The sequence below is a fragment of the Carex rostrata genome, chromosome 16, assembly GCF_964058835.1.
Source record: "Carex rostrata chromosome 16, lpCarRost1.2, whole genome shotgun sequence".
Classification (NCBI taxonomy): Eukaryota; Viridiplantae; Streptophyta; class Magnoliopsida; order Poales; family Cyperaceae; genus Carex; species Carex rostrata.
Window position 1 is genome coordinate 629800 of NC_135933.1, and position 60948 is coordinate 690747.

General features: G+C 34.9%; 5 protein-coding genes and 1 long non-coding RNA gene across 8 annotated transcripts; 3 read left to right on the plus strand and 3 right to left on the minus strand.

The window, feature by feature from the left end:
• Positions 1-5612: 5612 nt before the first annotated feature.
• On the minus strand, positions 5613-9286 carry LOC144567365 (WAT1-related protein At3g30340-like). 2 transcript variants are annotated; one of them, XM_078317488.1, is made up of 6 exons: positions 8971-9286; positions 7771-7833; positions 7063-7179; positions 6278-6689; positions 5942-6093; positions 5613-5839 (listed from the first exon to the last, which is right to left on the minus strand). In XM_078317488.1, exons 1-6 carry the CDS (start codon positions 9153-9155, stop codon positions 5707-5709), a joined length of 1062 nt encoding a protein of 353 aa, XP_078173614.1. In that variant the 5' UTR covers positions 9156-9286; the 3' UTR covers positions 5613-5706. The 2 variants fall into 2 exon arrangements, with proteins under 2 accessions (XP_078173614.1, XP_078173615.1); XM_078317489.1 differs by lacking the exon at positions 7063-7179 and having other exon boundaries at positions 8971-9275.
• A 5237-nt stretch (positions 9287-14523) lies between these two features.
• Positions 14524-17078, minus strand: LOC144567006 (large ribosomal subunit protein uL6-like). The gene is made up of 3 exons (XM_078317027.1): positions 16607-17078; positions 15719-15841; positions 14524-14823 (listed from the first exon to the last, which is right to left on the minus strand). Exons 1-3 carry the CDS (start codon positions 16967-16969, stop codon positions 14737-14739), a joined length of 573 nt encoding a protein of 190 aa, XP_078173153.1. The 5' UTR covers positions 16970-17078; the 3' UTR covers positions 14524-14736.
• An 11719-nt stretch (positions 17079-28797) lies between these two features.
• On the plus strand, positions 28798-29203 carry LOC144567043 (uncharacterized). The gene is made up of 2 exons (XR_013515345.1): positions 28798-28898; positions 28999-29203. It is a non-coding gene; the product is annotated as an uncharacterized LOC144567043 (long non-coding RNA).
• A 4271-nt stretch (positions 29204-33474) lies between these two features.
• On the plus strand, positions 33475-40124 carry LOC144567715 (WAT1-related protein At3g30340-like). The gene is made up of 6 exons (XM_078317879.1): positions 33475-33658; positions 34044-34106; positions 34421-34537; positions 38628-39033; positions 39145-39296; positions 39895-40124. Exons 1-6 carry the CDS (start codon positions 33513-33515, stop codon positions 40016-40018), a joined length of 1008 nt encoding a protein of 335 aa, XP_078174005.1. The 5' UTR covers positions 33475-33512; the 3' UTR covers positions 40019-40124.
• Positions 40125-44651: 4527 nt separating this feature from the next.
• LOC144567398 (WAT1-related protein At3g30340-like) lies at positions 44652-48530 on the plus strand. Its single transcript, XM_078317526.1, has 6 exons — positions 44652-45043; positions 45576-45638; positions 46331-46447; positions 46789-47194; positions 47324-47475; positions 48227-48530. The coding sequence occupies exons 1-6, from the start codon at positions 44859-44861 to the stop codon at positions 48348-48350; spliced, it is 1047 nt and encodes a 348-aa protein (XP_078173652.1). The 5' UTR covers positions 44652-44858; the 3' UTR covers positions 48351-48530.
• A 3322-nt stretch (positions 48531-51852) lies between these two features.
• On the minus strand, positions 51853-55218 carry LOC144567397 (uncharacterized). 2 transcript variants are annotated; one of them, XM_078317525.1, is made up of 6 exons: positions 54935-55218; positions 54110-54336; positions 53402-53512; positions 53170-53325; positions 52580-52821; positions 51853-52115 (listed from the first exon to the last, which is right to left on the minus strand). In XM_078317525.1, the coding sequence occupies exons 1-6, from the start codon at positions 55180-55182 to the stop codon at positions 52020-52022; spliced, it is 1080 nt and encodes a 359-aa protein (XP_078173651.1). In that variant the 5' UTR covers positions 55183-55218; the 3' UTR covers positions 51853-52019. The 2 variants fall into 2 exon arrangements, with proteins under 2 accessions (XP_078173651.1, XP_078173650.1); XM_078317524.1 differs by having other exon boundaries at positions 51853-52293; positions 54935-55216.
• Between the last annotated feature and the right edge of the window lie 5730 nt (positions 55219-60948).

Genomic DNA, 60948 nt, shown 5'->3' on the forward strand with positions numbered 1-60948 from the left:
TAGCACCAAAGCAAAATTATAGCAACTGACTAATGGATATCGAAGTACCAATAAAATCCCCACACCTTCCAATATTACAAAACCCTATCTTCATTTTCCAACAATGTGATGAAGTACCAAAGACTAGTTTCAACTGCCACCAAAACTATGAGCAAAGAAACCCTAATTTGAGCTTTAGACAAGCTGGCTCTCCATCCAAAGTTCCTTGTTTCGAAAAATACAACCTCAACATCGTACCCTTATTTGAGAAGGTCGTTACTCCGAGTGATGTGGGCAAGCTGAACCGCCTGGTTGTCCCAAAGCAGCATGCGGAGCGGCACTTTCCATGTTTGGAAGCTCCAGCTGCCGGCACACACCTCATCTTCCAGGATAGCAGCACTGGTGAGCATTGGTGTTTCCGCTTCTCCTACTGGAGTAGCAGCCAAAGCTATGTTCTCACCAAGGGATGGAGCCGCTTTGTTAGGCAAAAGCAGCTCTCAGCCGGTGACACTGTGTATTTCTTACGTGATTCAAGAATATCTCAGACCCGGTTTTTTATTAGTTATAGGCATCGGAGCCCACTTGAAGTCATAAGTGTAAGGCCAAGCCCTTATACCAATTGCCCGAGAAGAAAAGTGAAACAATTCACGGAGGAGTTAGTAACCAACCTTGGCTCTGATATCAATTATTGCAGCCGACAGTCTGAAAAGAGAATTAGACTATTTGGCGTCAACATGGAATTTCTCGATCCAGAAAAAGGGGGAATCACTGTGGTTGAAACAAATTGTCTTCCACTCTTGGATCTCAAGCTAGGAGTCTAGCTAATATAATTAAGAGGAGAGATGCATGACACAAATTAATGATAGATCATTCAAGCAAGTCAACTCATTAATTTCTTTTCTAGTATGTTTTCCAGAAATTAAGCGTTTGTATTGTCTTCATTATTTTTCCTCTCTTTCTATTGATAATCCTAGTTTGTTCTCGCCAAAAAGATAACTTCATTTCTTTTATTTTTTTTCGTTGTTTGCTTATAGCACATAGTGAATACCCTTAACGATCTGATAGCTAGACAGTTAATTCTGAAACTTTCTATTTCTGTTTTTCTCCCTCTCTTTGCATATATGGCCTAAAAGTTTCATTCTTGAAAATATGTTTTTCTGTCACATAAATTATTAATTAATATTTTAGCTTGACGAACTCTCGGTCAATTTGAACCAACTTAATTAGTATATATGTAGGGAGACACAAATTGAACCAAATGACATGGTGGGCTGGTGGCCATGTAATTAAAAAAATAATTATTGTTCCCGGAGCCAAAGCATCCATCTAAAAAAGATACCTGGAATTTTAATGCCTGGATCTGAAGGTAGGTCGTATAGAAACATCTAGGAATGAATCCTCAAAAAGCAGATAGAGTTACTGAGTGTTGTTTTTTTAGTAACCGACAGAAATGATGAAATTGTATAATATATTTTGTTTCTATTGATATGTTTTTGTGTTACAAGAGAGGAGTATTTATATTTTTTTAAGTATTATACACTACTATAAAAAAAAACACTTTTATATCGGTTAGAATCGTGTTGCGCCATCGGGGTCCGATCTGATGCATATCGTCCCAATAGGAAATGTAGACGTCTATGCTATCAAATCAAAACATATGGCATTAATCAATATACCATTGGCAGCGCACCTTGGGCCATCGGATTTGATGAACCCAACGCCATCGCTTTTGTTTCTCCAACCGACGGCAAATGTGATTAACGTTGTCCACTGAATTTCAATAGCCGATTGCAATAGCGTCTTGCACCATCTGTTTTGTCTGTGTTGGCATTGGCAAATCCTAGAATTTTAGCAGGTCATTACTTTTTGGGCCGATGGTGATGTATATATAATTATTATTATTTTCTACTATTAATTCTAGTATTATAGGCTAGCCTAGCTATTTTTAAAACACGGGTAGCAAAGCAAAGATAAACATACATGCGCTCATTCCATCATACTCATCTCTGAACCAACAATTAAAATATACATACACAAGTACTCCAACATATAATATATATCAATCCATGTCACAAGCAATATCTAAAAAGAGTTTACAACAACTATTAAACATACAAAAAACTAAATGTTCATTGTACCAAAAAACTAAAAAGAGTTTTCAACAATTATTAAACATACAACCAATAAACATAACAGTAACACCTTTGTTCAAAGGTGCAATTTTTTACGAGCATGACATCTTTAATTTCTTTGGAATATTTGTTATTTAAATTTCCTAAATTTGTACATTTTACTTGTCTTATTTCATCATTTTTTTATTTTATTTTTGTTTGGTATTATATATCTTTCCTGGTTTGGGTTCGGGCATATATAACAGTGTCCTGGAATTTTCAGCGGTAGACCTAGACAAAGTTGAAAGAGTTTTAAAAAAAACCTAATGGAGCAGGCCTGTTCAGCAGCTCACTTAATTGGGCCTAAATCGAACCCAGCTCCGCTCGGGTTATTGGTTTGATGTCAACTAACCCGTTAGTAGACCCGTTACCGCTATCTCTCTATTCTGATCGCCCGATTCGGAAGCATTCGGGAATGAAATCTGCTCCTTTTCTTGAGAAAAGGAGGACCCTCTTATTCTCCAATCCGAACCGTTTAAAATCGATCAAACGGCTTCAATTACACCTGATTTATTTATGCTTTGAGATTCGTGTCATGTTAAAAAGAAATTGAAGCCGTTTGATCAATGTTGAACGGTTCGGATTGGAGAATAGGAGGGTCCTCCTTTTCTCACGAAAAGGAGCAGATTGGCTTCCGTCTCGTTCCCTCGTTTGAGCAAAGAAAACACGCCGCACCTGTAGCGCCAAACCCTTTCTTCTCCCCCTGCCGATTGCCTCTCTCATTCTCCTTCCACCATTTCGGCCGGCGATGAGGGTGAAGAAACCAACAACGATGGATTTTTTCCTTGGCACGGTTTATCGCTGGTTTTTGCTGGCTTTGGCACTATTTGATTTTTTTCCTTGGCGCGGTTTATCGCTGGTTTTTGCTGGATTTTTTTTTTGGGGCTTTTTTTCCGCTGCTGGTTTTTTATGCTACAGGGTCTGATTTTTCTGGTAATTGGGTTGTAAAATTCTGGTTGAGTTTTTCTCAGGTTATTTTTTTCGATACTTTTCTGGTATTGAATCAGAATCAGATATGATTTATAGTTACCAGGTTTATTAGTAGAACACGGAGAGTTATCGGGTTATTGGATATTATAATTGGATTTTTCAGAATCGCTCTGATACATGTTGTTTTTTAGTAACCAAGAGAGGAGACAGAAATGATGAAATTGTATTGTATATTTTGTTTCTGTTGATATTTTTTTTTGTTTAAGAGAGGAGTATTTATATTTTCTAAGTCTATTGTACCATTTATTATCAAACGGCAACTTCCTATTTTTTACTAATTTACATTTTTACCCCTAATTCTTATTTCCATCTCAACTCCTAATTATTATTTATTCTCAATGCTAACTTGCTAAGCAACTCAACTTGATTGCATATATGCCTTAGCATCAGTGGCGTAACCAGGATTGAAAACTAGAGGGGGTCTAACTAGTTTCTCACACTCTCAGGATATCAGTTTTTGTTTCATATTACACGATTAAATGATAAAAAAAAAATTCAGCAATTATCGATTATTATATTCTTTTACTTTTAAAATAAAATATTTAACAAAAATAAATATTAGATTAAGTAACAAAGCACCTTTTTGATAAATCGTTCTTCATGTCTTGAAGTCAAAACAAAACATCAAAACAACCTACATAGAAAAAAATTAAAGAAACAATCTTATAATGAATCTATATCTCACAATCATAATGATTTTAAATTTTAAAATAGAAAACGTACCACTAATTACTAATTTTCAATCTTATTGCTCTGTTACGGTGTTACCTCTGTAACAACCTAGTTACCTAGATAAAACAAAATTAAAGAAGGAATGTTCCTCAATAAAACCTTAATATCAAATATGATATTCAATTTTTTCAGGGTTAGAGATGAGAATTTTACCAAACAGTAGGCAGCGCAGTAGCAACAGTGTTGAAGAACAGAAGAAGGAAACTTATCAGATTATCAGGGCGGAGAGGAAAACAGCGCGGAGAGAAAAACAGAGCGGGGTACGGAGAGATCAGTCGCGCAGCGCGGAGAGGAAACGGCGCGGAGTCCAGTCGCGCGGACGCGAAGCCCAGTCGCTAGTCGTGGAGCGCAGCACCAGTGCCATCGATGTAGGGAGGGGGTGCCAGTATAATTTTGTTTATTAATGGGCCTTATACTTTTCTGGGCCAAGGGGGGGCCAGGGCCCAAGCTGGCCCAGGCCCTGGTTTCGCCCCTGCTTAGCATGCTTTGTTAGTTCTCATTGAAATGTGATACAGGAGAAGCAGAGAAATATGATTTATGATCATAGTAGGAAATATCGGTATCGGGATCGGGATCGGTCCCGGCCGATACCGATCCGGATCGGCGTATCGGTCGGTATCGACCGATTCGGATCGGAAAATTGGATTTTTTTTTTTTTTTTTTTTTTTTTTGCCAGAAGTTTGTTTTACACTAAAAAAAATAGGAAAAAATTGATAAAAAAAATTAATTTTTCAATAATTTATGTTTAGATAAATGATTACAATCAAATAATCCACTAATACAATATATACAAGCATTAAAACTATAAACACACTCTTTCACTGTCAGAAACTACGTCGTGCTGGATGGATCACTTCATCGTCGTCTGTATTATGATAAAAATGGAGATATTATTGTCCGGAACCAAAAAAAGAAGACATTGTAACTCAAATGAAGGATTGTTAACATCTTCATATCTATATGCATATGATGGCTGATCATACCCCCCACTAAACCCTGATGTAAATCCTTCAAATTGCTTTGATGACTTCAAATTCCTTCAAATTGTTCTAGTTTCTATGATGGGAGAATGAGAAAAGTGAGGCAAAACTTTAATTGTTGAATTGGCACTGGTAGCATAATATATAGTTCTATTTAATCATGGGGTGGCACTGGTTGAATTATTGAATTGGCACTGGCAGCATGTGCATATATAGTTCCATTTAATCACGGGCAGTTGGCAATGTTCTATACTTCTATTTACTATTTAGTTGGCAACATGCACGTGGTAGAGGCATATTACTCAATTTCACATCCCTTCTCCATTTCTGAACTTTTTTATATGGAGTTCTATTTAATCACAGGTACTTGGCAGCATATATAAACATTTTACTGCTACTTGGTAGTTGGGTATCGGACCAAAATAGCATAAATCGGACCAAAAATAGAAAATCCATCAATATCGGCTCGGTATCGGATCGGACTCGGCCGATACCAATACGTATCGGCCGATCCGGATCGGTATCGGCCGATATTGCCTACTATGTTTATGATGATTTATGAGTTTTACCATGTAGAAATATGATGCAGCAGGAGCCAAGAAATTACACATCACAATGTGCAATTAGGATACGTATACGTATATGATGGCAGCATTTGCCATCGAAAATTTTGATTGTCATTGACATCAATAAAACCTTTTTAATTTAGATGCCAACATACAACACTTAGCCATGTTCATCTTACATTAACAAAAAGATGTTTAAACCATCAAATCTCACACATTGTACTTGTGTAATTTTTCTTCTTCTTTGTTTACCTATGAGCCTATGATAATTTTCCTTCAACGGGCCGTTTATACAGTTTGAATCTGCAAATGGGTCTCTCCATTTTGTGCAATGGGCTTGACATCACTGTGATGGGCTTCATAGCTCTTTCCCCATAGAAGGAAATATAGACCTGCTATCACTAGAGCCGAGCCCAACACACTGCATAAGAAACAATCTCATATTTTCAGGCATTGATGAAAGAGCCGAGATACCACAGGCACATTGCTGGTAGAAATATTTTAAGAACAAGGGATTCATTACCTTCCAAGCCGGAGTTCCTCGTGGAGGAAACTAATATCAAATACAGCAACCATCATCTGTATAAGAGGTGAAAATGCAGAAGTAAAGACAGGACCTCTCTTCTCTACGCACCATGACATCGCCACAAAGCCGATTCCTGACCCCACAATTCCCTGCATTAAGCATTGATTAGTACACGGAAGTAAATTAATTCACAATACAACTTTAATTATAGTGTCACATTCCTATCAATACTAGTAGACTTTGACAAGGATGCAAAATTCTCGAGTGTTTTTTTTATTTGAGTAGTGAGATTAAATCTTTATTTGAGTAGTGAGATTAAATCTTTATACTTACCGAAAATACCACCGTGATAACCTGCAACTTTGTTTGCGGTATCCAAGCTGAGATACCTTTCTCAGTAACCAGGCAAAAAGCCGCAGCCTGAATAAAGCTAAGGAAAAATGTAACTGCAGTACCAGAGTACAATGCGGGGTACTTCTTGCTGATTTTGGATTGTACCAAAAACCACGCAGACCAGGCAATGCAACCAGTCACCAAAAAAACAGAACCTAACATCCAATCATGTCGTGTTGGGCCGATTGTGGGCCCGCCCTCTTGCTTTGATATTGCTGAATGAGGGGAGTTATGGGAGGGAATAAGGGTCGCACCTTGGTAGAACATTAGCACAATTGTACCCATCAGGCAGATAAGGGTCCCCAACAATTTTAAAACACCAGCTTTGTTATTTACATTTAAGATGTCCAAGCTGCAAGGCAAAATATAATACACAACACTGTTTAAAATTTAAATGGAAAAATAATATGGACTATACGTTGAGCTATATTTCGTAACCTAAACATGTCACTGTTAATTCAGTCATTTCACAGGACATAAGTTTCTTTTGTAACCTATCAATTTCAGAACCGATTTTTCCAAATATGGAATAAAAGGTCAGGCAAATAAAGAGAATCTCTTTCCCTTTATTAGTTACAACTCTAACATCTACTTTTGGTCTTAAATTGTTAGCTTATGAAATAAGCTGTCCTCAACTTAATGGGCATCTAATGAAAAATATTAAAATATAATTCCTTGTCCAAATTTTAATATCCATATAATTAAAGTCAAGCAATCTGGAGTACCGAAATGGCAAGGCCATCAGGAAAGTGAACACCGGTACAATGTTAAGGAATGCACAAGCGAATGTTGCTGAAGTGTACTTCAACCCGGTGAAGAAGAGAAACTGGGTCAGAGATGCACTGCAATACCAGTTCTGATCTTGTTAGATAATAATTTTATCATAACAAAATATTTTTGTACGTAATATACAAAATGACTTGAGTACGAGATTTATAGCATCATTTGGAAAAACCTTTCAAGTCATATTAGTAGAGACTGGAGGCTCCCTGTCTGCTGGGAGCAGAGCACTGGTAATACAACAACTAATACAACCTTTTTCTTAAAAGTAAAAAAGCAATTGGTAGAATCTACATTAGAGATAATCTTGTAGAATTCCTGAATTTTTTTTTTTTTTTTTTACTTTCCAAACAAATAAAGATAGCAGTGTTTTAAATAGCGCGCTATAGCGGCGCTATAGCGCCGCTATAGCGCCGCTATAGCGCCGCTATAGCGCCGCTATAGCGCCGCTATAGCGCCGCTATAGCGCCGCTATAGCGTTTTCCGTCCAAAAAAGCTATGGCGCTATGCTCAAATAGCGCCGCTATAGCGCGCTATTCCGCGCTATAGCGCTGCTATTTGAGCATAGCGCAATTTTTTTAACCCATACGCTATTTCGCGATAAACGCTATTTGAACCATTGAAAGATAGTATAGCAGAGAAAACATTGTTACCCAAACAAGGCGCCAAAGAAGAGATACACAAAAATTTCACTTGTCATTTTCGGTCGCATTTTCCTGCAACAGGACAGATATCTTTGTAAGAGAGTTAGAGAGACATGGCTAGGTGGCAAGAAAGATAAGTATAGAAGGTACAATGATGATGATAAAGGTATCTCAGCTTGGATGCTACAAAACAGTAATTTTTCCTTAGCTTTAATGTTTAATTTTTCTACAGTAGGGTTTGGTCATGAGAGTTATATATCTGTCTATCATAATTCCAAGTGTATGCTATGTGTTTTATATATGTATATGACAATTAGAGTCAATGATAAACAGAGACACAATGGTAAGCATGACAGTATGAAGTATTAATTTAACTTTGTTCAATTGTGGAGAATTATAATAACACAAAGTAAGAGAATTATTTCTGATATGCCTACTAGTCTCTCCTTAATAAAATGTCAGAACTTATAATTCCATTTATTCATTAAATTACCATTATTTTGAGTCAACAATAATCTTAGCTAGACTCAAGAAACTACTAAATAATGCCTCTTAAGTGTTTTTCTAATTCAGTTTGGACTGAATAATTGCTTCTTTACTATAACTACTTCAGCTACACCCAGTATTCTATGTACACTTTGATCCTCTCTGTTGTCCCAATTTCTAAAGCTAATAGTTAAGTCTCAAAGAAAGAAGGGTTTCAATAGAACCAGGAAAAATAAAAAGAAATTATCAAATTAATTACAGGATATGGCAATTTGGTTCGCCTTCCAGGGTATTCTTATAAATTCACATAAACATGGCATAAATAATTAATGTGCCATAATCAATTTTAAGTTTAGCTCTCTGTGAGTAGTACTGACTTTTAGTTCTCTTAAATCTTTCCACTTGTCAGTCCAAATGAAACTGTTCTTTACTTGCCTTAAAAGGAAATATATACATTACCACCTTACCTTTCCACACACACCCTACCTTAAACAAAGACTCAGTTTGTTATAAAAGAATCAGAATTTCTTTCGCACATCAATGAATTATATAGTTTTAATAAACAAGAAGCAATCCGCTTCACTAATCACTATACTATTGGTGAATTTCGCACATCAACGAATTAACTTGCTTTATTTGCTTTTCTCAATTGATATGTATGGCGATATTGTTGAGCTGCAAAGGTGACCAAATTAACTGTATATATACAACAAGTTCAAATACCTTTCTCGAAAGTAGGCAACTGGGGCTATAAAAATGGTAGCGACAAACTGACGAAGAGTGACTAAGACAAGCTGGTTCATGCCTTCACTGATAGCCATTTTTATCAGTATGTTCATCACTGCAAAGCATGCAACTACGCTGATCATCACCAAAACTATCTTCCAATCCCTGAAACAAGACCCCATATCTCTCTCTCTCTCTCTCTTAATTTTTCTCTTTTTTTTTTGAAAGGCTTGGCAGAGGCCGCCAAGTTCTCTCTTAATTTTTTTTCTACTTCAAAATTACTAACACCTCTTTCTCTTTCTAGATGGGTTATGAATGACTTCACTTCACCATCACAAGGCAGACTATTTATGGCCTCAAAGAGAACTATATTCCTTAACTTTATCTCTTTCCATCATGAGCTCTCTGATAATTTCATCTTATCATCTCAGCAACGGCTAATAACTGCAACGAAAGAGAGTAAAAGTGCAAATTATATCTGAATCAGATGCAATTTTGACTGGCATATATAAATATACATGTACCCACTACCAAGTCACTTAATTAAATAGTGGCATGTCTTACTTTTGATTTTTAAATGTCAAATCATTTTCAGGGATAGGAATGTATTGGCAGAACAGTCTACCCAATTGGAAGAATTATTATCTCTCACTTCTTTTACCTTTTTTTTTATTGCAAAGGGAAGCTAAATTTTTAGGGATCACCCCAATATCAATCTTCTAAACGTCTCCCGCGCTAAAAGACAAAAAACGTGCGACAGAGGACCACTAACTGACTTGGATATCAGATAACTACCGGCAACCTGCAGGGCTAACACAATTTTTCATAGTTGACAAGCATAGTATTCATACCTATGGACTTAAGTAGTCTTACTTATTATCCATAATATTGGTCAAATGTAAACACAAACTGTTGGGGGACCATTAAGTTTGGGGACCAGTAACGACCAGGGGGACCACTGACGACGTCTGACAACCTGGATTGGGGACCGCAACTGTCTAAAAACGACATTTGCCAAGATTGAGGACCACTACAGCGAATCTATACAATGAAGTATTCATATCAAACTAATGAAATATTCATATCTAAATAATGAAGTATTTATATCTAACAAATGAAGTACTCATATGTTGACAACATGAAGTATTCATATCTAATTAATGAAGTATTCATACATATAAGAAATAATTTATACAATTCAAAATTAGACACCTCTTCTGGGACATATCTTCCAATACCTCTTCAATTTACTTAAAATCTTTTTTTATAGTAAGTATTAACACCTGATATTAACACTATTCATATTGAAGGTATAAAATATTCATATCTAACAAATAATGAAATATTTATAACTAATTAATGTAGATATGAAGTATTTATATCTAACAACATAAAATATGCATATCCAACAAATGAAGTATTCATATCTAACTAATGAAGTATTCATATCTTGTACTCTGACAACCTTCGCTGGGCTAGCATGGACCCCCTCCAATGGTGCACCACGCTCTCCCCACCAGATCTCGACGATGCACCACGCTCTCCCCACCAGATCTCGACGATGCACCACGCTCTCCTCGCCAGATCTCGACGGTGCACCACGCTCTCCTCGCCGGATCTCAACGGTGCACCACGCCGAGAAAGAGAAGAGGCGGAGGCTGTGAAGGCCGTGAAGAGCGCAATTTTTTTTTTTGGTTGATTGGGAGAGAAAGAGGGGTCAAAAACAGTTAGAAAAACTAACTAGAATGGGAGAAATAGTTACCATAAGTAGTTAATGGTCAAGGAAACTATTAGGGGACTAGAATGGGGGATGAAATCATTACTCAAATTTTTAAGGGGAAAGATCTCATAAGGCAAGTAAAAGACTATCATTTTGATATTCACCTTTATTGCCAACAAATGGACATTAACCTGGCGAATTTGATAAGAACTTTTCTGATATCAATCGTATTTAAATAAACCAATTTTACAAATTTAAATTTCTTTGACAAAGTCAATTTAAAGTTGCATGTGTTTTTGGTGAGTTTAATTATACACAAAGTTAATAATATTTCATCATATCTTAATTAGTCATCCCACTACCTAAAAGAAGGTACCAATATCTAAAAAAACAAAATAAGGAACCAATATCTAAAATCTTGCTTTAACAACTTGAGGACAACAACACTGGTTTGAAAGAAAAAGAGTCTCTTCTTGCAAGAGAGAATTGAAAACAAAGGACAGGCGGCGCCAACCAACTTTTTGGAAGAATAAATCCCAGGTTCTAAGGCACACGAAAAATATTTACAATATTGAAGGCACAAATTTCTTTGAATTAAGTCGCAATTGTTATTAAAAATAATTATCAAAATAGATACAACTTTTTATAAATTAAATATACTAGAAGGATCATAATATTTTATGTATTACTAGAAGTGACTTTTAAACTGAGATCAATAACTCATAATTCAAGCATTTTTATTTTTTTTTCCAATAACTCATAAAGAAATATATTAATTTTTCTAACAACTGCAAAAAATCCAGTATAAAAAATGTTGATCCGGATTATTTGTAGCAGTCTTTCTAATAAATCAAATTATATAGTATTCCATTTATTTTCAAAGAAATATATTAAATATTTCTAATATTTCAATACAAAAAATAAATAAATTATAAATATTTCTATTTAAATAAATAAAATTCTGAAAAAATGGGAAAAAGTTGGAACTACAAAAAAAATTTGCGGTTTTTTTTTTAATCGCTGGTTTTGGCAAAACTGCAAAAACAAATTGCGGTTTTAGACTGAATTTCCGCAAAAAAATTTGCAGTTTGGGTAGATTTCGAAATCTAGTCTAACTTTGATTAGTTTTTAAAATTTAATTATTTTTTTGGATATTTATAAAAAAAAATCGGCAAAATAAATATGCATGCAATAATTCAATAGATCTCTTATATTCTACTTTCTGTTTAAAATTGAAATTTAACCGAAGTAGATATATTTTATGTTGACATTTAGACCAAGTATTGTACATAGCTTAATCGGTGTAATTAAATATATATTTGTAGCGGTACTGGTGTTCCACCAAACCACCAACCTTCACTACTTTTTACAAGGTGACAAAATTAGAGCTTAGAAGCATGACAAATACTTTGAGCGAGTTATTTTCAACTCAAACTCAGTTCATTTAATAAACGAACAAGTTAACTCGAATTGGAATGGTAATAACGAGCTGTAGAGCTAACTCGAATTCAGCTCGTTATCAACTTGAGTTGACTCGCAACTCATTTATTACTCGTTTAACCAATCAAGTCCTTAGATATTGTTATATACTAATATGTATTTATCTATACACAAACAATTGAAATGACCTAGTAATAGTTTATCTAAAGACAAACAATCTAACACACAGATAATAGATCAACTTAAAGCAAACAACAACTTAGAATCCAACAATTTTTTCATACAACTTAGTACATAAGTTGAGTTATAAATGAGCGAGTTGGACTTAGCTCAAACTCAGCTCATTTATTAAACGAGTCGGCTAACTTGAGTTGAAACTGACTTGAGTTGTAAATAAGCGAGTTAAAGTGAGTCATTAACGAGCGAGTTATAAATGAGTTGTGAGTTCGAGCAATTTTGTACAGTCCGTCCTAACCGCAAGTACCATAAAAAGAAAAGGGATTTTATACAGTAATGCAGGGATCTAATGCTGTTTGAATAAAGGTTACGTGTCACTAGCTCATTTGGCACATGGGGCCAGCGTGTTGATCAAAGAATAGTGAATCCGTTGCCTATTTTGGCGCCTTTTTTACATGAAATTCAGATGATATTGGCGATTCACGAGGCATCTAGCAATGTCTGTCAGAATTATAATATGCCCCCAATTGTTTTTGTTTTTGCAATCGTTTTTGCATCTAGCAATGTCTAGCGTTCCAATACAAACGTAGTACAAACATAAAATGATCGCTGACGCTTTTTCGTCGAAAGAATCTAACTATACAATTCTTAAATATCTTACCTAGAAATATAGATAAAAAAAGAGGAGCTTTTTCAAATTGCCCAAATAAACCATCGGCCTAAAACAGTAACAGAATATATGCTGAATTGTCAATTTAATCATACCATTTCATATTGGAAAAAACGTGCCGTGCCGTGATCAAGTGAACAATGACACGTGTCGTGATCAAAATGTTAAAGGATAATCACAGTATGTGAGTCACACCGTGACTATTCGCGTGCCGTGTTCAAATATAATTGGTTATATTTTTCACGTTTAACTATTCTTTGTCATATTTAAGTTATTTTATTCAATTTAAGTTAGTTTATTCAAGATTCATCATTTGATTAAGATCTAACGGTCATAATTACACGTGACTCGCATGATTACGTGATGTGCTGTGCTGTGATCATATCTTTCTCGTGACGTGTCAAATTTTTCAAAAACTGATCACGGCACGCGACACACGAGTCACGGTACGAAACAGTCACATGTGTCGTGCCGTTCCATGACAGATTCGGCTCCGCTTCATCGTGCCAATTTTCCCACTCTACCAGTTCGTTCCCAATTTGAGACGAAAACACCATCGATTGGACGGGGGTGGAAAGCTGGGCTAAACAAGACCCCACAAATTCAATTATAGTTAATCATAACAAGAGAGGAAGATGCTAAGATTGGAAACGAAGCACCACCACGTAGTCAACAATCACAAATAATTAATTGTTAATTGATTCGCAGGTGAGAAAGAAATCAATATGAAATCGAATATGTTGCCATTTCCGAGACAGTAATAGTTGAAAGTAAAAATAATCACATTTTTAAAATGCAAACGTACATCCACCAGAAAAGGTTGACAGGACTCGAGACCTGGAATTAATTATCCTCTGAAATATCTCAAACTTGGCGTGACTTTATGGAAAATCTCAGCCGTTTAAATACGTTCTGTACGAATCTCAAAGCACACATAATACTGGCCCTACATCACCCCCCGAATAGGCACCTGGGGTTCCTGATGAGAGTCTCTTTAGATTCGTTTCCTCTGCTATTCACCGCCTTGAGAAATAAGACCTGCATTTTTTATGTTCTGTTCGTCCCATATAAAACGAACGGACAAAATTCTAGATGAAAAATCTTCCCATAATCAATCCACAACATAGATACCAATCTATGTTTTACCGCATCCATGCAATCTCAGTTCATGGACATTATTAGATCAAACAAATCAGGTGTATTAAACTACAGATATACCAAATTGTCCTGCAGATTCATTTTCTGTTATACTTTGCACAAGATCTATACAATTCATGTGTGAACTCAATTGCTGGTGGGTTTCCCAAAAGTCATGTAATTTTGGATTTTTCTTTTCTCAAAAGAACAGACACTTCCACTCAAGCCAACCAACATAACAGTAATTTTGTTAAATGGTAGACAAGCTTATCAATGATTTGTCATTTTCATTTCTAAACATTTTGGAAGGAATCAAATGGATCTTCAAAAGCAATAAGCATACATAGCAATTCGCATAAAACCTGTTCAAAAGACCATCATAGCCCACTACAACATATATCATCACTTGAACACACTTTCAAACCATAAGATAAGATTAACAGAATTTATCCATACCAAATAAAACCACAGAAAAACAACTTTCTAAGTGCAAAAGGGTTGCTAATACCAATACACCAAAATTCAGTCTCAAACTTGACCCAAGTATTTTGCCTCATAATCTAAAAGAAAACAAGATAACAAAATTACTTAAAACTGAAATCTAAAATTAAAACACTGTTTACTGGTCTGCAATAATGGTGCTCTTCTCACTGACATAGATACCATCCAAGAACTTTCTGATATCTTTCTTCTTCACATGGCATTTCTGTTTCACCAACAATTAAAAAAAAAAAATCTTAAGAATGATACATTTAAATAATATAGCATACATTTCAGTAAGACACTGAAATTAGTATCTCACTGGGCAATCAGAGATCAAGGATAAGTTTTTTTTTTGTGTTTTTTAAATTTGAAATTCAATTAGGGCATGAAATGTATGATTGCCACATTTCCAAAGCATGCATAAAATATTCCAACAATTGTACTATCCATATTGTGCTGCAATTTCTGGTATGTAGAAACCAAACTGCTTAAAATTGTAGAAGGGCATGTTGTTTATGCTCTGTTGCTTGTTTTTCTTGTTTAAAAAAAACAGTTATACAACTACTGTTAAAAGAGACCATCAACCATAACAGGTTTTAGCAACAAAACTGCTCATGTTCTATTTCTCCGCTGCATAACCTAACCTGACATATTTTCAGGGCTGCAATTGCAATGGTTTTTGTGCAACCCAGCAATTGATATCACATTATTACCCACATTCTGAGATATTTAAAATGAAAGTTCATATGGATAAATTATAGAAGGGCATGTTGTTTATGTTCTGTTGCTTGTTTTTTCTTGTTTAAAAAAACATTATACAACTCCTGTTAAAAGAGACCATCAACCATAACAGGTTTTAGCAACAAGACTGCTCATGTCCTATTTCTCTGCTGCATAACCTAACCTGACATATTAACAGGTCTGCAATTGCAATGGTTTTTGTGCAATCCAGTAATTGATATCAATTATTACCCACATTCTGAGATATTTAAAATGAAAGTTCACATGGATAAAACACTAGACTTCGATGAACAAATAGTGTTATTATAACAGACTGATAATTAATGCATGTGTAAAATGTTGCAGCATCCGAGTATATGCAATAAAGAGGAGAGTACCTGGTTAATGAGAGCAGCAGAACGGGAGACGAGCTCAACATCATTGCCATCAAGGACAAGTTCATCCTTCACCTTCTCTGACCGAACAATTTTCACTCCATCTAACATGTCCACCTTCCTCACCTGTCCCCACATTTTTAACAGAATTTACATCAACTACCAACTAAATGTCTTGGTGAAATAATGCACTAATTCTATTGCTTGCTATGTTCAAACATGAGGATCGATGATTTAAAGGGTAATAGGAGAGAAAGATAAGATGATCTTTTAAAGGGCATGCATCCAATCAAGCCTGATGAAGATAAGAAAAATACCAAAGGCAAAAATTTCTACAGAAATGGGAAGGATAAAGGTCTCCACTGCAAAATTACAACAAGGCAAAAGACATTAAACCATCCTATCAAATATGAAACACAAGCAAACTCAAAATTTTTTATGGTGATTACTAGTTTATTATCCCAAGAAAAAGACATTAAACCATCACAGAGGAACTCTTTTTATGTTTAAATGGAATTTTGCAAACAAGCAACAATTAGGCCCCTTCTGAAAAGGTGGAAGGGCTTTCACCTTGAAACACCTTCCGATGCATTATTTGAACATTTGAAATCTACAACATTCTCATTAATTTTATTAGTTATGCGCCTCTTTTTTCTTTTGGTTTTAGTGCCAAGTGTTAAATATATACATTTGTAGCAAGCCTACAAAACAATGACTAAAGAAGTCAGTAAACTACGACAGCAAGTAGTTAACTATTTGGTCTACTACCAATGCGATCCATGACATGCAGAACTATCTAACTATATATCATTAATTAATACAGACAACGGCGGATCAAATCACAAACTAAACAAAATAAGAGAAATCTCTACAATCGCTGACAAACCATACCTTCTTCTCGCCAAGGAAGTTCCTGATCTCGATACCGGTGTTGTCATTATTGATGGAAGCGTTGATCGGAAAGTGAGCATACACAAACCTCATCTTGTAGCGGTACCCCTTGGTAACACCCGTGATGAGATTCTGCACGTGAGAGAGAGCGGTACGGATAGCCGCCATGGTACGGCGCGTGCCAAACCAAGCATCGACCTTGAGCTTCTTCCCGCCTTCGATCAATTGGAAATCCAAATTTAAATGTTTGAAGCTCCGAGTGAGCTTGCCGCGTGGTCCCTCGACGGTGACCACCTTGGCTTCAACCTTCAAGGTGACCTCGTCAGGTACATCCATGGTTTCTGATGCGAGAATTGTCTTCATTTTCGCAGCTCTCTCTCGCTCTCTCTAGGGTTTGTGGATGAGAAAGACCAGAGGCGGCGTTGTGAGATTATATAGCTAGGATCCAAATTAGGGTTTTGGGGGGAGGGAGCGAAGTAGGGCTGCTAATGGGTCAATATTCGGCCCAAACCGTAACCGGTTCATTAATTTGAACCAAATAACCAGATTCTGTTCAAACTGAATGGATATAGGAAATGTCCGGGCCCTGTCCGTTTCAATTAAAGTGCAGGTCCTGTCCATTTATGCTCAGACAATCTTAGTTTAATAAGTTGTGCGCTGTACACGGGCTTTATGTCCGATTGGATAAAATGCTTCAATTGTCCGCTAAATTAAATAAAGACATTAAGTATATAACAATATTAAATATATACACTTTTAATCTGGCTAGAGCTTAATCTTCTAAGAATTTCCTAGTTGAAATTGATTCCTTTAATTCAAGTCAATAACCAAATAGTGGGGAACATCAAAACAAAATTTTTGTGAAGAACAACATAGAAAAAATCATATAATTTTTTTTTAACACTCATATAAATTATAAATTTTCATATTGAACTAACCAATAAATTTTCATATTAAACTTAAAATTTGCACACAAAAATATGTAAAATATTAGCTCTCATTTTCTACTAACGTTTATCAGTACTGTATGCAAGCAGAAACCTGTTTATGACATAAACCTGATTAATAATAAAAGGAAAAAAAAATGAGAACAAGAAACACAAAGTCTCTGGCTGTGTTCCTTTTACCTCCACCTGAAATTACCAAATGAAAATATAATTGTAAGATCATCCAATAATATTATTTTGCTTATTTAATTTATTTTTATTTTGCTTCCAACTCCACCTAAGTAGTAATTAATTCGCACAAAATAAAGTAAGATTCTCCATTTATTTTAGCCATTTTTAAAGACCAATAGGGACTAATAGGAGTTAACAGTGGATTCTCTATTGTACACATGCCCCCAATTTTTTTCACTATAGAAGAAATAATTCAATCTGACTACAAATTACAGAGAGTTTCAGTCCGAATCTGCATTATCTAAAGTCGAACCACATCACCAACATCTCAATGACTAAAACATTATACCCAAACTACCCCTCTTTACTTTTTTTTCACATGAAGAAACCAAATAAAAATAGTTGGATATCATGCTTTGAGCAAACGTACCTATCCACACTGATCTTCACACTTTGATGTATATTTTGTATCCATGTAAAGCCTTAAACATCCACCTAAATCGAGCTGCACACAAAATTATAGAAAAGATCAAGTTCATATAATTTATACTTGAATATAATAAAAAAAAGAGCCAACAATATTTACCTCTAAAATCAAGGACGCCGCATGAACAGGCGAAAATCATCCAAATTGAAGCTACCATCAAAGGAGGCAAACCAATCCTTTGTACAAACGAGAACTTCCAGTGTATCTGAATTCATAGAACTACGCAGATTATTCGTCAATCGACCCGCTGCACTGAAAGCGAACTCTGATGCAACGGTTGATACCAGAACGGCCAAAAAGTCTCTTGCCATTCTTACTAAAGTCGGCCACTTCTCCGAGTTTCTTTTTCAATATTGCAAAACATCAAAATCTTCTTCATCGGACACCACCAAGACGGGTTCTTCAAGATAATTATCCAACTCGATTTTGCTTCGTTGCACGGTACAGTTTTTATCATTAAATCGAGAGAATCTCTCATCTAACTTCCTTTTGACAAGTATTCTACTTTCCACTTGTGGGGACTGACTAGTTGACACCCGTTCCACATTTTCATTCGTCCTCTCATACTTCTCATAGAATTTTCTAAGTAAAGATTCCACATCTCTCACTCTTTCATTATACTCAACAGTTTTTTTCCCATAAGCATCTTCAAAACAAAACTCCACAAAACGGAACTTTCTCCTAGGATCAAAAACACATGCTAATGTTAGAACCAAATTCGGACTTTTCCAATATTTGTCAAATTTCTTTTGCATTTCCTTCGATAAGTTTTGCATAGTTGTATTGGAACTCGCAACTTCGTCCAACAATGCACTTCGAATAGAAAACACCTCCTTCATATATTGATGTGACGATGGTCGCCTCACAGTTGAGAAAATTTTTGTTGCGTCTAGAAATACCTCCAAAAATCTCGCCATATCTTCCGCTTCCTCCCACTTTTCTAGATTAGGAACAACCATTCCAACATCAGTGCCATACCTTGATAAAGCATCTTTATATTTCAACGCTTCATTAACCATCTCGCAAGTTGAGTTCCACCTTGTTGGACAATCTAGAATCATACCCCTTTTAGATGACAAGTTAAGATCTTTTAGGATTTCATTAAACATTTGGAGTTTTCTACCACTCGCACAAATATTCCGTATTAAATCTCTAATTGTAACCAAACACGGGTCAATGATTTTCATCCCATCTTGCACCATGATATTTAAGATGTGTGCCGCACATCTCATATGCATGTGCTTTCCTTCAACAATGGTCCTATCCCTAAATTCCCTCTCTATATCTCCAATCGCATTATCATTTACTGTACAATTATCTAGTGTAATCGTAAAGATTTTACCATCCAACTTCCACTCAATTAAAATATCCTTCATTAAACCAGCAACATTAGCACCCGAATGCGGATAAGGCATTTGCTTGAAGGAGATGATCTTCTTTTGAAAATTAAAATCCTTATCTATGTAATGTGCCGTTAGGCACATATAACCCAGATGCACGCTCGACGTCCATATGTCACTCGTGAAACACACACGGGAATTCAATCCTTCAAACTCCTGCACTGCTAACTCCTTTCCCGTCTGAAATACTCTCACGCAATCGTTTCTCAACGTTTGTCGCCCAATGGATCTATATTCCGGTCTCAAAGACCTCATAGCCGGTTCCCAAAACCGACTTTCAATAGCGTTAAATGGGATCTCTGCATCGATGAAAAGCAAAGTCATCAAATTTCGGGTCAATTCGGGATTAAAACTATAACCGGGTCCAAATAAATCACCGTCTTTGCCTAATTTAAACCTCTCCTTTTCTTCTTCATCAATTTCTTTGCATCCAGTTTTGATATGTCGACGCAAGTGATTTGTTTCTTTATTGTTACCAGAAACAAACTTCGTGGAATAGTGCCTACACTTGGCCCATTTAACTCCTTCATCGTCTACTTCAACAAAATGTAACCACACTTGTGATCTTTTTCGTGATATGCTTGTCGATCCGCTCTCGGACTCGACACCAATGCTTGTCTGGGAGCGAAGCGGTCGAGATGATCTAACCCGTTCGATCGGATTGATACATGTACCCATGACCCATCTGATTACACTTAAGTCCTTCGCCAAAATTCAGGTCCCACTTACTTTAAAAATGACTGACTAGGTGTATATACAACACGTCTTACTAAGAACTGTCTAAGAAATCTTGGGTTTGTGGCTATGTGCTGTAGGATTGCCTGTGGCTCTCATTTAGTATAAGCAGGTTGAAGTTGAAATCTCTGGTTCATCTGAAAATTATATGCTGGTCTTCGGGCCTTCGCTTCGTAATTGATCATTTCGACCCGCTACATAACTGACACAGTTTAATATCCACATTACAACTTAATTTTCTAATTTGGGCTCATTTAAGGCCGAAATTAAGTCCCGTCTATAAGCCTAAGACTGTTTATCCTCCTTGAACTTAAAAACTTGAGTTGTTTTTTACCTTTTCACCTCGTCGTAGAAAAATTTCAACCAAAATATCACATTTTAGTCTTTTCTCTTTCCTGCGTTTAGAAAAGAGAAATTAACTCATGAAACACCGAATTTTTTATTAATAGGAAATCATAAAACTAATAATTAAAAATGAGATTCAAAAAAATATTTTATTAAAAATAGAAAAACAGTCCTAGGCTATGGTATTCTTTAGGGACGCCATATCAATTCCCCGGTCACAGAGAAAAAGGAAAAAAAAAATGTTAACAATTTTGTAGTAATAATATGATGATTAAACTTAATAATTAAGTGAATTTTTTTATAATGATATGCTGATTTTTAGTAAATTAATATTTAGTTGTTATTTGGTTAAATTAAATTACTAATCGTTTCTAATTTTAATTGCTTGTAAATCTTGCACAGCACTTTAAAATACGACTTATTAAATTATGTTGTCGTTAAACGTGTTGTGTCCATCTTCGGACATGTGATGTGTTTCGTTATATTCAGAACACGACACTCGTGTTGTGTCGTGCTTCAAACGGGTGTCATTTTTGGTTTGTCCAAAACACGACATATTCAAAAAATGGTACATGTCACGTGTGTCGAGAACACATGTCATGTGTATCGTGTTTCCACATATTCAAAACGTGACACAACATATTCAAAACACGTGCCGTATCGTGCCAATACGTTAAAATTTCTAAACGTGATATGCTACATAGTATCAGAGATGAATCGAACACGTTTAATGCCTATGTATTGCAATGCACCATAGCCCATCTCTCTCTATATATATATATAAAGAGAGAGAGAGAAGGTTGGGGAGTTTCGGCCAATTAGTATAATTAACTTGGTACCTAAGTTGATTTCAAAGGTGCTTTCAAACAGACTTAGGCCGAAGTTACAGGGGTTAATTTCGCCGCAACAAACCACATTTGTGAAGAACAGGCACATTGCGAAAACATTTATATCCACAAGGGAATTACTGCAGGAGATCAAAAGCTCAGAGGCAGAGGCGGTATTTCTCAAGTTGGACTTCACGAAAGCTTTTGACTCCATTCATTGGCAGTTCTTGCTGACAGTCTTGAAAGTGAGAGGTTTCCCTGATAAGTGGATTTCATGGATTTCGGCAATTCTTCATACTTCAGCTTCGCGAGTAATGGTAAATGGAGAGCTGTCGGATTACTTTCCACACAGAAGGGGGCTCCGTCAAGGAGACCCCCTTTCTCCTATGTTGTTCATAGTGGCAGTGGATATATTACAGAGAATGGTGCAAGAGATAAACACAAGATTACCGAGATCAATTTCTCCCAAAATTAAGGAATCGGTGCTAGCTTTGCAATATGCAGATGATACGGCATTGATTGCCAATGTTGCGGAGGATTTGCAAACAGTAATAGTGTTAAAGATTGTGCTCAGAATTTTCACAAAGATCTCAGGTCTCCATATCAATTATGGTAAAAGTTGCTTCGTGCCGTTTAGTCTAACTCAACAACAATTGCTCAAGGTGGAGGCGGTGTTGGGGTGTCCGAGAACAAACCTCCCTGTCACTTACCTTGGGATGCCACTAATAGTCAAACGACCGTGGAGAGACTTGTTCATTCCAATCATTGACAAAATCGAGAGAAGGTTTGAGGGGTGGAAAAGGAAATTAATTTCTTGAGGAAGGAGGCTTCAACTAGTAAAATCTGTGTTGTCTTCGATACCAATATACTATATGTGCTGTTTTCTTTTGCCCAAGTGGGTAATTGATCGGATAGACAGTATCAGACGGAAGTTTCTGTGGGGCAAGAATGAAATCGACAAGGTAGGGATATCACTGCTAAACTGGACAGAGGTATGTAGGCCAAAAAAATGGGGAGGTATGGGGGTCACTGAACTTCGTACTCATAATGTATCGCTACTATTACGATAGTGGTGGCGACCGTATGTAGAACCTCAAGCACTCTGGTCAGTTACAGCAAATAGGTTACATGGTTTGGGCAGATATGCAAATGGTCCGGCTTACTGGGCAGTTAGGGGCTCGTTTTTCTGGAATCAAATTCAGAAATTGAAACAGCTATTTAATTGGTCCACAAGTTGGGTAATAGGAAATGGGGAGCAGATTTCCTTCTGGCATGACTCGTGTCGGGTACAGCATTGATCCACTCAGTTTCAGAAAGACCACCTTGCCCTTATGCATTACTAAGGGATGTGGTGCCGGTCATTAATTTGCAAATGAGGTCATTGACATTGAGTTAAGGCAAGGAAGAGACTTAATACAGTGGAGGTGGGAGACAAATGGATACTACACATCAAAGTCTTTCTATGAGATCAAGATGGGAGGCGGTATGATACGAGACATGTACGTAATGATGTGGAGAGCAAAAGTTCCGCCTACTGTGAAGATTTTTGGGTTCCTATTACTAAAAAACAGGATACTGACGCATGAAGTTATGCACCACAGACACATGCGATGCTCCCTGCCGTGTGTCTTATGTGAGAACTGCCCGGTTGAATCAGTTTTCCACATTTTCTTTCTTTGTCCCTATGTAGTTCATGTTTGGTTTTTGCTTAGCAGAAAGGTTGGGGTCAACCTAATCAGCATCAAATAGGACCTGCTGGCTACTTGGGAGGCATCAGTTAAGGCGATTAGAAGTAGGGGAAGTTTGTGGAAGAAAATGGGACTACCATTGTTTTTGTGTGCATGTTGGGAAACATGGAAGCAATGCAATGAGAAGGTCTTCACAAATCTAAGGATGGCACCTCAGGTACTTGCTGACAAGATTTGGTGTGAGTTTGAGCAATGGATGGCTCACTGTTGAGCATAGGTTTTAATTTTATTATTGATGTTTTATCTATGGATGTTTTTTGTTTTTAGTAACTGTAATATGATGGCTCTGGTAGTAGAAGAGCTGAAGATGTAAATGACGTTTTTCTCTTTATATTAATACAATTACCTTGGCAGCCACTGCCAAGTTTTTCAAAAAAAAAAACAGAGAGAGAGAGAGAGGATTGGGTGCTATGGATAGCATAAGGACATCCGTGTTACAGCCTCAAAAACATAACGTATAAACTTCAAACTTGGATTTAAGTAGCTCAATAAATTGGTTATATAATAATCTTGTAGAATACTAATTTTTACTATTTTTGAAATTTTTTGACTAATTTTTATGATTTATAAAAGATGGCAAAAAATAGCCTAAATTATTGACAATTTTATTTTATTTTTAGGCCATCTTTCATAAATCATAAAAATAGTAAAAATTAGTATTCTACAAGATTATTATATAACCAATTTATTAAGCTACTTAAATTCAAGTTTAAAGTTTATACGATATGTTTTTGAGGCCGTAGCACAGATGTCCTTATGCTATCCATAGCACCCAAGCCTTACTCACACACACACACACACACACACACATATATATATATATAGTCCGGCTAAATTGCTGCCGGCAGCATTTCACCCAAGTGCTGCCGGGGCTATATCTTATTTTGTGATGTTCAAACAACAAATCCAAATCGTTAGATGTTTAATCTATATTAAAATCTACTTGGAGACCAAATTTTACATTTTTTGGAATTTTTTTTACTATTTATTAAGCTGGTTTGAAAACCGTTGTTTTCAATAAATTTCTGCAGCATTGAAAACATCGGTTTTCAAACCAGCTTAATAAATAGTAAAAAAAATTCCAAAAAATGTAAAATTTAGTCTCCAAGTATATTTTAATATAGATTAAACATCTAAAGATTTGAATTTGTTGTTTGAACATCACAAAATAAGATATAGCCCCGGCAGCAATTTAGCCGGTGTTGGGTTTTCCGGGTGCTAATCCAAAACCCCTTTTAGGCTTAAGGTGCGGAATGACTGTAGAACAAAAATTTCTACAGCCAACTTAAGCTCAGGATTAAACGGGGTATGTCAGGAAACTTTCCAAGACGGTCCACCTTCAGTATTCCTTTGGCATCAAAACCCAATTTAATCCTTTTTACAGATCTACTCCATGATTGATTTCTAAAACTTTAATCTACTTACCAATTAAATAGATTAATATAGCATATTTATACCTTGTTTCCAAATCACAGTTGGAATGCAGACCGAGCGAGTAGAGCCTCACCATGGAAGGAATCGACTCGGAGTATCACACGTGTGATACCTCTATCGGTTATCCACCAGGACTAACCAGAGAGCGGTTTATTTCTTCTGCCAGAAATACCATAAATCGCGGAATTCTGCAAAAACACTATTCACGGGAATAAGACGAAAACCCGTAAACACGAATTTTCGGTTGCTCAGTTTCATCAATATGCAAAACTGACATACCGCTAAATTCGATAAAACACTATTCATCGATCCCGTAAATATACTCCACAACAACCCGCAAGATTATACGTCAACTACGTATAACTTTCTTTTCTCAACCGAAACACTATTTGGGAGAGAAACCGAGAAAGAGAGAAAATACCGATTCGTTTCTGCACGAAAAGATACATGTGAATGTGCATATATATATGTTTTTCTCTCTACCCCTCCACCCCTATTTATAGTGTTTAGATTCGGTTGCAAAAGACCAAAATGCCCTCCAAGTTCGGCCTATTTACAAGATATGCCATTGACACCTCATCCTTTTATATGTGAAATGACCAAAATACCCCTTCCACACCCTTCCACATTCTTCTCCATGCTTCTACACATGCAAGGTGGCATAGGTGTGAAATGACCATTTTGCCCTTGTGGATAGGATTGATGACATGTCATCTGGATAGGATCAATGACGTGTCATGCGGATAAGGTCGAATCTGAAAAGACCCGAATGCCCTCGGCCCGAACACAAATAATATTCGTATAATTATTCTGAACAATTATATATATATTTTTCTTTCGGTTATTTGTTTCGGTGTCGATGACGTGTCATCTGGATAGGATCGATGACATGTCATGCGGATAAGGACGAATCTGAAAAGATCCGAATGCCCTCGGCCCGAACACAAATAATATTCGTATAATTATTCTGAATAATTATATATATTTTTCTTGCGGTTGTTGTTTCGGTAATTTATACAATGTGTCCTGCACATTTATAAATTAACCGGTTAACTTTTATACAACGTGTCATACACGTTTATAAATTAACCAATGTTTTTGCTTGTTATTTTTACATAACATTTATAATTTAATTATAACATGTATAATTAATTATAACCATCTTATCATTGATCATAACCAATTTATAATCAATCAAAATAAGATTCTCCGATTAACTCCTATATGGTGTGACCCAATAGGATCTGTGTTATGTTGGTAAATAGAGTTAAAACCGTTTTAACTTCTATAATCATGGGTGGCGTCTGGCAACACATCATGACCATCCAATTACACAGATGATGCTGTACTGTACAATATCACGATCCAGTAAACAATTTACTTGTGTCTGTTCTTCTGTCTCATAGCTATCAGATTAGTTTCAAGGTAGATGTGTGTCATCCTTGCTAACTTAATCTTTTCTTGATCTTGAGCAGATTATCAAATATAATTACTCTTGTAATTATACCGCTAGCAGATAATCTTACTCTATCAAGGGACCCAGTGATGCTATAGCTCGTATAGAGATACGAGGGACAAATAGTATTCTTGGTAAACTATCACTTCCTCAACTAAGCTATATATATCGAAATGCTACCGTTATGACTGCTTTTTACGGACAGCGTTAGATAACACTCACACATATATATTTCTTAGTGGGAACGATAAATACCTCATACTGTAGAACGTGACACTGAATGAAAACATAAATGACACGAACACAATTCTATTTAATGTTTCATTCGGGGTCTGTCAAATACCATGTTTCTAGAACATGTATCTATGTGATTAAAATGACATCTCGTGTCAGGTGGTTTGTAAAACTTAACCATCTTTTAATCCACATACTAACCTTATCGCGGTAATTAGTGTTCCTGCTAATTACCTTGGTCAGTGACCTTTTAAGAGTATATATTATCTATATTATGGAGTTTCACAATTTCAGTCATGAACTCGAAATGATCCATAAATTCAATAATACTCAAGGCAACAAAATAATATTAATCATCCAATTCATGAACAAAGCTTTATGATAAATTATCGTATTATCGACTTCTAGATTATTACAAACTAACAGCCGGACTCATATATATATATATATATATAGGATTTTGGCTATGGTGCTATGGGTTGCATAGAGGACTACGGTGCTACGGCTCAATATTCGAGTTTTCAAAATCCTAATGGTCGATCCGAACCGTTCATCTTGTTCTCCATATTAATATGTGTTTGGAGACCAAATTTTATATTTTTTGAAATTTTTTTACTATTTTTTTAGATTTATTGAATATTGTTGTTTTTCAGACAAATCTGGACCACAAAAAACAACGATATTCAATCAATCTAAAAAAATAGTAAAAAATTTCCAAAAAATGTAAAATTTAGTCTCCAAACATATATTAATACGGAGAACAAGATGAACGGTTCGGATCGACCGTTAGGATTTTTAAAACTCGAATATTGAGCCGTAGCACCGTAGCCCTCTATGCAACCCATAGCACCGTAGCCAAATCCTATATATATATATATATATATATATATATAGAGAGAGAGAGAGAGAGAGAGAGAGAGATGGGCTATGGTGCATTGTAATGCATAGGTACCTTGTGCATTGGACCATAAATCACCGATCCAAACCGTTCATCTTGTTCTCCATATTAATATGTACTTGGAGACCAAATTTTACATTTTTTTTAAAAAAATTACTATTTATTAAGCCACTTTGAAAATCGCCGATCCGGTGGTCCAGAAATTTTTACTGTTTTTTTACTGTTCACTCGGATTTTCAGATTTTCAAAGTGGCTTAATAAATAGTAAAAAAATTTCAAAAAATGTAAAATTTGGTCTCCAAGAACATTTCAATATGGAGATCACATCTAACGGTTCGGATCGGTCGTTTGGACTTTCAAAATGAAAATACGGCGTGGAGTACAAGATGAACGGTTTGGATCGGTCATTTGGACTTTGAATCTGTGATTTATGGTCTAATGCACAAGGATGCCTATGCATTACAATGCACTATAGCCCATCTCTCTCTCTATATATATATAGAGTTGGGCTAAAATGAGCCATGGCTCATAGCGCGTTGGTGAGCCATGGCTCATTTTAGCCATTTTGAAAATTCAAACAACCGATCTGAACCGTTAATCTTGTTCTCCATATTGAAATGTGCTTGGAGACCAAATTTTATATTTTTTTTTGGAATTTTTTTACTATTTATTAAACATTTTTTAAATTGATGATCCGATGGTCCAGAAAATTTTACTGTTTTTTATTGTTCACAGCAAAACAACAATTTTAAAAAATGCTTAATAAATAGTAAAAAAAATTCAAAAAAATATAAAATTTGGTCTCCGAGCACATTTCAATATGGAGATCACATCTAATGGTTCGGATCGGTCGTTTGAACTTTCAAAATGAAAATACGGCGTGGAGTACAAACGCTTGGTGAGCCATGGCTCACCCAAGTCAACCTCATATATATATATTCTAATTTTATTAAATATCTTTCATTTCATAGAAATTATAGAATATAACATGCTACAAACCTAACATGCAGAGATCATTGGGTATTGGTTGTGCTTATGCCAAGAGAAAGTGAATTGTACGTGTTTGATTCCGATAAGAAGCATGTAAGAAGATTGAAGATCATTGATGCGCTCGTGGAGTAAGTTTTTCAAACTTTTATTTGCTAATCATTTTAAATATCTCTTATAAGTACTGATTATTCACTGTATTGATATTTCAACAGTCACTTCTTAATGGAAACTGTGTACATGAGGACTTGATAAAACCGCTAAATTGAAGGTTGCACATTGCAAGGTAATAGTTATTATTGAATTTCTCTCATTGTTTGTAAATTGCTAAGTTGATGATGCTAAACCACTCAGAAGGACTTAGATGTAAAAAATGGTGAAATTTGGTTGCGATATGATTATAGGGACCTAGATGCAAAAATTGGTGAAAATCTAGACATATAAGCCATTTGTATGCTCATTAACATCCATTTCGATTTTTTCAAACTTGTTTAATTTTTTAACTGTCTTGATGTGTTATATAGTGCCCACAACAATGCGACCGTTGGGAATGTAGATAATATGTCATGTTGTTCGTGCATGACATAATAAATTGCTTTCTCGATGTTTTTCCGAACTTAAAGGTATATATGCATTTATATATTTTTCAAAAGTAAATATAGTTGCTTCAAATATAATTAAATACACAATTAATTGTACTCTTCTATCATTTAAAAAATGTAGGACTTTCCTGCTAGCTACAATATCTCAAGCATGGATCACATTCGCATAGTGTGGGGTAAATTTTTCTTGAAGGAAGTACTGATTCAAAAAAGTTAAACAATTTAGGATGTGATAATTTGTAATAATTTAGGAGTTTAATTCTAGGATGTGGTGTAAACTTTGCATGAACATGATATTTTTGTTATAATTTTGGATGTGTATGATATTTGATGATTGCTTCATATTGTACAAAAAAAAAACATGGGTTGATTTTCTATATAGGCCAGCAAATATATGGAAGCTAATCAAATAAAAAAAATTAAATACAATAACAAATGAGGAACGGTTATTTGAAAAAAACTGATCCATATACCAACTATTAGGATCAGTTTATTAAAGAACCGATCCTAATGGTTGATATCTGGATTTGTTTTTCCAAATAATCATTCCTGATTTGTTATTGTATTTAAAAAAAACCGTCCAAATAACCATTATGATCGGTTCTTTAGTACACCGATCCAGATTAGTATCCATTAGGATCGGTTATTTTTAACAACGCGATCTAGATTAGTCCCCATTAGGACAGGTTATTTGTAAACAGTTGATCCTAATGGATACTAATCTAGATCGGTTTATTAAAGAACCGATCTTAATTCTAACTTTTAGTATCGGCTGTATAACTGATACAGATTAGTTGATCACATTTGTATCGCCTGGGTCAGGATCGCCTCTAGGTCCGTTCCTAATGTGCGTAAATAACCGATCTTGATGTGTGTTTTTTCACTAGTGCCGGTAACTCCTTAATATCAGAAGAAAGTATCAAAGTTGATTTAAAGTAAGAATTATCACCTTTTGATTGACACCAAAAAGAAGCTAAGAAAATAATTATATTTCCGAAAGGTTTAGAGGTTTTTGGTAGGGGTGGCAAAAAAGTTCGTAGCTTGATCGTGACTCGTATCTGATTCGTTCAATAACTGCTCGCTCGTTACTGGACTAAGCTATTAACGAGTTAGCTCGCCACTACCTCGGTCCAGAATTAACGAGTTCAAGCTGAGGTCGAGCTTACTCGACTAGTTATCAATTTGTGAATTTGTGTGTACTTTATACTGTCCAGCTCGATCCAAAAAATTTGTATAATTTATTTTATTCATAAAAAAGATCCAGTCAAACCCAGCGAGCTAGCTCGTCAGCTTGCGAGCTAACTCGATCCAGCTCATGACAATTTCAAGCTGGGATTTCAGCTCGGACGTCTAAAATCAACTCGCTCATGACTCAAATGAGCAAGCTCGTAACGAATTCAAACTGGACCCAACTTGTAACGAGCCAGCTCGTTGTCACCTCTAGTTTTTGGACTAACTCCTCTGAAAATGACATTATTCCTCTCTAACTACACTTGTTATAAAGTTGCTCATCTAACTAATTCCACTAAAAATTGAAAGTGCATTCTCTGAGATATCTCAAACTTTGAGTGTTTTTTTTTTGGGAAAATCTCAATCGTTTAAATACGTTTTGCATGAATCTCAAAGTACAAATAATACTGGCCCCCTGTGTTATCCCGAATAGGCACTGTACACATCAATCACGCAAAAGTTGAGATATCTCATAGGATACATGAGAAAGTCGTTAGGATGTTGAGATGATTATGTTAGACGTTAGAATAGAAACTTAACTTAAAAATTAGTTTTGTGTTTTGTTCAATTAATTTTTTTTTGTACTTTTAAATTATATTATATTTAATTATTTTTAGTTTTGTGTTTTATCAATTATCATTGTACTGTGAAGTTATTATTAGCCTTGTGTTTTAATTTTAAACTATTTTAGCTTAATGACAATTTAATAAATTTAATAAATAGAACAAATGAGGACTTAGATTAGATCCTCATTTTTCTTAAAAAAAAAATAATTCCAGCAAATGAAAATAAGAAAGGCTTGTTTAATTTGCTCTAGCAAAGAAGTGCTTGATTAATGAACAGTGAGAATGGGATCATTATTGTTGGTACTGACTTTAATAATCTTGTTGTAATGAGCTATTACTATCACTATAAATTATTGTTTGGAAATTTGGTATTATTAACAAGATTCTGCTTTCTCATTTTCTATGGCATTTAGTTAATTTTTTTGCTTCAGTGATTTTTGATCCAGCAAAGAGATCAGAAGTTGGAAAAAAAAAAACGGAGGTGGAAGTTAATTTTTTTTTTTTCCCATGAATTACAAGGCAAGAGATAGGAAGAAAACTCACAAGGTATTACAAATAAGAATTAAAACTAGACCTCCAAACATCATATTATAAAAAATACCCATAACCTTATTGTTTTCCCAAAATTCCCATGATATATATTGGAAGTTGCCGAACAGACCGTTAGAGATATGGCTACATCAATACACCAAAGGTCAGTATGTTAGCACACATAAACTCAAAGCCATTAATTAAAGGTTACAATCCATCTCCAAATAACTGAAATATAAGAAATATTAGAACATCCTACGTACAAAAATATTATATGTGCATGGATTCTGGTAATCCAAAAAAGGGGGGGCAATCAACTGAACCATTCCACCTTTTTTTAAACTAAATTAATTTTGGTAAGTATCTTATTTTTTTCTAACTAATCATAGGAATGTTTTAACCTTAATTTTAAGGGAGTTTTTTTATTTCCAAATTGTTGTGTATTCTAAGTTGGGTATTTCCTCAAATTCCAACCATTTGTAAATTAATGAATGAACTGTAAATTGACTAGTACTGGACCATCTCCAAATTAGCCTATCCTCTAAACTATTATCTAAAGTGAAATGTAAAACACTTATTTTTAATATGGTTTCATTCTTGCAAATACACACCAGTGAATTGTCTTTTACTAATTAGAGCTAACCCATTTGAAGAGAAAGCTGAGGCAATAGAAATAAATCTATCATCTACTATATATAAAAAGGAATTAGGATAAATTAATTGTTTCATCACACAATCTATTTAACCAGAAAGCTGTACTAAACCCATTACTTATATTGTTATTAAGTCATGAATTAATTACTTCACGTTCCTTAAGTATGGCTTTCAAAAATGGAGAGCATTTCATTACTCGACAACTACCTCCATACTTATTTAAGAATATCCTTCCATCTACCACTAACATTAGGATTTATAAACCTAATCCACCATTTAGCAAGGAGTACTGTTTTATTCATTAACTCAATATCTAAAATTCCCAAAAACCTCCTTGATATTTACTCTTACAAACTACCTTCCAAGCTACTAGAGAATATTTCTTCCTTGCTGAATTACCACCATTCCCTAAAAAATCCCTTTTAAGTTTATTTATCCTATGTTAAATCCTTGTGGGCATTTTATAAATTGAAGGCCAGTAGAGAGGTATTGCTGAAATAGTTAAGTACTGTAACCCTACCACCTAAAGACAATAAATCACTTTTCCAACCTTGAAGCCTTTTTTTCAGTTTTATCAATTAATATCTGTCAATCATCAATTGTCAACAAATTTAAATGTATAGGTACTCCTAAGTAGGTAAGAGGGAGATTTGCAATTTTACATCCTAATACATTAGCAAATACAATACTTTCCTCATATGTAATATTTTAAGTAAAGGATGCATTTCACTCTTAACAAAATTAATCGAGTGATTCTATGGTACTATGCATATTACGGATTGATCTCCATATGAATATGTACTTGCAAATCAAATTTTATATTTTTTAGAATTTTTTTACTATTTTTTAAGATAGGTAGAAAATCACTTGATTTGGAAATTCTAGACCATCTAAAATAGTGATTTTGTACTATCTTAAAAAATAGTAAAAAAATTCTAAAAAACATCAAATTTGTTCTGTAAATACATATTCATATGAAAATTATGTTAAACGGTTCGAATCGACCAATAAGATTTTGAAAACAAAAATATTGATCCGTGTTACGGACCAAATTGTAATATTCATAGTACCATATACTCACTCAAATTAATCTTTAAACTTGATAAATTCTCAAAGGCTAAAAAGCAACCACTTAACATAGTCAATCATAGCATAATCAACTTCTTAAAAAAAATTAGAGTATCGTAGTAAAATGTAAGTTTACTACCATTATTTTGAAAATTGGTAACTCAGTAATTAAGCGGTGCAAAAAAAGCTACTACATGGAAATTAAATTTGTTAAGTTGGATATTGATTTATTATACTTCTTTTGTGATCTTCTTTAAGAAACTTGTATTAATCTTAATTCTTTTTACACAAAAGAAATGGATAACACTTTCAAGTGGTGGTAGTGGGCAAAGATTAATTAGGACAACATATAGAGAGCCCCACGCACCAAATTACAAATAAAAGCAATGGATTTATAAAGAGGCACCGTTAGGTAAAGTGCACCTCTAACCATATGTACCTTAATTTGCTTTGATAGATCCTACAAATTAACTAGCAATGGTATAAATTCTCTATAGGTACCAGACATGCTCCTGTACCTGGTGTGATCAGCACTTGCAAATAAAGGATGGTGTGGAGCATAGATGAATGGAAGCCGGCTCTTGCCATGGTGGCATTCACCATAATCTATGCAGTGTTGACGGGACTAGTAAAGAAGGCCATGGATGAGGGGATGAGTGAGCTAGTTATCATTACACTCAGGCAATTAATCGCAACCATCTTTCTCTCTCCGATTGCAATTTTCAAAGAAAGGTGCTAAAGATCAAGATATATTAACTACGTTTCTTTTAAGATACATTCCTACATATATATATATGTATATTTACTATTTAATTTAGTGATTGGATGAAGAACTAACCATCCTAATTAAATATATTCAAAAAAGAAAATGAAAAAAAAAGGTTGCTTTTGTTTTCTGCATTTATACAACAGTCGATTAAAATGATATACATTCATATGGTAATTAAATTGAATGGCGAAGACATGCTTAAAAGAGGCTTGAATTTTGATTTGTTGGACTAACAATACATTTGTTTTTATTTTGTAAATTGTTTGCTTTGATTTGTAATTTTTAACATTTTCCAACTTAAAGATAATATGCTCATGATAAGCATATGATATTTGTTCATGTGTTCAGAAAGACGAAGCCAAAGATGACAAGAGAGATTTGTATCTACATCTTCTTGAGTGCTCTTCTCGGGTAAATTAGAATGACATTCGTGACGTATTTTTTTTTTTTTTAAATCATTCAAAAATCTCGTCAAATTAAATTAATGTATGCAAATCCTAACTTAATTAGCTAATTACTGATAATTGACCAATAATATAGAATAAAGCATCACCTCCAAGTTCTGAGTCTTGACTGATAACATTTTTTAATTTCAATTTGGACCCAAAAAAATATTCCAAATATTAATTACAGGACAATGTAAACCCCCGCTTTTGTTTAAACCATATTTTATTAAATATTGTATACCACAACTACAAGGCCTTGAGTTGAAATCTTTTTTGTAGAGCAACTCTACCTCAGTATCTGTTCTTCCTTGGGATGCAGTACACCACGGCTACTTTTGCGTCAACTTTCTCCAATTTGTGTCCAGTGATAACCTTCTTGGTTGCTCTATTACTTAGGTACGTAAATTCTTCTCATTGCATACTTTTTCATAATTTTAATTATAAGCTAGCACACGTACGTACGTACTACCTTTCGTTTAATTGAATACAACTCGATAGGCACTTCATGCACCTCACCTTTTGATATTGCACAAGGCACTATCCTAGCTATATATGGTGTACGAATCACAAACTAATTGAACCAGACAATTGTCACCAGGTAGAGATAGTGGGTCCATTATTCCAAAGTGTTGCAGTTGAAGATAATTAACGGATCCAGTCCGTTTTACCTTTGCCAATTGCCATCGGCTAGAAGCCAAACCGTTGGCATTTGATGCTTTTGGCATCGGTAGGAAAAGACAGCCGATGGTAATCTGACTTCTTTGCTATCGGCATTGAAGTGAAGCGTTGGTGATATGCTTTTTAATTAAAAAAGGGTGCTTTGACTCTTTTCCTATCGGCAGGAAATATAGCACCGATGGTGCTTGTTTATTTGAGCTCAATTTAGGCTGCTGTTTTGGAATATCATTCCTATCGGCCAATGATGCAATCCGATGCTAATTTGTTGAGTTCAATTAAAAGGTCTTGCGAAGTTTCTCGTTAATTTGAGTCCATTTTCGCAAGACAGAAAGAATAGAGCTGCTTTGTCTGTTTGTGTCTCTGTTGTTTCTTCACTTAGTCTTGTTTAGAGTTTACTCTCTTCTTCTTAAAACTTGCAAGATAGTGTGTGAGAGAGTGCTATTGAGAATTTATAATCTCTTTGTACTTGTAAGATTCTTTGATTTTAGTGAATCTGTGCCGTGTGCTCGCGTGGTTTTTTCTCGAAAGAGTTTTCACATAAAATCTTGTATCATCTCTAATTTATTGTGTTTGCTTGCTTGTTGTCTTGATTTCTTGTATGACTGTTCAAGTCCTTCTTGCCGCTAAGATATTCAGTTCCAAATTAGTATTTTTCTTTGGAATCGTCTAATTGTCCACAGTCTTTTGTCCACCATTTATCCACAGCCTTGACTTGCGCGAATACCGTAAAATTACTTCTACATGCTGTATAATTATACAATATATCACATAAAATATATCAGTTAATTACAAAACATCCAGTAACTATTTGAAGTGGCCCCATGATAGTTAGAAAAATATTGCAACTTGCACAACAGGACAAAATAAATGTACTTTCAAATTGTACTTTTGGAAATTACAGTTATAGGAAGTTATTGACAGTTAGAGTTAGTTATTAGCGGTTATTAGCAGTTATTGGCAGTTAGAGTTAGTTATTAGCGGTTATTAGCAGTTATTGGCAGTTAGAGTTAATTATTAGCTTCTGCACTGGGTTTAATCTTGTATACTGTAAAATTGAATCAGCAGAACTGTAAAATTGAATATTGTACACAGTAGAATTTTCAATTGAATCTTGTATACAGTAGAATTTTCAATTGAATCTTGTATATTGTAAAATATATACTGTAAAATTGAATCTTGTATACTGTAAAATTTTCAAATAATACTGTAAATTTTCAATTGAATCTTGTATACTGTAAAATTTTCACATAATACTGTAAATTTTCAATTGATCCTTGTATACTGTAAAATTTCTAAAACTAAACCATAAAATAATACCATCTATACTGTAAAATAAAATGTAACAAATGTTACATTTCAGTTTAAACTACAACCTACAAAGAACCATGTATACTGTAAAATTGCAAAATATAAACCATAAAATAATACCATGTATACTCTAAAATTGCTAAATCTATACATACATCCATCATCACACAAAAAATATGTTCACCACAAAACAACATATGTTCACCATAAACAAAATTTGTTCAAAACAAGATAAAAATATTCACCGCAACATTCAAAATAGCATAATAACAACAAAAAAAACTATGGACAAATAACTTTTACATTAAAAACCTTCTGTGTTCATTGTTCGGATGAGTAAGAAGCATCATCACAAGAACAACACGTTCTTTTGAGATGTCATCCTGCATAATAATAAAATCAACAATGAAACAAATTCGATTTATAACAAATAAGAATTACAAAATAATATTACAAGTTATTTACCTGACTGAAAATCATAGGAGTGCATGTAATATGAAAACATTTCAATATGCACCAATATTATAAAATTCATCATTCAATGCTGTAACTTAAATAACAAATCCTACAAAAAACATACTTCACATTTTCAAACATCCAAAAACTTTCGTAACAGTTCGATATCCTGTAAAATGAGACATATATATTGTAAAATTAACAGATCAATATTCCATATTGTCTCTCTATCATCTATTTTCTCCAGATTTTCACAAAATGAATACTGTAAAATTAACGGGGCAATACAGTAAAATTAACAGATTAATACTCCATATCGCCTCTCTATCATATCTTTCCTCCAGATTTCATTTGAAATGCTAGATATGTTACTGTATACAACGAAAACAACAAATTCAACAGAAATAACCTACTAGATTTGAATTTTGCCGTGCTCTTCAACAAAAACAACTTTTATTCGATCGCACTCCACGATTGAGGGTTCCATTGCGATCATGTATAAAAAACAAGATCGAGTCAGTAATCTCAATTAAAATCGACATTACAAAGGAAAAATGAATCAGAAAAGGTAAATACAAAAAAATAACAATTACGATTTCGTTCAAAAAATCTAGTGACAGATCTTGTATTATATATGCTGAGAAATTCCTTGAAAAATTGGCCATGGCTGTCCATCCTTTTCATTCTTCCCAAATGTAAATTAAGCATAAAGACAAGGCAAGCTATGCAATTAAGCACAAGAAGGCACGGAAAAAAGCAAAGGCAAATTTTAATCGCTGCTTTCAAGTAAGATGCGATCTAATCAAATCCGTACATCTTCGTGAGAAATCAAGATCAGATCCTAAACCTTGCGATTTCTACCTCTCCAAATCGTACTGACCTCACGATTTCTGCCTCTCCAAATCGAACTGACTGATTTCACCAGATCTGAAATGGAGGAGACAAGTTCGTCGGAGAAAGAGCGGGAGGTGGAGATATAGATGGGGTCAGAGAGGCGAGGGGAAGGAGACGATGAGATCATTTTTTTTATTTTGAAGTCCTTTAAAAAAGTTGGAGGCAGACGTTTAAATTAAGAAAGTTAGAGGCGGACAGTTGAAAAAGAAAGTTAGTGACAGTTTAAATCTTATCCAATCAGTACTGTGAATAGATGATGGACAAAACAGGAATGGACAAAAACATTTCTCCTTTTTCTTTTGATGACAGGAATATAATAAAGCATTGATGTCTGAATGTTTGGCTATATCTAGCTTATCGGCAAACTTGATGATCTCCTTCACTAGAAGTCCTATGAGTGTGAGGCTATGGTACTATGCATTAGCGTGGATTGGTCCGTACTACGTATCAATATTTTTAATATTCTAACGAATTGATCCAAACCGTTCAACATAATCTTCATATAAATATGTACTTGTAATTTTGTAAACTACATTTTTTTTAGAATTTGTTTACTATTTTTTTACATGGGTAAAAAATCAATGTTTTTGGATGGTCCAGAATTTTCAGGTCAAGTGATTTTTTATCAATCTAAAAAAATTGTAAAAAGTTCTCAAAAAATGAAAAATTTAGTTTACAAGTACATATTCATGTGAAGACCATATTGAATGGTTCGGATCGATCATTAGGACTTTCAAACCAAAATTCTGAGTCCATATATTGCGGGCCAATATGCACTATGCATAGTATCATAGCCTCACTCAAGTCCTATTATTTGTCAATTCTCTTATACAGTTATACAGCTCTCTGTTAATATTATTCATTTTTTTTATATAATATTTTAGCTAACAGATCAATTTATAAATGTTCTGTCCACAAAAGACATTGAGTTAACACTTTTTAGTTGCGGATTGATCAAAGCTGCTAAATAAAATTCATAATTGACTTCTACTGTGAAATAACAAGTAATCAATTTATAATCACAGTTCTTGGTGGTATGATTTTTCTTCTATTAACTAGAGAAGTCTCTAATTATCTAGTACATTTTAGACAAATCAGTATGTGAAGGTATAATTTTACAGTGAAACTTGTAATTTCATTTGCTCTGTAGGCTGGAAACAGTAAACATAAAGAACAAGGCAGGGATGGCAAAGATAATTGGGGTTCTGTTAGCACTAATTGGTGCAATGGTTCTTACGCTCTACAAGGGTGTGTCATTAACCCACAAAACCACCCACCAAATTAGGCCATTACACACCACCAACATTGGGATCAATAACAGCCCAAAGAAATGGATGTTGGGCTCAATTGCACTGCTTGGAAATGCATTCTCCTTTTCCTTTTGGATGCTGCTACAATCAAAGGTTACAAAGAAGTACCCGGTTGTCTACTCTGGTACCGTTCTCATGTCATTTATGAGCTTCCTTCAAGTGGTGGGATTGTCTATGGCTATAGAAAGGAGAACCTCCATATGGATTCCAAAAGGGAAACTGGAGATAGTGACGGTTATATATGCTGTAAGTGGGTATTTATCAATACTCAATAGCCTTTGGGAACCTTTTCATTTGTAACCTAAGGCACTAGACCAAGAGTAATATGAAAAAGAAAATTTATGTTTGAATTTGTAGGGGACAGCTACATCAGGAATAGGATTTGTGGCATTGACATGGGCAGTGCAGAAGAGAGGCCCAGTTTTCACATCTTCTTTCCTCCCTTTGATTCAAGTCTTTGTAGGGCTAATCGATTTCGCTCTTCTCCATGAACCTCTTTACTTTGGGAGGTACGTACAAATTTAATTTCTTTTTCAGTCCTGTTTAGCTTTTCTTTGGACAAGTTCAATTAGTTAATTGGATTGCTCGGCAGCTGAAAAACATATGATCTATGATTAACATATATAATTGCGTTGTCAAAATTAAACTTAGTAATGAAAAGCCACAACAACTCTGGTTTTCTATTATATATTAATTAATGGGAATCCCTATCTAGAGGTTATATAAGAGGAGGGTTCAAATGTCTCTATCATACTTTTTAAAACATTAGATAACTCAAAATTTAAATTATAAACGTTAAAATAAAACTATTAAATATAATTTATGAATTTTTTTTTTATGTGCTCATAAAAAAATTATCACATTTTGATTTTATTTTTATATGAATCAATAAGTTGAAAAATCAACGTCAAGAAATTATCCACATTAATTAGTATATTTTTAAAAGCTCTTGATGACAATCAAAACCAAGTTGAAATATTACAATTGTTTTACATGTGCATAGATAAAATGTATGTAGTTTATTTTAGATCTTCTCTTGATTTTTTTTCTTCTTAATCCTAATAAATGTCATATTATATTTATATATATATATATTTTTTTTTTCAGTGTTTTGGGCGCTATTTTGCTGATCATAGGTTTATATGTTGTGCTATGGGGAAAGAGAAAGGAGGTCTCCATTAACTCAATAAAATTACCTGAGGCCAACCAGCAGCAACAAGAGTACAATTGAAGCTTGTAACTTGCTAGGACTAAATTTACAGGCTAGTCCTTTAAATTCCATAGGATTTATTTATAGACCAACTAAATTTTTTAGAGGCTCCTTTCTCTCTTGAGGAGATCCGACATACTTTATTCTCTTGTAATCCTAATAAAGAACCTGGCTCTGATGGCCTTTCATTTTTATTTTATCAAACTTTTTGGGATACTGTCAAGATGGATTTATTTCAATCATTTTATTTCAATAATCTTGAACTCTCTAAACTGAATCTTGCATCTGTTTGCCTTATCCCCAAAAAAGATGATCCAAAATTAGTCTCTAATTATAGACCTATCAGCCTAATTAATTGCAGTTTTAAGTTGATTACTAAGGTACTTACTAATAGACTTGGTAAGGTTATTTCTTCTCTTATTGATGATTCTCAAACTGCCTTTATCAAAGGTCGATTGGTTACTGACCATATAGCTTGTGCACATGAGGTTTTGCATCATATCCACCAAAAAAAACTAAAGGGCATTCTTTTAAGCTTGATTACGAAAAAACTTTTGATCGAGTGAATTGGGATTTCTTACTTGAAGTCCTTCAAGCTAGGGGTTTTGGGACTTTATTCATTGCATGGATAAAATCTATCATTTACAGTGGACAAACTTGTATTAATTTTAATGGCACACTAGGACCTTATTTTAAATGCAAATGAGGTTTAAGACAGGGTGATCCTCTGTCTCCCTTGCTTTTTAATTTAGTGGCTGATGTTTTAAATAAATCGTTACAACAAATCCAGTCAGCAGGTTTTATATCTGGTATTGGTAATTTTGCCAATGTTGGTCCAGTTTTGAACCTACAATTTGCAGATGATACTTTATTATTTCTTCAAGCTGATTCTCGAATGGTGGAGGGCCTTAAATTATATTTGATTGCCTTTGAGAATCTTTCTGGTATGCGAATTAATTATGCAAAACCAGAAATGGTACCATTTAATTTAACTGATCAAGAAGGAATACATTTGGCAGATTTGTTTGGTTGTAAAATTGCATCTTTACCTATTACTTACCTTGGATTGCCTTTACATTTTAAAATACCTAGTATGTTAGATTGGCAAGCACTAATTGATAAAATTGAATCTCGCCCTCAAGGTTGGAAAGGGAAGCTTCTGTCATATGAGGGGCAAGTAACACTTTTAAATTCTGTCATATCTGTCATACATGTTTATTGGTTGTCCGTCTTTCTTATGCCAGCAAAAATTAGGTTGTGAATTGATAAATTAAGACGGAGATTTCTTTGGTTTGGGGGTAATTCAGTACGAAAGAAATACTATTTAGTTTCATGGTTAAATGTTTGTAAAAGTAAATCACAGGGAGGTTTGGGTTTAATTGATCTAAAACGTCTTAACTAGTCTTTGCTTGCTAAATGGTGGGTGAGGTTTAAAGATCCTAATATTAGTTGTAAATGGAAATCAATAGTTCTGACTAAGTATGGCCACACAGGTTTTTCTTCCACTTGCTCTCCTTTTTGGAGGGGTATCTTAAAGGGTGCCCATGTAGTCAATACTAGGCTAGCCAGATCTTTGGGTAATGGTCTTACCATTTTATTTTGGAAAGATCGATGGTGTTCCAAACATATTTTAGCTTATTTATATCCAACTCTCTTTCTTATAGCTCAAGATCCTAATTTATTGGTTAGTGAGGCTTTAGAACATGATTTCTTAGATATCTCTTTCACACGCCAACTAACAGGTGTCACTTTTCATGAGTGGCATAATCTATTTTCTCATTTAAATAATTATAGACTTAACCCCCTTTTAAATGACACTTTGTTATGGAGGTGGTCTTCTATAGGTAAGTTCACAGTTCATTCTTATTATATGTGGCTTGAATATGGAGGTATTCCCAATTTTGAATTTACATCTATTTGGACATCTAAAATTCCTCTAAAGATCAAAAATTTTCTTTATCTTCTCAAAAGAAATAAACTGCTGACCAAAGAAAATCTTACTCATAGAGGTTAGATAGGTAATACATCATGTCATTTTTGTGGTTCGTTCGAATCTACTGATCATTTATTTGTGCATTGCCCCTTCTCATTTCAAATATGGAGTTGGATTGCTCAATATAATAACTTTCTGTTTGAGGGTTCGACTATGGATGATATATTGTTTCTGAATGCTTCTATTCCCCTTAAGGATAAACCTTTGGTAGAGCTTGTTCGAGGATCTGTGCTTTGGTGTTTATGGCTTGTAAGAAATAAGCTTTGTTTCCAACAATCTCGTATGCCTACTTTAAAGACCGTTGGCTCCAAAATTATTGTTTTAGCTACATTCTAGTGTAAGACCTTAAATAATGGTTCTTTGCTTAACCTATCTTTAATTATGCCTTTTGACACTAATGACTTGCCTTCTCAGGATTTGATTATAGTAGGCCCAAGGGCAACGGTTCAAGAGGGGGATCCAACGCTAGAGGTAGAGCACCCTATGCTGGCATAGGAAGATTTAATCCATATGCTTGGGTTAGAGTTCCTCAATGATTAGTTTGTGGTTTTTTTCCCAGTCTCTTGCTATTAGATGCTTACATTAGCATGACTTTGTTGTGTTGAATATTTGGCTAGGCATGATACTGTGTATTGCCTATGCGGTTTTTTTTTTCATACTGTATGCGTTTCTCTCCAGTTTGGGTGGAGATTGAAGCCAAAACAATTTTGTGATTTATAATGAAATCAGTGGCTCACCACTTTTTCATAAAAAAGACCAACTAAATTTTTTCTATTTAATAATGTTGTCTTTGACCGCATAGATCTAGAGCTTCAAATGTATTGGCATTTGGCAATATATGGCCCAATCATGGATAAACCTGCAAGGTGGGAACGTATATATTTTTGCCTATTTAATTATGTGTTTAACACTTCTTTTTTTTCATTCTTGAGCGAGTGAACTAGGCTTTTGATATTTTGGTTTGATTACTCATGTAAAAACTGCAATGTCCAAATCCTGTAATTTTCTTATTTGTTGGATTTCCATGAATTTATAAATATAATAAAAAAATAATCTCTAATTGAAGTATTATCTGTGGTGTTATTATAAAATAAAAGGAGCAGCCTACGGGCGTACAAGCAAAAAAAAGATAATAATAATAATAATAATAATAATAATAATAATAATAATAATAATAATAATAATAATAATAATAATAATAATAATAATAAGTAATTTTGAAAACTGTTGTTTTGTTGTGAGCAGTAAAAAAATAGTAAAATTTTCTGGACCATCGGATCAACGATTTTCAAAATTGCTTAATAAATAGTAAAAAAATTTCAAAAAATGTAAAATTTGGTCTCCAAGCACATTTCAATATGAAGATCATGTTGAGCGATTCGGATCGGTCGTTTGAATTTTAAAATCGCAAAATATGAGTGTGAAGTAAAATAGTCGCTTTACTTCGCAACTCACCGTAGCCCATCTCATAGATAAATAAATAATAAAATTAACAACATTCTATATATCTCATTGTTTTCGGATCCGCGCCCATATGAAGTAAATATTTTCCATATTTTTAACATTTTTATATAAGTAGGGCATGCAGCTGCCTAGCTAGTTCGTTAATACGAAAATATATTTTTCACACTTCATCATCATGAAAAAATCATCGTAAACAACTGCTCCATCAACAAATCAAAGGTCTTCTTCAAACTAAAAGCTCTACAGAAGCTAATGGAGTTGTTATCTCCGGCTATTTGCCCTTGAGATAGATAAGTTGACTGTCCGATCTGAAATGGATAGGTCAGTGTAAAGCACTTATTGTAATTCAGGAGGATTTAATCTAGGTCAGATGTAATTCATGGAATTTAGATTTAGATCGAAACAGGAGACAGTTTGATCAAAAATTTAATGAATTCTTAAAAGATCTTTCTGTTCCTCCTATATATATATATATCCAATGCAAGACAAAGTGCATGCAGCTAGTAAATAAAATTCAGTAACGAAATTAGTATTAACACTTCAAAGCTCAAGAAATTAAGAAAGAAGGAAGCATTTGGCCAGAATAACAACTGAGGCCGACAATAAAAAAAGTAAAGGTTTGCTCATGTAGCTAGCAACGTTTCTTTTTCTATTTTCCATATATTAAGAACTTGGAATTAGGACATTTGAGAGAACAAGATGCCTAAAGTTAACGAGCAATACCCATAATATATTCTTTGTGTTCCAAGTAGTGGAGATGCTTAGCAGCTTCATGGATGTGATAATTAATGTTTCTTATACTTAAGTCCATAGCAAATTGATTTTGTTTTCATTTCGCTTAATTATATTGCTCAAACCGCAAAATTTTGGTCAATTAGTTTGCATCAATATCCAATTTGTATACTATTTAATTTTTCAAAGACATTGATGCGACTTAGTGTCAACATATTTTGCGCGTATTCGTGCAATATTTTGCTGGTCCCAATGATTTAATGCTACGTGCAATTTAATATTCTCAAAAGTTGAATTAATGATTAATTTTTTGGGTAATTACTATTGATCTACAGTGTTTTATAAAGCTATAATGTGATGCTCTTTCAAGTGGTGATAGTGCGCAAAGGATTAGGACATTTCTATTTAAGCAAAAGGAAGGCCTTCTTCACATAATTAAGGTGCCCTTAGACGAATATATATAAACTAAAACATAATGTAACCTTTTTATAGAGCACAATCTAAGGCTTTTTGAAACAATCTACCATTGACCTTACAACTCAGCATATAAACTGAAGTTCATGAAGTAGCCAATTCTATGATATCTAGAACGGCGCTCTAATTGCATAGAAAATTAGAGCCCTACCATACAAACACAAACTATACAATAAGAAGAACACAATTTTCTAAACAATGTTATGGAGTTTAGAAGAGTGGAAGCCGGCTCTAGCCATGGTGGCATTCGACATAATTTTTGCAGTGATGACAGGACTAATTAAGAAGGCCTTGGATGAAGGGATGAGCAAGCTAGTTATCATAACCCTAAGGCAAATAGTGGCAACCATATTTATTGCTCCAATTGCATTTTTCAAAGAAAGGTAATTAAGTTTCCATAATAGAATTGGCAGTCTTCAAAGTTCATAACAGAATGCAGGATTTTAAGTGTCATGCTTGGCATTGTCAACAAAAGAAAATATATAATAGAAGAAGAAGGAATTTGCAGACATAGTCTTCATTAATTGCCCATTGGCCAAAGCATAAATTATATTTGCTGACTTGTAAATTGGAAATAAGCAACTGCATATACAGACCGGATTGGATTGTTATGGTCGTGGATGCATCAGATGGTACCTTGACAAATTAAAGACAAACGAAATCCAAACTGAACTACTTAATTAAGATCTAGAATCTCAAATAAACATAAATACATCCTCATATATTTAATTAACAAACACAAACTAAAATGTTATTACATATAGATCGTAAGCAAGCATGACCTTCCTACAACTCATGAACTGAGATTTGTAATCGACTTAATGCTTCTCTTTGTTCTCTTTTAATTTTCAAGATATTTTTAAATTAGGAGCTGCTGCTACTAAAATCACATTTTTTTTTTCTTGTCATGCTTAGAAAATCAAGGCCAAAGCTGACCGCCGAGATTTGGATGTACCTCTTCGTCAGCGCTCTTATTGGGTAAAATACAATTTACCAGCTCTAATTAGTAATCATTAAAAAAAAAACAGTTGTCAGAAGTCAACGCACCTGATATCCTAGATTAGCTGAATTAATTTAAGTCCAGCTGCCAAAATCTTCTGTTCAGGGTACATATATATAGAACTAGTTCATCATGCCAATTGTTGAACAGTGCAATACAAAAATTTAAAGAGCGAAAAAATAATTATATATACAAGTGAATCCTATCAACTTTAAAAGATGTATGATAATATGGCCTTTATATATATATATATGAAAATATGTCAGCAGCCCATGTGTCCGCTCTCGCCATCTAGCTGATGCTAATGTGTTCAGATAAAAAAATTACTGTCAACAATGGAAGGTTTAATATAGGCCGGAGCACATTGAGTTTTGCTTTGAACACCAAATATTTAAAAATTTTACTGAAAACCCCATGCCCCTGCATATACCTAGTTAGTATTCCATCTCATCTGGTTTGGTGGCCCTTGATTTTTCTGATTTTGCAAAATAAGAAGAGGCATTAATAAAAGGAAAAAAAAAATGAAGGTTTTAACTCAATTTACAGACTTTCGTACAACGGGTAATGAAAAGCATGTGGACTTTTAATTTGACATTATTGTATGTACTACCGCACCAATTAATCTGTTACTCCAATTTTTATGTTTTAAGCATTTTTTTTTTGTGTGTAGAGCGGCTCTGCCTCAGTATTTGTTCTTCCTGGGGATGCAGTACACAACAGCTACTTTTGCATCGACTTTCACCAACTTACCCCCAGTTATTACTTTCTTGGTTGCACTTCTACTTAGGTTCTCTCTCTTTCTCTCCAATTTTACAAAATTCATTGGATGGTGTAAGACAAATCTTAGATCATTTACTTTTGACATCAGTTAGTCAGGATCAATTTTTTACTCTGGGCATTAATTACAATTGTCATGACCATTTTCAGTCAGGTAACAAAGAACCTCTTATTGTAAACCCACAGGCAGTATTAGTTTAATTGAAACAACAGGGACTAGTATGAATGCAAAATTTTACACTGATATAATACAGTTCTTTGATACTTCAAACTTCAAAGTGTTGATGAATAATAGTTGTGCTTGTAATAACATGCATTAATGTTAAACAATGCATTTGATTTTAATTTTAGGATGGAGACTATGAACATAAAGAGCAAGGCAGGAATGGCAAAGATATTTGGGGCTCTCTTATCATTAATTGGGGCAATGGTTCTTACTCTCTATAAGGGTGTGCCATTAACCCACAAAACCACTCACCAAATTAGCCCAGTTCACACCACCAAAATTGAGTCCAGTAGTAGTACAAAAAAGTGGATATTGGGCTCAGTTGCAATGCTTGGAAATGTGTTCTGTTTCTCTTTTTGGATATTGCTGCAATCAAAGGTTTCAGAGAAGTACCCTGTGGTGTACTCTAGCACTGCCTTCGTATCAGTTCTCAGTTTTCTTCAAGTGGCTGGATTGGCTGTAGCAATAGAAAGGAGCCCTTCTGTGTGGCTTCCCAGAGGGACAGTGGAGATCATTGCAGTTATATACGCTGTAAGTTAACATCAAAATTTTAATTTTATACTGCATTGATCAAAATCAGTGGAGATCATTAATTTATAAGCATATGAAATAGGATTTGTGGAGATCACTAATTTTTTCTTTAAATTTTGAGATTTTTAGGGAGCAGCTGCATCAGGAATAGGATTTGTGCTGTTGACATGGGCAGTGCAGAAGAGAGGCCCAGTTTTCACTTCTGCTTTCATCCCTCTCATTCAATTATTTGTTGCGTTAATCGATTTCGCAGTTCTCCATGAACCTCTTTTCTTTGGAAGGTACATGCATGTTATATTTTTATCTGGAATCTTCAACTGACATAAGGGATTATCGGAGTGTCATTTACTGATCAAAGCTTTTCTCAAGTCCAATTGGCAATTAAAGTTGATCAGCAAAATCATGTAAAACATGAGGCCTGCTAACAATCATCTAGAGCATGTTTGCCCTGGGTTCACCATCCAAAAGCATGGCATCACATCGCCATTCAGCATGAACCTCTAACATTGCTAGCAATTCGTTCACATTTCACTAATTGTTGATATTGTTAGTTTCATTATTTCATTTATTGTATGGTTGACACTTTAGGCAACACATGAATCATACTTTTTATAATAAGGAACAGGTAACAATAGTAGCAGTTTGTGCTGGCGAAAAAAAAGGCAAAAATCTTCTACCGAAAAAATCATCTCTCTTAAATCATTATCTGCTCAACATCGAAAATGGATCGGGTTATTGTAATTTTCTCGATCAAATTTTCTGACTATTCTTGCAAAAGAAAAAAAAAAAAAAAATTGCATCAAAAAGTGTTGAATATCCAGTACACCTTAAAAAAGGTGCAGACTAGTAAATTATCAGGATAAATCAGAGAGCATCAAGTAAATTATTTGGTGCACACAAGCAACATGATATAAATTGAATGGAGATGTACTGTTCCAAAAGGGAAACCATGCAAATCATCAGGATAGTTGCATAGGCCACATCTCCTTTAAATCAAATAATTCTGATTTTATAATCAACTTTTTGTCGCAGTATTTTGGGCTCTGTTTTGCTGATCACAGGTTTGTATCTTCTCCTGTGGGGAAAGAAAAAGGAAGCCTCCATTCAGACAACAAAACTACCTGAGATCAATGAAGAGCAACAAGTAGATAATTGAACCCTCTAGACTTCTAGTGTTTCAAGTTTTGTATAATTATAATACAGGACATTCTATAGTCAGGTGTCTTTCATACTTGGTCTAAAATTTATAGTATGGTTTGGCATTTGGCATTTGGCAATACTTAATCAGTGCATTTGAGTCATGAGATCAATTCAAAGAGGGTAACTTTGCGAGTTAGTACCTTGTATAATGTTTTTTTTGTTTGCTTTGTCAACGCCCTTAGGCTAAATTACAATCTCTTTTGCTCAAAACTGAAAAATTAAACAGATTGCATGAGCTCTTCATTCAAAACTACAGAAACATGGGGTATGAAAAACCTGTGTAGTCCACACTGTCCCTTCCCTTCTTCCTTTTTGTGCCAGATCATTTTGGTTTCGGCTAACATAAAAGCACTCGAATTGTTTGTTCTGTTTCAACATTTTCCAAGCCTCAAAAGTTTCCTTCAACGCTCTCCAGTCTGATTTGGTTGGGGGGCCTCCTCCTGCGCAAGCATTTGCTAGTACTTGATTGTCAATATAGAAAATGCAAGGAGCCAAACCATTCAGTAACGCATATCTAATCGTTTCCATCAATTCCATAGCTTCAGCTTGCAAAGCACAGCAGGCCTCCACTCCCTGAGACCTGTAAGCTACCAGCTCACCTTCTTTCTTGATCACAAACCCCAAACCTCCCCTCCATGGTTCAATCCAGGCACCATCAACATGGCATTCATATGAATTTTTCAGAATATTCAGTATTCTGTTTTGTGACTGTTGAAGGGTAGTCAGCTTGATGCCAGAACACACAGCTAGCAAAGATTCCGAGTTAATAGCCCGGAAGTACCTCCAAAACTTATCCAAAGTCTGTGGTTCTCCATAGAATTAGCCTTAAGCTCCTAATATTAGAGAGAGAGAAATGTCATCCCTCTAACCATGGTAACCCTAATATCTTTAAGAGTAAACATCTCTATAGAACAGATTAACCAATCAAAAATACAAACAGATCTAAATTAAATATTTAAGAAACTAAATTCAAATAACAAAAATGACGATTGAAACTAGACTAAAAATTATGGTTTTTTTAATTTAAAACCAATTATTTTAAAATAAATTAACTATAAATCGTTTTCCTTGCGGCAATAAATTAAATAACTCTTATTCTTAGTCACTTTAAAATAAATCAAAGAAAATAAGTGCGACGAGAACTTGTCCGTTGATGAAAATGGGAAAACATGAAATAGTGGTGATAAAAACAAGGACAAATTGCGAGAGAGCAGGTGCTGCAACGGTTGTGCTACCAAATGAAATTTATACTATGATTCTCATCACACTAACTATAGTACTACAAATGCATAGAAACTGGATTAAACTGAAATCCACGCTAAGGAGATCGTGTTTGGTTGTCTTAAGGAGGCTTATTCCAGGAATATAATTGCCTTAAGATCCAGGCAGAGATTAAGGTTTCAAGCAAAAAGAGGCTAAAGGAGGTGACCTTAATCCTCACTAAGAAACCAATGTTTAAAATGATTAAACTGTTAAGAAAGTTAAAGGAGACTTAATCGATCTCCCCCTGCCGTACAGCACCATAGTGTCGAGACACCATTCCTACCAGCTACAATCAGGAAAACAACATCATTTGCCTAAAAGCAGGACAGGCACTCAGGAAGTAGTACCGATGTTAATTTATCTCCCCTGTTTTGATTTTTAGTATTAACTACCTTTATGATGAGAAATAATAATTATCCTTCATTGGTTTATATAAATTATCTCCAATGTATTCAAAAATAATTTTAAATAATATAACCAGATTATTGGTTTATTAATACATCAACAATATTAGGCAATAGTATTATTTAGGCATGTAGATAAAATTATAGTTTATTCTTTATGAAGAAGATGGTTTTTTTGGTGGTCATACTTTCTACAATGACAAATGGTGAAGTCATTGGTCATAAATTAATAAATTAAAAAATAGTATGTCAGCATACCTTGCATCAGTTTGTTTGAAATCGGAATGCTGGTTCAATTGATTCAAATGTCATTCCTTGTACATTTAAAATATACATCTTCATTGATTATATTCGGACGTTTCAAAACATTGGGGCGGCCGGGGTGATGATATGCATAACAAGAAGTTTTAGTAAACGAATTTACGCATACTCTGCATCAATTAATTTGTTTTAATTGCTTAGATTTGATTCCTTATTACATTCAAGAATATTACAAGTCTTCGTCCATTATATTTTGACGTTTCGAAACATGCATTGAGCGGTGATAATATACAAAGACAAGTTTTAGTAACTAAAATTTCTAAATGAACAAATTTGCACTCCATTGATAAGCCGAAACCTTCCATGTGAAAGAAAAATAATGAAAAGAAAGTTTCGTCAAAATTTATTAAAATAAGTTTTAATAAACCTTCATCCATAGAGTAGAAAAGTTCATCAAGCTTCTTCGTGAACTCAACTCTAAAACACATTAGAGTTGTTTCGAACAATGAATCTGAATCGTTGAAACTCATCTACCTTACGAGTGATGCATCTACATGAGCAAATTTAAAATTTTAAAATTAATTTGTATATATTCAAGTAATAAAAAAAAGAATGCATTAAAATTAATTTATAAACCTAATTTTGACCGCTTGAATTTATACTAAATTAATTGTTTTAAAATTTTCACATGTAGATGCATCATTCATAACATAAAGTAGATGGATTTCAACAGTTCGAATTTACTGTTTAAAGTCAATCCGATAGATTTTAGAGTTAAGTTTACAAAGTAGCTTGGTGAACTTAAGAACACCCTAGTTCTACTCTCGTATATATGGGGTGGATCTCTGCTATAACATCCTGTATATCAAATGCTATAGGCAAGTATCTGATATTATTTTTTATTTTGTAATCATTCTAGCATTGAAAGGTGAACAATAGAAATATAAATAGTGGCTAGCAAGCATCCCGTATTATAAAAGGCAAATAAAATTATTATTAACGATTAAAAGGGTAGGGAAACAAAACATTTTTTAAATAAAACTTTCATGATCAACTCTCCCCATTTTGAGAGATGAGGATCAATCTCGTAACTTAATTAAGAATTGCAGGAAAACCTTGTTATGCAAAACGAAAAAAGTTAAGTTGACAGGCACACATTTTGCTTCTTCAAATGAGAAGCACATCAGCTCTTTATTTGATGTTAATGCAGAAAAGAAACTGCAACTTGCATTGGACATATGCAGATACTTAAGTGTGGAGGCTTTTGAGGGGGTAAAAACTAGTTTCAATTAATGAAAAGCCAGTGTTACATGGTACCACTTTTTTCCCAAAGAAAAAAAAACAAAGAAAGAAAAGAAGGAAAATTACTTTTGAGTCATCTTTTGAAATAAAACTTGGGAGTGTTTTCAATTCAACATCCTAACCACGGTTTATGTTCCTAGCTCATTGAAAAAGGAGGATATAAGGTGAAAGAAAGTAGTTGTAAAATTGGAGGGTAAAAGTAAAACAAAACAAAAAAAACAGAGATATGCTAGCACTGTGCCTTTTCCAGAAACTTACACTGCTTCCGAAACATGGTTGCATTGTAGAATTGTATGGCCTTCCTTTAAAAAAATAGGAAATAATGAGAATCTAAGACAACCGTAAGTGCATGGTTTTGAGAACAAATAAGCCAAAGCCTACACCAAGAAAGGTAGCTATTGAAATTCCAAAAATGCCAGCAAGCACACCTGGTACAACCAAAGAGCTCCATCCTTTGGCTGTAGCCATTGCACAGGCTGTGGTGGGTCCACCTACATTGGCATTTGAGCCAATTAGTAATAACTTCTTATCAACTCCAAGAAATTTCCCAATTCCAAGAGTAATTAAGAGATGCACAAGGACTTGAACAAAAGCGAATAAAAATATTTCAGGCGCCTTTGTAATTGCCTCAGAAATGTTTCCACTTGCGCCAACCACAGAAAAGAAAACCTACAGTTACAGACCCAACATTACAAAAAAAAAAAAAAGAATGAGAAGTTCTGTTAGAGTGCAAAACTAAAGTGCCTCAGTGAAACAAACACATCAACCTTATTAAAGGTTTAGTAAATCCCTAATTACCAAGGCAACAAGAACTGGAATCTAGTTTTAAAGAGAGAAGATCTGATTATCCTGGAATTTGGTTCCGACTGCATGGGTGGTCAATGTCAAATCAGGTAACATATGTACTGTACCAGCATGAGACCGGTACAGTACAAGTAAATAAGAAAATACATACCTGCATGAGAATTAAAGCAACAGCTTCAGCCGAAGGGGCAATTTTTCCCAATTGAGAAGGGAATATAGTTGCTAGAGAAACCACAATAGCTGTAACACATGGCAAGGTGCCACCTTGGATACCCAATAAGGTGCTAAGACCAGCCCCTGCTTTGCATATAGCCAAGGCTATAGCAATTGCCATTGCACTATGTGTGGCCACAAGCTTTTCACCAGGCGAGTAGCCAGAATCTCTAGTACAATCTGTTACATAATGATGTCTAATCACGGTATTCATATTTTGAAGCTAATAACACTTAACCGATATAGTATTGAGACAGAACAATGACATTATGACAATAATAAGAAAATTTAAATTATGTCTAATTTGAATATCAGAGTAATGGCATTATAACAATAATAAGAAATGTTAATTTGGATCCTTACAATCAAATTAGCCTCACAGTCTAATTCAGTACCAGGCCCTGTAATATGGTACGAAATTCAGCCTGGTACCAGAGGTAATAGTTTTCTTTAGTGTTATGTACCCCAATATAAATATTCAGGCTTAATTACTGTAAAAATCTCATTTAGAAAGAAAAACAGAAGTACCTTTGGGAGAAGAAACAGACTCAGGTGGTATTTTGGTTGCAAGTGCAAAAAGAAGAGTGAAATACAATGCACATATAACATTGTCAGCAGCAACACCAGCAGCTACAACTGAAGCAGAGGTTCCCAGCGCTTCTGACACTGCCACATAGTTTACAGCTACACATACAAAAAAAATGTCATACATTGTTTTACTTGTTAATCCTTTTTTTTTCCTTGGGGATGGGGGATTTACTTCCACCAATGTAACTACTCATGAGGGCAGCAGCAATCTTCCAACTGTCTTGTCCAAGTGATCTCATTGGTACCAAAAGGTACGCCGTGACCGTACCAATTGTAGTTGCAGCTGTCATACATAGGATTCAAGAAAACAAATATGGCAACCAAATAAGGTTAGAAGATACAAAAATTAAAGTCTGAAGAATTAACAGCTAATTATATGTGATGTCTAGCTAGGACTACAATTCCATACCAACTGCGGGTATATCTTGTTCATCAGTAAATGTACCAAAGTAATGATGCTAGGCGATGTTCCTCGTCACTAGTAAGAGTTAGCTTGAGACTGTAAGAGGTTGTGGCAAATGGAGTTTGATTTATTCGTTAGGTATCTTGCTTTTCTTTTCTTTTTGTTCTCTCAAACTTAACTGCTTTTGGAATTAACTAGTTCCGGTCAAACTTAAGGCAGAGGTAACCGTTCGGGCCTTGAACTAGTATGGTAGTACGGAGATCAACTGGGGGAACAATAACCCTGGTGTGTTATGTAAAAAAAAAAAATTTAATTTGGGTTTCACAAGTCAAACAGCAATCAAAAACTTGTGCTGGCAGCAATGCAAATGATAATGAAAATCAGGGGATATTTAAAAATATGAACAGGAACTGACGCATGTATGCATATTGCTTTGTTCAATTCTGACAAGTGCAACTGCAAAAGTTACCAATAAACCTGATCCAAGCAAGAAGGCCAAGAGGAGGGCCCCAGTAGACTTAATGACCCGTCGTAGGTCAGCTCCAAGTAGGAGAAGCGGCACCGCCACAGGTAATAGGTATCCAAAAACAACACCATAAGCCGGCGCATCAGATGGAATGAATCCTGCACTGCTTGCGGCCAGACCAATCAAAATGCTTACGAGGGCCCCACTTAATGCACTGCCCCATTTTGTTCTCTCTGACCTGAATAATGAGTGCACATTAAAGCATTAAATCTTCCAGTTGCCGTCACATATATTATTACACAAAGCTCCTTAAATAATGAAATGAGGAGTAAAACCAGTTCCAGAACCAGCGTGTTAAAATTTGAACTATGGCACTAGCTGTTATAAACAAAAAGAGCCAAACCCAAATATCGAGAAAAGGAGCATATTTGTAATTTCAACTAACCACAAGCATTGTGAATTTGTGATGCAGTTACGCAATATCAGAACCCTACCAGTACCAGATGCAGTTACTCCTGAGGGAAGCTCTAGAGAAAAATGCTGGTCCCACTGTTCAGTAGCAGCACAGTTATTGTAGTGCTTCCTGTCTAAGCAATTTCTATATTTTCTTGTTCCTTGGTTTCGTGTTTTTACTTTATTTTCTTTCTTGTCAATGTTGCCCACTTGCCCTTGCATATAATTCACCTGAACTACTTCTATTTCTTACATAAATAAAATATAGGTAGATCTTTCGCCTTCCTTGAGAAAATGAAAAAGATAAAAACAGAACTCAAGTCGAGATACCATTTTGCCGAATTTCAAAGATAAGAGGTGAAGAGAAAGGGAGGAAAAAAGACCAGATACCGAAGGCGGCGATGGAGAAGAGCACAGCCCACGTGGACCAATGGTCATTGGGCTTGATGACAGGTGTCGAGAGAGGGAAAGCAGATTTGACCACAAGGATAGGCCTACGAGGCGAAATAGAGAGCTTCTGTGCTGTTCGAACCGGACGGAGAACCGGTCTAGTGTTAAACCAGGCCGTATGGGAAGTGAACCTCGGTATCGAGAGCGCAGGAGAGAACGAAGCACAGATAGAGTGTGCCATCAGGGTTCAGGGAGGATCCAGCTAGACCGAATGGTATCTTCGGATCACTTTCGATGAGAACTATGATACTCAAATTGTACGGACTTGGGATCCTGTATTGTTCTTTCCGAGTATAAACTCTGTGTGGAGTTTGCCTGACAAACTGGGGGCCTGTTTGCGGATGGCCCATCGATCCATCAGGAGTCCGGACAGCCTGGCGGATGGTCTAGATTGAATCCATCAATCAGTATAGAGTATAGACTATAAAAAAAAATTATGAGAAATGGACGAGTAAAGTAAAGTGACGCGGTGCGTATCGAAGAAATATCCGATTCAAAATTGGACGTAAATGATGACCACACTATATCCATACCGATCAAAGAGTTATATGTACAACTTGAAATTTGATCTACTTTGGATACATGAGTCGTATTGAATTAATGGATTTATTAAATTGACAACTTTTATTGAAGGCATAGCGGTCTTCAAAGAAGTAATTAAAATATTTTATTGAATGGATGGTAATCTAGGAGTGCATGGCGTTGGCGGTCTTCAAAAAATTAATAGTTTGACTGCATAATTTTTTGATAAAAGTTGAAGCTTTAGCACTAATACTATTTAATAGGTTGCATTCCCTTTGTTTCTTAATTTTGGTTTTACTATAAATATGTAAGAGACCTCTCTCTGAGTTAGGCTGGGGTGCTATGATAGCATAGTGGTCTCTATGCTACGGCTCAATATTCGAGTTTTCAAAATCCAAACGGTCAATCCGAACCGTTCATCTTATTCTCCATATTAATATCTGCTTGGAGACCAAATTTTATAATTTTCTGAATTTTTTTACTATTTATTAAGCCACTTTTAAAATCGCTAATCCAACGGTTTTACTGTTTTGTGCAGCCACCGTTGGATCAACAATTTTGTAAAATACTTAATAAATAGTAAAAAAAATTCAGAAAAATGTAAAATTTGGTCTCCAAGCAGATATTAATATGGAGAATAAGATGAACGGTTCGGATCGACCGTTTGGATTTTGAAAACTCGAATATTGAGCCGTAGCATAGAGGCCACTATGCTATCCATAGCAACCCAGCCTAACTCCCTCTCTCTTGGACAAAAAAGATTAATAGAAATTTTTTTTTTTTTTTTACATGTGACTTGACTTGAGTATATATCTTTATTCTCTTTTCTATTACTACTTAACCAGCACATGAGTATAACGGGCAAGATCGTAACGAGACCGCTTTGGTCAAGTAATATCAAAGCGAGGTTCGACAACCACCTGCGTGAAGTTGTATCACCACCAATCAAATTCGACAACCACATTCGCACCTGCGTGAAGTTGTATCACCACCAACCGTCAAATTCGACATCCACATTCGCACCTGCGTGAAGTTATATCTCCATCAACTGTTCAACTCGACATTATTACCGCAACAACAATGGCCGATCCCAACGTTGTCACTATTCTTGACCATATGCAATAAAATCATACCGAAAAAAAATAAAACTCCTCACTACTCTAGCTGGACGTCTTTCTCCCACCAACAACCAAAACAATCACCAAAATCCACAAAATAATAATGATGGAACTCCACCTCTCTATGAACGTCCACAAGATCGAGAACCAATGTGGGATGACAGACTACGTGTCAAAATTCCCTGATATTTTGGGAAGCCTCAAGCTCGAGGAATTTCTTGATTGGACCAATACCGTGAAAAAATTCTTTAAGTTAAAAGAAGTCCCTCCTGACAAGCGAGTTCCGTTGGTGACAATACGGCTACGAGGTAGGGCAGCAGCATGGTGACAGTCATATAAGTTTCGCCACTACTTTGACGGCCTTCCCCCTTTCAACAATTAGTTCGATTTGAAGCATGAGATGACTTGTGAATTATTACCGCTCAACTACCGACAAAGTGAGAATCGTGATCGTCAACCGAGGCATGACTCTACAAGCTACATCAACAATTCTCCCCACCACCACCGTTATAAGATCTCTAGAAATATTGTTGCTCCTTCTCCTCACTTACTACAGAGAAACAACTATTTCAAATATCTCAATTGTTGGTCTTATGGTTTTAAAGAAAACAAATTCAATAGAGAAGATGAAGACATCAACCCCTTCCACGAAAACAAATCTTTGGTGGCACGCAATGAAGAGGATCAACATCAACACCGCACTCCACCGAGCACATGTTACCAACAGGTCACGAACCAAAAGGTCACCACTCCAGCAGAAGAGTGCCTAGAACAAACAGATGAGCTTGTTAATGGGCTTGTCAGGGTTAAAGAAATTCAAGAGCCCGATGATGAAGGCGAAGCCAACACCTTGACAGATGAATCCAAGACAAAAACAGAGATCGGTGAGAACTCTTCAAACTTTGAAGAAGACTTTATTAGTGATTTCCTGATGCTTACAGGTAATTTAGCAAATACTTTGTCCATGGAGATTATATGTAATTTTTTGTTGCAAACTAAATATTTGTGTTTGACCAACAATGAAGCCTTAAGGCCCAACTACAATGATCCATTCTTACAACCAAGTTCCAAACAATTAACGATTGAAGCCGGCTCTAGTTCGTTGATTTCAATAGCGGTGCAGCGGAAACACATATGTAGAAAATTCAATTTGAAAGAGGTCTACAAAGATTTAATAATACTTGATCTGAAATTGTACTATTTTAAAGAATTCTACAAAGAAAAGAAGAATACGATGAAATGCAAGTTTGGACAAGTTTGGATTTAATAATACTTGATCTAAGATTTTGGAGAAGTTTGGAGTAAATGCTTACCGCGTGAAGCTACCCGATAATTTACATATCTCCAACATGTTCAATGTTAGTCACCTCCACAAGTACTCTGAAGAAGGTCTAAGCTTGAGGTCAAGCTTCAACCAACCCAGGGAGCCTGATGTGGTGCGTATCGAAGAAATGTCTGATTCAGATTTGGACGTAATGATGGCCACACCAGATCCATACCGATCAAAAAGTTATATATACAACTTGAAATTTGATATACTTTGGGTACATGAGCCGTATTGAATTAGTGGGTTAATTTATTAAAATTGACAATTTTCATTGAAGTCATGGCGGTCTTCAAAGAAGCAATTAAAATGTTTGACATAATGAATGGTAATCTAGAAGTGCATGGCGGTCTTCAAAGAATTAATAGTTTGACTGTATAGTTTTTCGATAAAAGTTAAAGCTTTCGTTGGTATTCTAAAAATAGCACTAATAGTATTTAATAGTTTGCATTTCCTATGATGTTTTTTTAATTTTGATTTTACTATAAATATGTAAGGACCTTCATGTTGGGGCAGAAAAGATTAATAGAAAAATTTATTTGTGTGTTTTACTTGTGACTTGAGTATTTATCTTTATTCTCTCTTCTATTACTACTTAATCAGCATGTGAGCTTAACGGGAAGATCGTAACGGGACCACTTTGCATCATAAAAATCCCAAATTTCATATATCAGACACCACCGGCCGGTGTCAATTTTATAAAGTTTTTTTGAAAAAAAAGAAAGAAAAGAAAACGGAAAATTATTATGCCAATAAGAATGAAAATGAAAACTAAATAAGCGTAGTTTATTTGTCGTGCCCAACCTATTTTAAATATGTTAGAAAACCAACTTGTAAATTTTGCTACCAGTTTAGCTCTCAACTATTGTAGCAATTTGCTCTGGCCCTGAAAGATTCTTTTACATCTCTCTCCAAATCACAAAGCACAGTGTCAGATTCATTTGCCTTGCGGTCATTTGTGAGGAATGTAGAATGGTGTTGTGAAAATTCCCTTGTACAAATAGTTGCATTGGCTAAGTATCGGTATTACTTCTTGGCTCTTGCACCATGTTTCTCAGACAGGTTGTAAATTCACATGATCCAAACATGTGTTTTACTGTCTCCATTTCCTATTTAGTATTTACACAGATCATAACATCTATTTATTAGGTTTCATTCTCTCAGTACCAGATTATCAGTGGGTAGTATTCTAGTTTTTAACATCATCCAAACAAAGATGAGCACCCTTGTTGGCGCTCTAACTTACCATAGTTTACCCAGTTCTGACAGTATTAGTTCTATGTGCATTGCCTGGTAATAAGATTTGACTGAGAACATTTTGTTTGTATTCCATTTCAACTCTGATGTGTCCTACTGTTGATTGTTCTGTAACTGCTTTCCTAGCTAGTTGAGTTCTTGTAGAAGTAAATTTCTCTCATCCATCATTTGCTGGTTAAGATTTTGTTCTATATATCTGAAGACCCATTGTCCGGTATAGACTATAATATATTTGGTAAAAATAATCCATCAGTCAGTTGGATATCAACTTAACCGAATTGTTTTTAGTTAGCATTTGTAAAAATTCAAAATTAGCGTGGCATTGAAAAAATCTCAAAATTAGCGTGATATTGAAAAATCTCAAAATGTAACAAAAACGCAGACTCAATCTGAGCATCATAAAATATGTCATGCACAGACTTGATCTGAGCATCGGTAAGGAACCGGTGCTCACACTGAATCTGTATACTCTATTTTTTGCTTGGTAAAATTTGCATACAATGATTAATCCGATGGACGCATTAATTATTAATAGACGGCCTGGACCCGCGCACCATTATATATTTGATGATTGATCTCGTCTCGTCTCGTCTATATACATTTTGAATCCCATGCAATCAATTATATATGTACAGCTCAGCTGCACCCTCGAATAAACTTATGGTTAATCATCAACCGGACATTATCAAACTTCCGGTTAACCATTAACCGGTCCCTTTCACCAAATCCGGTTATTGGATAACCGGTTTGGGTATTATTCGAATTTCAACCATAATTTGGTTATTTTTTAAAATTTTATTTAATTTTTGAATATAAATAAAAAAACGGTATTTGAAATCCCTAAATAGACATATGTTGCATCTTTTGTTAGAACTTAGAAGATTAATTGTTGAGAAATAGGATCTAGGATCTCAGATTAATAATCATCATAGATCTAGAAATAGAAGGCTAGGATTAAATCAAGGAAGTAAAGGGGCCTCCTTGCATATATTCAACAAATAGGTATACTGTACATAGGTACAAGGTACAAACGGTAACAAAACAGTAGCTTAGATGTTTGTAATATATATAGGAATGGTAACAGTGTAAAGATAAAAGAACAAAATGAAATAATTGTTTTCTCAAAATAATCTCTCCTCAGAAATTGCATAAATTCAACATGGTATCAGAGCATCAGTCTCTGTGACCGAAAAAATCTCTTCCAAATTCTTACCAGCAAAACTGGTATATACACAAGCAAAATCAAAACCCATAAACAGAAGTCTAGCACGTCAAAGAGATGGCTTCAGAGGGGCAGCATTCGAAAGAAGCCACCAATACCTCAAAACTCACAAACTCATTGCTCAACGGCCAAAACTATCTCTCATGGGCAAGTGCCGCAAGATTATCTCTCAGTGGAAGAGAGGTTTTAGAATTCATCACAGGAGAGTCTGTAAAGCCGGTTCCAAAAAAGAAAGATGAGGCAACTGAGGCCGAAAAAAAGGCAAGAAAACAGTGGCAATCTAAGAATGACAGAGTCATGACATGGATCATGCAATCCATGGAGCCGAGTGTTTCAGAAATATTCCTTGGCCATGAAACAGCTTTCTCACTGTGGGAAGGCATAAAAACGATGTATGGCCGACAAAACAACAATTCCCACATTTATCGATTAAAACTAGAAATCCAGCAAGAACAACAAGGGTCAAGGAGTAATATAGAGTACCTGGGTGCTCTTCAAAAGAAA

Coding starts and splice junctions, on each gene's coding strand:
- LOC144567365 (XM_078317488.1), bottom strand. CDS start 9,155: ATGGGGTCTTGTTTCAGGGATTGGAAGATAGTTTTGGTGATGATCAGC. Junction 6,094..6,277: donor TTATCACGGTGGTATTTTCG/GTAAGTATAAAG, acceptor TGCTTAATGCAG/GGAATTGTGGGGTCAGGAAT. Junction 5,840..5,941: donor GAGGAACTCCGGCTTGGAAG/GTAATGAATCCC, acceptor TTTCTTATGCAG/TGTGTTGGGCTCGGCTCTAG.
- LOC144567006 (XM_078317027.1), bottom strand. CDS start 16,969: ATGAAGACAATTCTCGCATCAGAAACCATGGATGTACCTGACGAGGTC. Junction 15,842..16,606: donor ACTTCCTTGGCGAGAAGAAG/GTATGGTTTGTC, acceptor ATGTGGGGACAG/GTGAGGAAGGTGGACATGTT. Junction 14,824..15,718: donor CTGCTGCTCTCATTAACCAG/GTACTCTCCTCT, acceptor TTGGTGAAACAG/AAATGCCATGTGAAGAAGAA.
- LOC144567715 (XM_078317879.1), top strand. CDS start 33,513: ATGGTGGCATTCACCATAATCTATGCAGTGTTGACGGGACTAGTAAAG. Junction 33,659..34,043: donor ATTGCAATTTTCAAAGAAAG/GTGCTAAAGATC, acceptor TCATGTGTTCAG/AAAGACGAAGCCAAAGATGA. Junction 34,107..34,420: donor TTCTTGAGTGCTCTTCTCGG/GTAAATTAGAAT, acceptor TCTTTTTTGTAG/AGCAACTCTACCTCAGTATC.
- LOC144567398 (XM_078317526.1), top strand. CDS start 44,859: ATGTTATGGAGTTTAGAAGAGTGGAAGCCGGCTCTAGCCATGGTGGCA. Junction 45,044..45,575: donor ATTGCATTTTTCAAAGAAAG/GTAATTAAGTTT, acceptor TGTCATGCTTAG/AAAATCAAGGCCAAAGCTGA. Junction 46,448..46,788: donor TTGGTTGCACTTCTACTTAG/GTTCTCTCTCTT, acceptor TTTTAATTTTAG/GATGGAGACTATGAACATAA.
- LOC144567397 (XM_078317524.1), bottom strand. CDS start 55,182: ATGGCACACTCTATCTGTGCTTCGTTCTCTCCTGCGCTCTCGATACCG. Junction 53,326..53,401: donor GAGTAGTTACATTGGTGGAA/GTAAATCCCCCA, acceptor TTGTATGTGTAG/CTGTAAACTATGTGGCAGTG. Junction 52,294..52,579: donor TTGCTTTAATTCTCATGCAG/GTATGTATTTTC, acceptor CTGTAACTGTAG/GTTTTCTTTTCTGTGGTTGG.